The sequence below is a fragment of the Primulina eburnea genome, chromosome 6, assembly GCF_022965805.1.
Source record: "Primulina eburnea isolate SZY01 chromosome 6, ASM2296580v1, whole genome shotgun sequence".
In the NCBI taxonomy this organism is placed as follows: Eukaryota; Viridiplantae; Streptophyta; class Magnoliopsida; order Lamiales; family Gesneriaceae; genus Primulina; species Primulina eburnea.
The window spans coordinates 1,549,339-1,621,427 of NC_133106.1; the positions used below are offsets into that span (position 1 = coordinate 1,549,339).

Consider the following 72,089-nt stretch of genomic DNA (forward strand, 5'->3'; position numbering starts at 1 on the left):
TGGAAGGAAATAGAAAAAATTACCTAGAAATGTTTAATGAAGACCGTTTTTCTAATGTGTGGCTATCACTTTTGGATAAAAAAGAAAGTAATAAAATAATAAAGGGAAATTGATTATTCTAGTCTATTTCAAAATCATAATTTTAAAAATGACCTTTATTACATAATTTGCATTATGTCTTGTATAATTTAAAAGTCCTAAATTACCCTTTTTCTATGACCACGTGATAAGGGGTGTTTTTACGTGTTTATTGCATTAGTTTTAATTGTGTTTACATTGTGCATGCATGCATTTCATTTACTTTTTGTTCATTTTTTAGTAATTAATTGCTTTTGATTATGTCTCACTTGGGCATGATGAATTTGCAGGAAAAGGAGCCGGAAAACCAAAAAATTGGAACCAAAGTGCCAACTCAAGAAACTGAAGTGCAGCAAGGTCGGCGCTCGGGCGGTAGTTTTCTACCGCCCGAGCGCGAGCATTGATCACCAAAAGAAAAAATACAGAAGAGTCGGCGCTCGAGCGGTAGTTTTCTACCGCCCGAGCGCGAATGCTGCATGTTACGAGGTTAATTACAGAGAGTGTGGCGCTCGAGCGGTAGTTTTCTACCGCCCGAGCGCCATCTATTTTTGGCAAAATATTGTGTGCGATTCCTTACCTTATTTTGGAGAGGAGAATGATATGAAAAGGTGGCTTGGCCGATTTTTGGGGGGATGCAGACATAATTTTGAGAGCACAAAGGATTTTGGGAGAGCTTTTGCACTTGGATTGAAGATTCAACGGTTTCCGGGCATCGTTCTTCGCAGATTTCGTCACGCCTAGTATTTCTAGTTTAATTTCCTTTGTTTAAACATTGTTTTGCTTATTTTAATTATGAATTCTAGTAGCTAACTTCAATTATTTGTTGGGATTAAAGGGGATCCTACCCCGAACTTTTAGTTGGTTAATTTATATGTCGGTTTGTGATTTATTCTTGATTATTCTACGATTTTCATTGTGTCGTTGAGCGTAGCTAACTTTAACGACTATTTTATATCACGAGTGAGTTCGAGAGAAAAAAACTAGTGATAGGATCGAGTGGTGTAATTCGCGGATCTACAATTTGCATAGATATATGAAATTGGATACGTGCCGATAGTCATAGTCCTTAGGGTCGAAAACTAGGGGGTTTCATTAATCGAAATGCGATTCATTCTTGATAAATAATTAAAGACATTTAATTACTTCATTGAGTGAATTAGTTTGACATAGCTCGAGAGAGTGTGTTCAATTGAATAGGAAATCCTGTCGGAAGCGTAGAACACAACCGAACGAATTAATAAATTAATAAGGGGTAGGTGAACCAGAATTCCCAACAAATTCTTTTATCATTTGAAATTTAATCCATTGATTTAGCATTCATATTTCATCAATTAATCGTTGATCTTGTTTAATTAAATTTTCTTGAATTTTATTAGTCATAAAACAAACAATCAAATTTCGTCGCTAAAGTTTTAATAACTAAAATAATAATTGTTAAATACAGTCTCCAGTGGAACGATACTCGTATTCATATACACTATACTATTACTTGACATCGTGCACTTGCGATTACATTTTGAGCATACAAAATCATATTTTCTTGGGGAATTCATAGTGCAAGTTTTGCTCGATCAAGTTTTTGGCGCCGTTGCCGGGGACTGTTAATCTACAATTATATTTTTAGTTATTTTCTTTAGTGTATTTTATTTTTACCGAACTAACACTCCATATTTTAATTCAGATATCTCTTCCGGTGCATGCCAAAGTCACTTGACTTGGAGCTTGAGTGTGACCCTGAAATTGAAAGGACTTTCCGCAGGCGAAGACAACAGCAAAGACTTAAGGAACTGATGGAAAGGCACGAGCCAGAGCAGGAGGCGGAGCGCCAAAACGAGAGACGAATTGAAATGCCACGCCGCATACCCATGTTAGAGTATGCCCAGCCTTCTTTGGATGGTGCACGCCCCAGCATTGTGAGGCCGATTGTGCGGGCAAACCAATTCGAAATAAAACCAGCCATTATCCAGATGATTCAGAACACCGTCCAATTTGGAGGAACTGCTGTGGACGATCCAAACACACACATCGTGGATTTTCTTGAGATTTGCGATACTTTTAAATTTAATGGAGTCTCTGATGATGCTGTTAGACTGCGTTTATTTCCTTTCTCTTTGCGTGATAAAGCTAAAGCTTGGTTGAATTGTTTACCTGTAGGTTCGATACCTACATGGGAGGACATGGCGAAGGCGTTTCTCATCAAATACTTTCCTCCATCGAAGACCATGAAGCTGCGGGCAGACATCACAACATTTGCTCAGTTCGATCAAGAGTCACTATATGAGGCATGGGAGCGTTTCAAAGATCTATTACGAAGATGCCCACATCACGAGTTGCCACTTGGGTTAGTCGTTCAAACCTTCTATTATGGTTTGCTTACTCCTAACCGTACTATGATAGATGCTGCTGCGTGTGGGAACCTGTTGAGGAAGACTGCGGAAGAAGGATATGAGTTGTTGGAGGAGATGGCTGCTAGCAGTTATCATCCTCAATCTGACAGAAACAACCAGCGGAGAAGTGCAGGAGTGCACCAGGTAACTGATTTTTCTGCTATTACTGCACAACTTGATGCTTTAAACAGGAAAATAGATGGCTTGAACTTGGGTGGCACGGCTATGCGTTTGCAAGAGGTATTCTGTGAGAAATGTGGAGGTGAGCACTATGTGAAAGACTGTCAAGATGACAATCCATTCTATGTGCCCGAAGGAGTACCGGTGCATCAAGTGGGAGTCCAAAACCGCCCAAGGCATGACCCTTATTCGAACACATACAATCCTGGGTGGAGGCAACATCCTAACTTCTCATGGGGCGGCCAAAACAGTCAAACTAGACCGCAAGGAGGACAACAATATGGCAAACAACCAATGTACAGATCCGAGCCTCCTAGAGAAGAAAAGTCCAACTTGGAGCAAATGATGTCTAAGTTTATTTCATCCACAGAAACTAGACTTCAAAATCAAGATGCTTCGATTAAGGGGCTCGAAACTCAGATTGGGCAATTGGCCAAGATGATAGCAAATCGAGAGCCGGGCACCTTGCCAAGCAACACCGAAACTAATCCAAAAGAGCAAGTGAAGGCCATTGAGTTGAAGAGTGGAAAGATTTTGGAGCCTAGAGAGAAAGAGAAAAGCCAAGTATCGGATGAGCATGCTGAGGCGTCAAAAGGTAAGTCATCTAACTCTACACCAGCACCCACGGCACATCCTAAGATTGTTATCCCCCCGCCTTTCCCTGCAGCATTGAAAAAGGCAAAACTAGATGCACAATTCGGCAAATTTCTTGAGGTGTTTAAAAAATTGCATATCAATATTCCCTTTGCCGATGCTTTAATGCAAATGCCTAGTTATGCCAAATTCTTAAAGGACATCTTAGCTAACAAGCGAAAATTGGAGGATCACATGACAGTGAACTTGACTGAGAGTTGCTCTGCTTTGGTGCAAAACAAAATCCCACCGAAGCTAAAAGACCCAGGGAGTTTCTCTATTCCTTGCATGATTGGTGATGTTGTTTTTCATAAAGCATTATGTGATCTTGATGCAAGTATTAACCTGATGCCATTTTCTGTGTTTAGGAAACTTGGGTTGGGCGAGCCTAAGCCGACGAGGATGTCCTTGCAACTGGCTGACAGATCGGTCAAGTACCCCCGCGGAGTGATTGAGGATGTGCTAGTGAAAGTGGACAAATTCATTTTTCCTGCCGATTTCGTGGTGCTCGACATGGAGGAGGATACCGAGATGCCTCTCATTTTGGGTAGACCGTTCCTTGCAACTGGCAAGGCGCTGATTGATGTGCAAGAGGGGAAGTTGAGATTGAGAGTGGGCGAAGAAGAGATTACATTTGACGTTTTTAATGCACTTAAGCACACACTGCATTCTGATAGTTGTTTTCGAATTGATGCTTTTGACTCTCTTGCGTCTAACTATGTGCAGGATGCTCTAAGGGACCCTTTGGAGGCCACTATCGATACTGAATTGGGAGAAGAGGAATTGGATGAGGAGAGAGCTGAAATTGTGGCACACTTTAATGCCAACCAACCATGGAGAAGGCCAATGAGGATGCGACTAGAGGATCTAGGAGAACGAAGAGATTTGACCCCTCAAAGGTCAAGCATCGAGGATCCCCCAACACTTGAGCTGAAGCCGTTGCCTCCACACCTCAAATACGTGTACTTAGGTGAGAATAACACTTTACCTGTCATTGTTTCTGCTGCTTTGACAGATGTGATGGAGGACAAACTGTTGGAAGTATTGAAAGCACACAAGGGTGCATTTGCGTGGAAGGTGGCGGATATCAAAGGAATCAATCCGTCAGTCTGCATGCACAAGATCTTGATGGAAGAGAAGTACTCACCTCTTGTGCAACCTCAGCGAAGATTGAATCCTAAGATGCAAGAGGTAGTGAAAGCTGAAACGATTAAGCTTCTCGATGCAGGTATTATCTATCCTATATCTGATAGTGCATGGGTAAGTCCTGTTCAATGTGTGCCAAAGAAAGGTGGGATTACTGTTATCACAAATGAAAATAATGAATTAATACCCACTAGGACGGTTACGGGATGGCGTGTGTGCATTGATTATAGAAAATTGAATGATGCCACCCGTAAAGACCACTTTCCCCTTCCCTTTATTGATCAGATGCTTGAGAGGTTAGCGGGTCATGAGTTTTATTGCTTTTTGGATGGGTATTCGGGGTACAACCAAATTATGATTGCACCGGAGGACCAAGAGAAAACCACTTTCACTTGTCCTTACGGCACTTTTGCTTTTCGCCGCATGCCGTTTGGTCTTTGTAATGCCCCTGCCACATTTCAACGTTGCATGACCGCTATATTCCATGATATGATAGAAACTTTCCTTGAAATTTTTATGGATGATTTCTTGATATTTGGCTCTTCGTTTGATGATTGTTTGCAGAATCTGACGGTGGTGTTGAGGAGATGTGAGGAAACAAACTTGGTGCTTAATTGGGAAAAATGCCACTTCATGGTACAAGAGGGAATTGTCCTAGGGCACAAGGTTTCGGGGGACGGAATCGAGGTGGACAAGGCGAAAGTTGAAGTGATTAAGAACTTACCACCTCCGGCGTCCATAAAGGGAGTTAGAAGTTTTCTAGGCCACGCCGGTTTTTACCGGCGTTTTATCAAAGATTTTTCTAAAGTTGCCAAACCTCTATCTTCCTTACTTATGAAAGATGTGCCATTTGACTTTAATTCTGATTGTTTGCAGGCATACGAGAAGTTGAAGGAGCGCTTGGTGACGGCTCCTGTCTTGGTAGCACCGGATTGGGATCTACCCTTCGAGATCATGTGCGATGCTAGTGATACTGCGGTAGGTGCTGTCCTCGGCCAAAGACAGAACAAGGTATTCCACACTATATACTATGCAAGTAAAACTCTAGATGAGGCACAATTGAATTATGCTACCACCGAAAAAGAGTTACTTGCAGTAGTGTTTGCACTTGACAAGTTTCATGCATATCTTGTTTTGTCTAAAGTCATTGTCTACACTGACCACTCTGCACTGAAACATTTACTTGCTAAGAAAGATGCAAAACCACGCCTACTTCGGTGGATTCTATTGTTGCAAGAATTTGATTTAGAAATAAAAAATAAGAAGGGTGTTGAGAATGTGGTTGCAGATCATTTGTCTAGATTAGAATGTATTTGTAATGATTCTGTTGATCATGCTATCGATGATTGGTTCCCGGATGAGCAACTATTTGAGGTGAGAAATTGTCCATGGTATGCAAATTTCGCTAACTTTCTTGTCACAGGCACACCTCCACCGAACTTATCTTTTCACCAACGAAAGAAATTCTTTTCTGACGTGAAATACTATTTTTGGGAGGAACCGTTCTTGTTTAAGATTTGTGCAGATTCCATGATAAGACGGTGTGTTGCGGAGGAAGAGTTTTATAAGATTCTCAACCATTGCCATGACCGTGAGGTAGGTGGTCACTTTGGACCAACGAGGACGGCATCTAAGGTACTCGAATGTGGCTTTTATTGGCCAACCCTCTTTAAAGATGCTCGTTCTTATGTGCTAGCATGTGATAAATGCCAACGGACAGGTAACATCTCTAACCGTCACGAAATGCCTTTAAATAATATCATTGAGTGTGAGGTTTTTGATGTGTGGGGAATAGATTTCATGGGACCGTTTCCCAGTTCTTTCACGAAAAAATACATTTTGGTGGCGGTGGATTATGTGTCTAAGTGGGTAGAGGCGGAAGCATACGCCACTAATGATGCTCAAGTGGTTCTAAAATTTTTGAAGAAAAACATTTTTAACCGCTTTGGAACACCACGAGCAATCATTAGTGATGGTGGCACTCATTTTTACAACAAACTCTTTGAAAAACTTTTAAGCAAATATGGTGTCACACATAAGATCTCTACCCCTTATCACCCCCAGACGAGTGGGCAAGTTGAGGTGTCTAACCGAGAGATAAAGCGAATTTTGGAGAAGGTGGTAGGTGTCAGTAGGAAGGATTGGTCGGTGAGATTAGATGATGCTCTTTGGGCATATAGGACTGCTTTCAAAACACCAATAGGCACGACACCGTACAGATTATTGTTTGGTAAAGCATGTCACTTACCTGTAGAGTTAGAGCATCGCGCATATTGGGCAACCAAAGCACTAAACTTTAACTTTACTGATGCAGGTGAACGACGGTTGCTTCAACTAGATCAATTGGAGGAGTTCCGAAATCTGGCCTATGATCTTGCATTGTCATACAAAGAGAAAACAAAAAAGGCTCATGATAAGAGGATCATCGAGAGAGAATCAAAGAAGGCGAAAGTGTCCTACTCTACAACTCCCGGTTGCGACTATTTCCCGGGAAATTGAAGTCACGATGGTCCGGTCCATTCGTGATCTCGAAAGTTTATCCATCGGGAGCTGTAGAATTGAAAGATAGGAAGGATGGGGCATTTACGGTCAATGCCCAGCGACTGAAGCACTACATGGGTGGCACAATTGAGCCGCAACTTGGAATCACTCGGTTCCAAGACACGCCGAACTGAGACAGACCGACAGTCTAGCTCTCGACGATAAATTGAGAACTTACTTCTTCTCCCGTCTCTTGCATTTAATTTACTTTTCTTTTTTTCGTTCGTGTCAGCATATTTTGTTTTACTGTTGTTGTATATATAAAAAAAAAAAAAAAAAGGTGGAATGTGAATTTTTTCCCGAGAACTCGGCGCTCGGGCGGTAATTTATTACCGCTCGAGCGCGAAGCTAATACAGAAGTCCAGAGAGCTTGGCGCTCGGGCGGTAATATTTTACCGCTCGAGCGCGAACATCTGCCTCTCAAAAATTTTTCCCGAGGACTCGGCGCTCGAGCGGTAGTTTTCTACCGCTCGAGCGCGACTGCCTTTTAAGTCGCAGATCCCCTTTCCCCCTTTCATTTTCTGCACGCCCCAACCCCAAAAATCCCTAATTCTTCTTCACTATCTCCTTCAATTTTTGTGTGCAGGTGGTCGATTTCTTCTCCCAACCTCGGCAAGGCGACTCTTCTTCGTAGGAACACACGCCTAGTTCATCAATCGGGTCTTTGCTCCGGCCATCGTCTTCCTCTTCCATCCCTCCACTCCTATGGCTCCTAAAAGACAAAAAGGTAACATCGGCTCTTCTTCTTCGTCTTCCGCTTTTGATAGAACACGTTTTGTGAGTGTGGAGGCTCGGGCTAGATATGACCACGCTAAAATTCACCGAAACCCCATCACCGAGAGGGGATTTCGTCGGACTTTTGAGGATCGTTATCTGCCACCTTTGGTGGACTTAGAAAGAAGGGGATGGGAGAAATTTAGTGAACAACCTAAAGCGGCAGTGGTATCGGTAGTTAGAGAATTCTACGCCAATGCCGTCGAGCGCACTGATGGGAGGGCATTTGTTAGGGGCAAGCTTGTGCCGTTCGATTCGACCACGATTAACGCCCTCCTGGAAACGGCCGAGGTAGATGACTCTGCTTTCCAGGCACTAATGGTTAGTCCCGACTACAATCTGATTATCGAGAGTTTGTGCCGCCCGGGTGCAATGTGGAAACCATTGGGTGGATCACCGAGCTGCTTCGATGAGAAATACTTGAGGGCGGATATGGCCTTGTGGTACTTGTTTGTGGCCCGGCGGATGATGCCTGTCTCGCACAAAAGCGAGGTGCAAAAGGAGCGTGCGGTGTTACTTTTTGCGTTGCACCGAGGATATGACATCGATGTGGGGAAACTTATCAACTCGCAAATCACTCTAAGCACCCACAACAGCCACATAGGTCTATTCTTCCCGACCATCATTTCCGAATTATGTGCCCGGGCCGGGGTGCACTTCAGGGACGACGAGGAATGGCTTCAACCGATGAAGCCAATTTGCCGGGAGGACGAACAGCGGAAGAGGGCAAAGAGACGGGCGGACTTTCCCTCTCGAGCGGAGGATGCGGGTGGATCCAGCACTGCCGTACCACAACGCCTCCCACCACAACCCCGCAGGCGAACGCAGAATGACAAAATGGATGAGAATCTCGCCTTCCAGGCACATCAGAGTCAGTTTAACTTGTATGTCACGGACCACCTATCGCACATTGACTCTATGATGCGCTCTTTGCTGGCGCACGGGGGCGTTGACCCATCGACCATCACACCATCTCCACTACCTCCTCCCCCATTCCAGTTCCAGTATGATTATTCTCAGCATGGGGAGGGCACAGGAGTGCAACCACCAGACCAGGATGAGGAGGAGCACTGATCAGGGGAGTTTACTGTCTCCCCTACTTCGCAATTTTTTTCCTTTACCGCTTTGCTGTTTTTCTTTCTTATCATTGTTTCCATCTAGCATGTTTATTAGCTTTCTTGCTTATTTAGTCTGCATTTGTGTTTGCATATTTGTGTTTGCATTTCTGTGTTTGCATTTACATTCACGAGTTGTTTTGTTGTTAGTGTTTGTTCGTTTTGTGCAATGAGGGCATTGCACAACTCTAGTATGAGGGGGTGGGTAGATTTTCATGTTTAATTTGTTGCATGTTTTGTGTCGTTTATGGTGAGAAGACATAATTTATGAGCCAATGATGAGGTTGGATGGATAGTACACCAAAGTATTGATTGGGTCATATCATGAACGGTACTCTTGATTGTTAAAACATGAATTGTGGCTCAAGTTTGAACTTTTTGAGCACACATGTGTGGGGACTAGAATTTTGTAGGAATAATGGCGAAATTTGAAGGTTTTGTGTGGTTAACTTGAAAGACATCATTTATGAGTTGATTTAGCATGTAAACCCGTGAAAATAAGTCGCTAATTGGGACCTTGAATGAGAAAAGTTGATTTGCCTTGAACTCTATATTTACCTCCGTTCCAATGCACTAATTAAAAAATCATACTCCCAACCGGCTGTAATCCAAAGTCATATTATATTCTTAGCCTAGGGAGTACATGTGTGAAAATTGTGCATTCAAAAAAAAAAAAAAAAAAAGAAAAAAAAGAGTAAAGTTGGAGATGTAAGGTGAGGGGGAGCCGAAATAAAAGGAATGAAATTCTATTCCTAGGCTAAAAGTTGGAGATGTAAGGAGATGAGGAAAGTCAGACGATAAGTCTTGACGATTGCACAATGAAAATGATCGGTGTACTCCCAACTTTTAGCCACTTGAGCTTATTTTCCTTCTTTTCGACACCCTTATCTGCACTTAAAAGTTGAATAAAGTTCAATTTATGGCTAGTGATAAATGGACACGGGGATGCATGCTAGTGAAACTTGTATTGAAGTGTTGATTGAGTGACACGCATGATTTGATGATTGATCTATTTGACGTACGAATGACTAGACCCATCATGACACACACACACGTTCAAATTAGTGTCGATATTCATGTGAAGATGAGAATGAGTATTCGTTTGCGACTTGACTTGATTATGAGTGGTATTGGGAAAGTAAACTGAGGCATGAGCATAAACGTGTCAACTCGCCATCGACATTTAATTGTGTGGGTTAGTTTTTGTTTGAGTCTTTTACTTTTGTTGTGTTTGTTTAGAGTCTCGTGCTTTAACCTGTTTTGCTTGAGGGCAAGCAAAAGGTTAGTATGAGGGGGTTGATAAGGGGTGTTTTTACGTGTTTATTGCATTAGTTTTAATTATGTTTACATTGTGCATGCATGCATTTCATTTACTTTTTGTTCATTTTTTAGTAATTAATTGCTTTTGATTATGTATCACTTGGGCATGATGAATTTGCAGGAAAAGGAGCCGGAAAACCAAAAAATTGGAACCAAAGTGCCAACTCAAGAAACTGAAGTGCAGCAAGGTCGGCGCTCGGGCGAGCGCGAGCATTGATCACCAAAAGAAAAAAATACAGAAGAGTCGGCACTCGAGCGGTAGTTTTCTACCGCCCGAGCGCGAATGCTGCATGTTACGAGGTTAATTACAGAGAGTGTGGCGCTCGAGCGGTAGTTTTCTACCGCCCGAGCGCCATCTATTTTTGGCAAAATATTGTGTGCGATTCCTTACCTTATTTTGGAGAGGAGAATGATATGAAAAGGTGGCTTGGCCGATTTTTGGGGGGATGCAGACATAATTTTGAGAGCACAAAGGATTTTGGGAGAGCTTTTGCACTTGGATTGAAGATTCAACGGTTTCCGGGCATCGTTCTTCGCAGATTTCGTCACGCCTAGTATTTCTAGTTTAATTTCCTTTGTTTAAACATTGTTTTGCTTATTTTAATTATGAATTCTAGTAGCTAACTTCAATTATTTGTTGGGATTAAAGGGGATCCTATCCCGAACTTTTAGTTGGTTAATTTATATGTCGGTTTGTGATTTATTCTTGATTATTCTACGATTTTCATTGTGTCGTTGAGCGTAGCTAACTTTAACGACTATTTTATATCACGAGTGAGTTCGAGAGAAAAAACTAGTGATAGGATCGAGTAGTGTAATTCGCGGATCTACAATTTGCATAGATATATGAAATTGGATACGTGCCGATAGTCATAGTCCTTAGGGTCGAAAACTAGGGGGTTTCATTAATCGAAATGCGATTCATTTTTGATAAATAATTAAAGACATTTAATTACTTCATTGAGTGAATTAGTTTGACATAGCTCGAGAGAGTGTGTTCAATTGAATAGGAAATCCTGTCGGAAGCGTAGAACACAACCGAACGAATTAATAAATTAATAAGGGGTAGGTGAACCAGAATTCCCAACAAATTCTTTTATCATTTGAAATTTAATCCATTGATTTAGCATTCATATTTCATCAATTAATCGTTGATCTTGTTTAATTAAATTTTCTTGAATTTTATTAGTCATAAAACAAACAATCAAATTTCGTCGCTAAAGTTTTAATAACTAAAATAATAATTGTTAAATACAGTCTCCAGTGGAACGATACTCGTATTCATATACACTATACTATTACTTGACATCGTGCACTTGCGATTACATTTTGAGCATACAAAATCATATTTTCTTGGGGAATTCATAGTGCAAGTTTTGCTCGATCACCACACATGTTCCAAAGTCATTACTCATTTATTTAATTATCTATTATTTCTTTTCCAGAGTTGATTTAACATTTGTTGTGTTTTATTTAATTTATAATATATTAATTTTTTAATACTACTTACTTATATCAATAAACATATTTTAATAATTATGAATTGTTATTTTGAATTAGTGCATACGAGACCACCAAGATTATAATATTTTAATTACGCTTGTTGCTCATGCAAAACAATATAAACAAAATCATTAATCACTATGGTTATGAAACGTAATAATTACATCAATATGAGTTTACACAATATAAACAGAAAATCCGATAGCCTCAATTAAGTCTCTACCTTATTCTATGCTAACAGTTTATGAGTATGCACAACAAACCTTCAAAACAGAATGAGTTTGTCATAACCTATATACCTACGCACACAATAATATTAATATAAAATAAAATTTTTTTGCATAAAAATTAAGTGAAAAAAAAAAAAGAAAAGAAATTCATATTTGTTTAAAGAAATAAGATTGATGTGTTTCACGGCCGCCTCTATACGAACGGAATTGGTGAGATTATAAAATATAGAATTTGAGATGAAGAGATTGATGGTGAATAGGAATTAAAAGATAGGGGATATCTTTGTAATTTGATATGATAAAAAGATTATTTTGGTAAATTAATTTAACTGAAGGCTAAAATTGATTATAGTACTTGTGTGAAGCCTATTTAAGAAAATATCTCAAATATAAATGGTCTTTGTGTGTACAAAAAAATCAAAATTCTTTTTCAAATTAAAAGTGCTTCTTGAAGATTTTGCCGACACCGCATATAAAAACCTCACAAAATTAGTCGATCTAGATTAAATTGGAGAAATTAAATAAGTGGCTTGTCATAATTAGTTAATTAAAATCTGCCATTTGGTAAATTTCAATTATCCTTGATGCGCTAACTACAAACCCACGGCTATAAATATTTCAAGACTAGATTCTTGATTTTTGAAGTCTTACGGAATCCAACATAAGCAACTAGAAGAAATGACTAAGACTTTTCAAAAAGAGAAACACTTAAATCCCATATATATATATATATATATATATATATATAGTTTTGATATATTGCACATCTATGTGAGCACCGATGATGTGTCACTCATCTCTTAGATGCGCAATTTTTCTATATTTCATCACATCCAATAGGTGATTGACACTTCATTGGTGCTCACATAAGTGTGTACGGTAGGTGTGCAGGATATATATACATATATATATATATATATATATATCTCTTACTATTTATTAAGGCTGAGTAGGTTAGAGTAACTTCCTTGGTCTGTTTTTTAAAATACCTAAAATACCCTTCACCTCCACTCTCTACATTACTAATTATATATATTAATAAAGTGTTAAAGAATAAAAGCAAGTCACATGTAGTTTAGTGGATAAAGCCTATGTTTTTTAATCATGAGGTTGTAGGTTCAATTTTTGTTTGGGTCTTTTTTATTATTTTTTAATTTATTTTTTAGTTCATATATCAAAATTATAATGTAGCCACTCATTATTTCTTATAAATATATTTTGATCCTCATTTAAATATAAATCAAATAAATTATAAAAACATATCGTACAAGCACGCAACGCGTGCGTCGTTGTACTAGTATATATATATATATATATATATATATATATATATATATATATATATATATATATCTTATCACAACGTAAGTACCATTTGTATATATATATATATATATATATATATATATATATATATATCTTATCACAACGTAAGTACCATTTGTATATATATATATATATATATATATATATATATATATATATATATACAACGTAAGTACCATTTGTATATATATATATATATATATATATACAACGTAAGTACCATTTGTATATATATATATATACGTAAATATATATATATATATATATATATACAAATGGTACTTACGTTGTATATATATATATATATATATATATATATATATATATCTTATCACAACGTAAGTACCATTTGGTTAATGATAAAGGTCCTACTCACTAACCAGCCCATAAGTAATAAACAAGAAGTCCCTAAAACAAGAAAGGAACTGGAAAACGATGAAAAAAATAAAAGGACAAACGAAATGAAGCACAAATATATTCCCTCTTCCATTAGTAATTTGATAGCAATATCTCCCATTAAAATGTTCTCTCCACCTACAAGAGAACCTCCTCTTGCCGCCCATCCTAATACTTTTTCCTTAAACAAAATAAACTTTCTGTCATTTTTTTTCTCAGATTCTCGTTTAATACTTGGCATTGAACGTTCAAAAACGGGTTTAGTGCAAATCCCATTACGAGATTAATCGAAGGTGTCTTTAGGACCATCATATTCATCAACTTGGTGTTGACTAATATTAAGTCCAAATAGTAAAAGGACAATTAATCAAAGGTTTCTTTTTCTTGGAGTATACCTCCATATATACCACACCCTTCTATCTCATTTTTTGCAAACAAATGTTTTTGTCTTCAACCCAATTCCCAAAATTCATACTTTCCCATCAATTAATCTTCCATCATTTTGTTAAGCATTTACAAGACATTATCACCTTTTTGTATGTGTTATAAGATTTCAAGTTCTTGAATTGTAAATTTATAGAAACGAGATTTCCTTCTCTATTGTCAAAATTTTGTTGTTCCAAAATCATAATTTTCACTAAAATTTTTGGGCTTTTATTTGGTAATCTATTCATTAATAAACATGCAAATATCACTGTCTGTGTGCAAACAAACGCGCCCTTTGCTACAGATTCCGGCAAATGCTATCGGGCAACTCCTCCACCACCGGAAAGAAAAGGTCGTGGTGGTAATGGGAGCCACCGGCGCGGGGAAATCCCGCCTCTCTGTAGACCTCGCCACGCGTTTCCCGGCAGAGGTGATCAATTCCGACAAAATGCAGGTGTACAAAGGTCTCGATATAGCCACCAACAAAATCACTGACGAGGAGCGCTGCGGCGTCCCCCACCATCTCCTCGGAGACGTCGACCCCGAATCAGATTTCTCCCCAGCCAATTTCCGCTCCTTGGCGTCATCTGCCGTGGAATCCATACTCCACCGAGAGCAGCTTCCCATCATAGTCGGCGGCTCCAATTCATTCATCGAAGCACTGGTTGACAGCGATTTCCGTTCGAGATACGATTGCTGTTTCCTGTGGGTGGACGTTTCGATGCCGACGTTGCATTCCTTCGTCTCCGATCGGGTGGATCGAATGGTGGAAAGAGGAATGGTGACTGAAGTTCGAGATTTCTTCAATCCAGATGCCGATTACTCTAGAGGGATCCGAAGAGCAATCGGAGTCCCGGAACTGGACAACTTTTTCCGCATAGAATCATTCTCCGACGACGAGGAAACTCGAGCTCGGATTCTAGCCGAAGCAATTGACCAAATAAAGATGAACACCAGAAAATTGGCGTGCCGCCAGTTGGAGAAAATTATCCGGCTCCGGAATGTGAAAGGGTGGGAGCTACACCGCCTCGATGCCACCGATGTGTTCAGGAAACGTGGTGGAGTAGCGGAGGCTGCGTGGGAGAATATAGTGGCTGGGCGGAGTGCCGCTATAGTAAGTAGGTTTTTGTGTGATCGCCGACGAGTGGCGCACTGCGGCGGCACACCGGGCATGGAAGCTTCGCTTATGGCGGCTGCAAGTTACTGAGTTGGAGTAGACAACGTAGTACTGTTGCCATTTTGGGAAAAATTTTAAATTTGAGTTCCCTGTCTGATTTTACCCAACTAACTCACTATAATTAATCTTGTATTCACGAATTATTTAAATATGATACTTCTAAATATTTATTAACAAATTATTATGTACGAAAATAATTTTAAGCCAATTTATTATATAATACTATAATTCAAGTTCAAAATAATCTCAATACCAATTACCTATCTACATCTACGTTAAGATTGTGACGAGATACACATAACCAGAGTTGTATTTATGGTTCACAAGGCCTGAGACGATACTTTAAAAAAAATCTTGTTAATCGTAAAGCTCAATTTGCAAATTAAAAACAATCAAACAATAGATATAAATATAAAGATAATATAATTTACGAGTTATATATTTATCTCTTCACAATTTTTTTCTTCGTGCGCCACAACATCAACATGACTCTAACGTAATGCAGTGTGATATGAACAATTATATTAGAAAAATATTGAAATTTCCAAAAATGGTAATATATGTTGCTAAAATTGAAATTTGTCAATATAAACTATCAAAATAACAAAATGATAAATATATTAAACCAATATTGTAAAAATATATTATTTGTTATAAATAATATATATAATATTTTATTCTAGAAAATAGAAAATAAAGATATATAAAATATTTAAATATTACAATTTTTTGTATTTTATTTTTTGAAATGGGCGGAACTACATAATTCAAGAAAAAATGTTAAATAATCAACAAGTAAAGTATAAAAGTTTAAATACTAGTTGACAGAAGATAAAATAATAAATATATTAGACAAACATTATCATTTTATGCATACAAAATTTTTAAAAATTTAATTAATGAGTCGTGCAGTTCTATGGTTTGGGCTCTACAAAATTAGATTAAATCCCCAATGAACACAATCATTATATTTAATCATGTTCTCAATGGGTCAATGTCCAAATTTTTTTTTAAAAATGTCCAATGCACATATTTTTAAAATGTCCAATGCACATATTATTCATTGGGATCACAGTTCCATGGATTTCGTGACACAATTGACACGTTCCTCCCGAGGTTGTGATGCGATTTGGGTCGTGATTGATAGATTGACCAAATCCGCATGTTTCATTCCATACAAGATGACGTACCGATACGATCAGATGGCCCACATTTATGTCAGAGAAGTGATCAGATTGCACGGAGTGTCGAAGTCGATTGTTTCAGACCGTGATCCTCGGTTTACTTTACACTTCTGGCGGAGTTTGCAGCAAGCTCTCGGTACGAAGTTACATCTGAGTACCGCATATCATTCACAGACTGATGGACAGTCAGAACGGATGATTCAGACATTGTAAGATATGCTGAGAGCTGTAGTGCTTGATTTTAGCACTAATTGGCAAGATGCATTGCCTCTCTGCGAGTTTTCGTACAATAATAGCTATCAAACGAATATTGAGATGGCACCTTTTGAAGCTTTGTACGAAAAGTAATGTCGATCCCCTTTATATTGGGATGATATCTCTGAGGTTCCTGAAATTGGACCTGATATTATCAGATATATGACGGAAAAAGTGAAGCTGATTCAGAAGAGAATGAAGGCAGCCCAGGACCGACATGCCAAATATGCCAACATCAGACAACGACCGTTGGTATTTGAGACTGGAGATCGAGTATTTTTGAAGATTTCACCTTTCCGAGGAGTTGTCAGATTTGGCAAGAAAGGGAAGTTATCTCCACGATACGTTGGTCGATATGAGATTATCGAGAAGATAGGAGACCGTGCCTATCGACTCGCATTACCGCCTTCATTATCGGGAATACATTATGCCTTTCATGTATCTATGCTGCGGAAATATCTCCCCGATGATTCTCATATTATTCAGCCAGACGAGACCGAGCTGGATGAGACATTGAGTTATATCGAGAATCCGATTCGGATTATCGATCGTAAAGAAAAACAGCTCAGAACAAAGACAATTCCGCTTGTGAAAGTTCAATGGACTCGTCATGACATTGAAGAAGCCACCTGGGAGACTGAATCAGACATGAGACAGGAATTCCCAGCATTGTTTCACTGATGTAAGTTTTTATTCAGTTTCTATTACATTCCTTCTTATTGATATGATCAATTGCCTGTGATTTCGGGGACGAAATCATATCTTAGGGGGGGAGAAATGTAATGCCCGAGAATTTTATCCTAGTAATCTGTAATTATTGAGTTATAATTTGATATGATTATGAGAGGATTAATCGGGACACGATTTGAATTCAGCATGAAAAGATTTATCTGCGAGGATGAGCTCTCGCGCGCGACCCAGCCGGGCGCATATGCGCGGGATGTCCAGAGAACCTCGCGCATATGCGCAACATGAATCCGCGCATGTGCCGAGGGTACCCGAGAGTTGGGCAAAATGAACAAGGGCCTCGCGCATATGCGCTGAGTAAGGGCGCGCATATGCGCGAGGTGCTGTGCAGATGATGCGCCGAGACATATGATCTCGCGCATATGCGCCGAGTGATGTCGCGCATATGCGCGAGACGTGTTTTGTGAAAGGACGAGCCACGTAGCTTTACCATGCAGTGGATGTATATAATTCGCAATTCCTTTCATTTCCTTCGCAAGAAAACTGAGAAAGGTTCAAGGGAAAATTGTGAAAAATCCTTACGCCTTTTGTGAAATATCCGCCCGTCAGAATTTGAATCCGACTTCAGTATTGTGTTCCTATCAACGCAGGCTACAACTGGACGTAATTTTTACTACGTTTTGACATGTCTTGAAATTATGATAGTGTTGGAATCGAATATGATTCATATATGATGTTCTTGACATGTTAGACATCGTAGAATCGAAGTCAGATTGAGAAATAGATTGATTATGGAATTGTTATGATTTTCTGATTATATTGATTTGAAATCGGACATATTTGGGTTATGAATGAATTACAGATTGTATCAGATATGAGTTATGATTTGTAATTGATGTCTGTTGATATGGTATTGACGGGGATACTGAGATTGTGTCGTTATGCCGTGATTTGAATTAAATCCAGATTAATCAGATTCAGTGTTGAATTGATAATGGAATATTGATATTATGATTCTCGATATGTCGTTTCAGATTTACAGAGACGGTCTTGAGTTCAGAACTGATATTGCTTCAGACCGAGACTACAAACGAAAGGTATAATTCAATGTGGTATTGGAAGATCGACTCAGGTAGGATATACTTGAGTTTCCTTAAATCACATACTTATTGTTATTAAATGCATTGATTTGATTTGATATGCTTGTTCTATTGATTTATAGGAAGCATGTATTAGACGAGTGATCTTGTGACAGAAGTGCCTGATAGTGGTGGGATCATCACGGGCACATTGCACGATGTCACAAGATAGTGAATTGGCGATAGTGCCAAAGTCTATCACGTATAGGTCACCGGACGTTTGGCTATCGATGTGGATAGAATTAGAGTTTGTTCTATTACTGATGATCGATACCATATCGAGTGGATAGAATTGGAGTTTCTTCTATTACTGGTGATCGATATAGAATGCCAACGTCTGGAAATCAGGATCCCTAGACTAGGATTGAGTCTAGTCTGAGTCGTGGAGTCACGAGAATGATTGATAGTTTTATATTAATTATGTTTCAGACTTTGATATATATCTGATATCTGTTTCATGCTTTATATTGATTATATGATTGCATGTTCGTTGATTTATACTGGGATTATATTTTCACCGGAATTATCCGGCTGTTGTCGTGTTTGTATGTGTGCTTGACAACAGGTGGGACAGGATCAGGGGCGAGGAGATGACGAGAGATCATGATTAGAGTGGAGGCCACGGACTTTGATGTTGCTGTAGATAGGGTTTGAACACTTGATAGTTAGTTGTTGAACCTTAGTCTGTATTGAATGCATGTTGTACAGGACTTGTACCTTATTTTATACTGATATGTATACTAGTATGATTTCCATTATGTTCCGCATTTAAAAAAAAATTTAGACCCTGTTTATTATAATTGATTAAATTGTCCCAATGACGATTATGAATTTGATTAGCATCCGGGTCCCCACAGTGTTTCTATCGACGCATGCTACAATTGGATGTAAGTTTATTACGTTTTGATATGATTTGAAATTATGGTATTGTCAGAATCGGATATGACTCATATGTGGTGTTTCTGATATGATAAACATCGTATAATTGAAACTGGATTGAGAAACAGATTGATTATGGAATCTTTATGATTTTTCAGATTATAATGATTAATATTGGACAGATTTGGATTATGGATTGATTACAGATTGTATTATATGTTGGTTATGGATTTTAATTAATATCTGTTGAGATTGTGTTGACAGGAATATCGAGATTATGCCGTTATGCCATTGATTTTGAGTTAAATCCAGATTGATCAGATTGGTGTTGATTTGAGCAGTATATTGATATGATATTATTTGATATTTTCATTGCCAGATTGTGTATTGACAGACTTTGAATTTTAGACGGGAACGTCGTCAGAACTACAATAAAAGAAAGGTATAAGTCAATATGATACCGGGAGAACGACTCGAGTATGATATACTTGAGTTTTCCTAAATCACATACTTATTGTTATTGTGTGCATTGATTTGAATTGATATGGTTGTTCTATTGATTTATAGAAAGCATGTATTATACGAGTATTAGACGAGTAATCTTGTGACATAAGTGCCAGATAGTGGTGGAATCGTCATTGGCACATTGCACATTGTCACATGATAGTGAATTGGTGAAAGTACCAAAGTCTGTGACGGATAGGTCAAGACACCGGATGTTTGGTTATATCGATGTGGAATAGAATTGGAGTTTCTTCTATTAGTGATATTCGATATGGAATGCCAACGTCTGGAAACCGGGATCCCTATACTAGGATTGAGTCTAGTCTGAGACGTGGAGTCACGAGTCTGATTGACGATTTTATATTGGTTATGTTTCAGATTTTGATACATGTTACTGATATATGTTACATGCTTTTATATTGTTTATATGATTGCATGTTTCGTTGATTTATACTTGGATTTATTTCTCACGGAGTTATCTGGCTGTTGTTGTGTTTGTATGTGTTCATGACAACAGGTGGGATAGGATCAGGGTCGAGGAGATGAAGAGAGAGATCGTGATTAACGTGGAGACTACGGACTTGGATTTTAGATAGGGTTGAACACTTAATATGTAGTTTTTAAACCTTAGTTTTAAATGACTGTATATGGTACAAGACTTTTACTTTGTTTTCGATGTATATATTCGAATGAATTTCACTACGTTCCGCATTTGACACTTGCATTTAAAACAAAAAATATTTAGACCATGTTTATTATAATTGATTTAATTATTCCCACAGACGATTAAGAAATGAATTCGCGTCCGGATCCCCACACGATCGACCGTAGCTGAATGACTTTAATGATAGATGAGAATACAAAAACAAAATAAGACTGAAATGATTCCTGCAAATCTTCGGAAAACGATCCTACTCCTCTGGGCCGATCTCGTGTATCTGAGCCAATTTGCTATGAGTAGATCTCATGTGAGACCGTCTCACGGATCTTAATCCGTGAGATGGGTCAACCATACGCATATTCACAATAAAAAGTAATACTCTTAGCATAAAAAGTAAAACTTTTTCATGGATGACCCAAATAAGAGATCCGTCTCACAAATACGATCCGTGAGACCGTCTCACACAAGTTTTTGCCATTTGCTATTTTATTTATTTACTTTAGTTTTTTCCATCACAAATAATTGTTGCATGCATTGTTCCACTTTCACGACCTAACTTAACTACAAGATCAAAACACAAATTTAAATATTTATATAACAAAACACAAAATTCTTTTGACTATTATCCATGAGGAAAAAAATACGACACAAAATCGAGTTATGTTTCGATTCCATAATTGACAAATCTAGGAATCTAGTCATCATCCAATTCTAACCAATTTTACTATTCAAATATGGCCTCAACTAATCATCAAACGACAACATATCTGTAATAATTTGACCACCAACACCTACCACTCTCATATTTCCATTAAATACACAAGAAAGTCAAAGATCTGCAAATTCAGCGAATCGGGATGTTATAAGGTGGATTACGAGGCCTCCACGTAATAAATAAAATCGGTTTTGGATCTCCTCTACGACTAACCCAACTTGGTTAAGAGTAGGTAGGTTTCTTATGAGATGGTCTCACAAATCTTTATTTGTGAGACATATCAGCTTTTTCGATATTCACAATAAAAATTAATACTCTTAGTATAAAAAGTAATATTTTCCATGCATGATCCAAATAAGAGATCTGTCTCACAAAATACGACACGTAAGACCGTCTTACACAAGTTTTTGCTCTTGGTTAATTTATGTGAAAAAAAATCCGATGTTTAAGTTAAACAAACGAGTCTCAATTATATATCGACACTCGATTAAGTATATACAGAGCTAATGTTTGGTAAAAACTTATGTGAAAGAGTCTCACGAGTCGTATTTTGTGAGACAGATCTCTTATTTGAGTCATCCATGAAAAAGTATTACTTTTTATGCTAAAAATATTATTTTTTATTGTGAATATCAGTAGGGTTGACCTGTTTCACAGATAAAGATTCGTGAGACCGTTTAAAAGACCTACTCTTAGGGTGTGTTTGGTTGAGTGGATTAAAATAAGGATAGATTAATAGTCAAATATTTATCGTTAAAATTTTAAATTATTTTAATAATCATTTTGACCCGGTTTAAGATCCAATTTTATGGATAACTATTTGATTAATAAAATTAGATCTTAAACCGGGTCAAAATGATTATTAAAATATCTTAAAATTTTAATGATAAATATTTGACTATTAATCTATCCTTATTTAATCCATTCAACCAAACACACCCTTAGTGTTTTAACTCGAGGAATAATTTGAAATCATGTTCTTCATGTGATTGTCTCTAACTTGAGATATTAACATTCCGCTGTGTTATATAGTAATAAAGCGGGATTATGACTTGTGATTTGTATTATTAACATATTCAAATTTTAAAACAATGTTCCAATGTAAAGTGGGAGCGCTATAAAAATGTAGAATAAAATTAGGGTAAAATTATGTCAAAATCACACTAAGAATGTTTTAAAATATAATGAAACTAGATATTATTTACAAGTTGCTTTTAGATAAAACATAAAATAAGTAATATATAACTATATCATAAATAATAAAAAAGAATCATCTATTACTATTATTAAAAATCTCTATGATAGAATCAAAAATGGTGTCTCTGTCTGTTTTTTTAATCTTCCAATTTTGCCCTTATATTATACTATTAATACACTTTTGTTTTTTTATTTTTAATTTCAACAAACACTTTTGTTTTTATTTTTTTTAATTACAACAATTCAAATAGCACTTTAGTCCCTTGATAATTTTTTTAAATTTCACTTTAATCACTCGATAATTATACAAAAAAACTGTACACACGCATCGTGTGTGCAAAGTATCTAGTTCTAATTATACGGTGAGGACTTTTTTCATTCAAATTGCACCGCACCATATCATGGTGACGGGGGTGTGTTTTTTTCCTTTTTTCCCCTGAACATGGTTTTATTCTCGGCTCGGCTCGGTTACATCGGTTGTCATGGGTATTTAAAAAGTCTGATAAGCATTATGCGCAAGATAAAGTATCCCATGCACGATAATTCAATATCTTCATTAGTCACTTCTAGGATCCCATTACTTCTCGTGTTGCTAGAGTGTGGTGAATAAAATTTACTATTTCAAGAAAGACAACAATCCAAAACATTTTAATTGTACTATATTTTGCTTTTTAGTTAACTAATGGCCAAAATTACCCCTACACAAAATATATTCTAGTTGATTTTGAAAACAAATAATAAATATTTTTTTTTACATTAACTACTCAAAGAATTATATTTCAAAAATTAATCTCAATTTTATTATATAACTATATTTTCTTGGTTTGGTATTCCTTTTCATCGGAAAATCTCCGGATAGAAATGAGTGAACCAAATGGCTAGGAGAAATATAGTCGAGGCAAGAGTTTTACTCTTTTTCCTTAAAACGATATTGCTGTGCCCCGATGCTCACGGTTGTTGGCAATTCGTTTCCCAAGATACAACGACTACGACTTTAAAATAGTAGCACTACAAATCTTAAAGACACACGAACTTGAGATGTTTAGAACACTATCAATATGGTATGCAAACTTTCTAATTTTGAATTCTAAGCGTTAAACTTAAAAATCCAATTCCAAGAGTTTAAATCTTGCAAAACTTGGATTTAAGCACAAATACTTAAAAAACACGAAATTAAAAAACAACTCTCGAATTTAATTCCAAAGTTCGAATTTAAGTGTATAAGCTTAAAAATTCAAACTCAAGATTTTATATCTTGAAAATTTGAACTCTAAGTGCTAATGCTTGAAAATCTTTAAACGCTAATGCTTAAAAATTCGCATATAGAACTAAACTTAGAGAGAAGAGAAGAAGAAGAAGAAATGTGCAATGAAATGAAATGCGGGAGGTCTTATTTATAGAAGGTGAAAAGACTTGAATGAAATGATGCACTTTTTACTTAAAAAGAGACACCTTTTAATTAAAAACATCTTGGCATTCCGGCCAAATCAGAGAGGCGCCACAAAATGAGAAATCACTTGGCCGTGTGATTTCTGTTTTTTTTAAAATTATATATATTATATAATATAATAATATATTAATATATATATAATCTTTTCGATTCAATCTTTTCATTCGATAAAATTTGAACTCAATTAATTTCTCATTCACCCTTTTTTGAAATCGAGAAATATTTCCGTTCGCTATGTAGCTCGTTCGAATTATTTTATCGATTCTAAATAAGTACAAAACTCATTTTTTTCTAATAATCCCCCACATGAATGAAAATTAATGCATGTGACAATGCTGATTCGACACAAGATTGGTTTCGCGAGTGCTTTTCATATTTGAAGCGGCCTGTACACTTCGCCCTTACGCAGGTGATCTCCTAGGAGAGTATCCCACTATTGTAGTGTCCAAATTTAATACACGTATAACCCATGCATTCATTTAATTATTAAATCATTTAAATTAATTTTAAGTGAGTTTTGGCGATGCATGATTTATTTAAATACATTATTTTAAATTATTTATGTTTATGTGATGCACGTTAAAATGTCTATTGAGTTTCATGTTTCAGGCGTTCATTCGAGGCGGGATTGAGGAAAAGACCCGGTGACGATTTTTGGCAATTTTAAAGATGGTATTTTATTTTTAGTTGAGATTGGGGGCATTTTAAATAATGTAGTGAGTTTAAGCACTTTTGATCCTAAATCTTTATTTAGCAAATTTTGAGAGTTTAAAACTTTTAAGATTTAGTATTTTATGAGATGTTAGTATTTTAAAGTATAAGATAATTATTAAGTAATTTTAGAACTTTTAAACTTTTAAGTCTAGCATTTGTACCATTTATTTTTATTAGAGTGTGCTTTAGTTAAGAGAAAGTTAGTATTTTTAATTAGAATTGTCATTTAGTCAATTAGCAACTTTTAATTAAAAACACACACAAACCCACTTTTACACACAGCAAAACTCACGCACACACACACTTTTGCACACACTAATTAGCGCCTAACACACACACAACAATTCACTCTAGTTTTATTATTTTTTTTAAAAGAAAGTAAATCTAGGGTTTTTGAGCAAGAAGCTGCCGCCCCTTCTCCCTTCGATTTCCAGCAGCTTTTTGTTGCATTTTATTCAAAGATTTTAGCGCCACGTTCGTCCCGGATCAACCTCGCTCCTATCTCCGCTTCGGTGTCGTCTTTCGGTAACGTTATCATCAAAAAGGCACGTATACTCTGTTCTTGCTGTGTCGATCAAGTCATATTATGCGTTGTGTCGATTTTTATGCGTAAAAGTTATGTATGATGATAGTAGTTTGAGCGGATCATGAATCGGATCAATTTCGAAGGAAAATTTTTAGATCTAAAATTCGTTTTTTTACTGTTCATGTCAAAACTGCGATTTTTCTGTTCATATTTTGGGAAAACTTTCAACGGCAAAAACGTGTAACTTTTCGATACCTTCGATTTGATATATGATTCGAAATTTTTGGACAAATATTGAGTGAGTTATGGCATTTTTCGTGGGACTGCTCAAACTGCGTTTCAGAAAAGTTATGATTTTGATAATTCTTGAAGTTTCAGTGTTGCAGGCTTCGTTGGAAACTGACGGGCGATCGTTGCTGCGTATAAGCATGCTAGTTTTGAGGTTTGGTGTATTTTTAAGATTTTGATGCAAGTTGTTAGGCGTTTGAATGAGTTTAAAGTTGTAGGAAAGGGATTGAGGTTAATTGCATAATTGGTGTTGCGTTGGGTAGTATAGTGGACGTCGTATTGTGAGGTGTTTGTATAAGTTTTGATGCAATGTTATGGTGTTCTAAGAAGAGTCCTAAGATGGTAAATTTCGTTCCATTGATGTGCAATTGGGAGATTAGGCAGGTGCATAAGTTTTCTCGCAGGTTTCGAAGCAACGAGCGAACACGGACCCAAACACGGACCCAGGCACGGGGTCCGTGCCTTTGTTATTCCTTCAGTGTCAATTTTGCGAGACAGCACGGACCCTTGCACGGATGAGGGCACGGGGTCCGTGCCTTTGGGTTTCACTTAGTGTCTATTTCCAGTACCTACACGGACCCTCACCCGGACCCTGACACGGGGTCCGTGCCTTTGCTTTCCTTTCAATGTCTTCTTCCAGAGTCTACACGGACCCCCATCCGGACCCGAGCACGGGGTCCGTGCCCCTTCCGTTTTCCGACACACTCTAGGCAGTACGTACACGGACCCTCTCCCGGACCCAAGCACGGGGTCCGTGTACCCTTGTTTTTGAGAAATATTTGTAAGTTCATTTTAAGTTAGATGTTATGGGTTAGTGCAAAGATTATTAAGGGCGTGTCGTGGGAAATTGTAGAAGGTCCTAAGATATGATTGAGCTTGAGAGTAAGCATGAGTTTCCTACGTCTAAGTAATGCAAGTTAAGTATGAAATTCACGTTAGTAAGTAGCAGCAACGGCCCCAGTCGAAGTCCAACGAATCCCTCAACGCCAAGTAAGTATGTTGACGTGCAAGAAAACATTTTTTTAGTTTTTGAGGTATGCTAAATGTCTTGTGACCAAATTATGTTAGGATTGGAAAGCGTTAAATTATGAACGGGGACCAATCCGCCCGTTAAATTATGAACGGGTTAGATCGTGGTTGTGAAGCGTTAAATTATGAACGTGGATCAACTGGCCTGTTAAATTATGAACAGGGATTTTATGTATGCGGCAGCGGATACGTCCCTGTCAGCCCAGTACTGTGGTATAGTCTGATCAGGCTCATTTATGTTACGGGTCACTTGCTTTGAAACATCCTCTACGCAAAATGATGAAGTTATGTATGTTAAAGTATGTTCAAGTATGCAGCATGTTTATGAAAAGTTTAAGTTATGGCACGTCGAAGTATGTATGTACGTATGTTCAAGTTTATTATGCAAGTTCAAGTTCCAAGTATGTATGTCATATTTTCAAGTTGCATGTGGTTTTATTACGTATTACTCGTTATTTCCAGTTTATACGGGTTGAGTCTTTAGACTCACTAGACTTGATCGATGCAGGTGACTATGTTGAGGAGACAAGAGGTGATGACCAAGGGGCAGGCTTGGGCTGAGTGGCAGGCTAAACCCGAGGACCGCAGTTTATGTTTATGCAAATTTTTAAAATACTCTGATGTTTTGATTTGTACGTGAGACGTTTTGAGACAGTTTATTTTAGCAAAATTTTATTGGTGACGGATGATTGTGAGATTTATTTTTATGAATGTTGAGTGACGACCGTATGAATGTTTTTATTTAAGAAAATTTAAAATTTTTCCGCAAATTTTAAGTAGTGTAGAATACGGTTCGTTACAACTATACTCCAACATACTTATTAGTATATCTTATTAATCATTAAAGGTAAAACCTAGCCTCATACCCTTTTGTGGGCAACACCTCTTATCATAGAAATAGGTAGGAGATTTCTCCAAGGTGTTTCTACCAATCTTGTAATTTAGTTGTCTCTTTTGAACCTAGATCTTGGGATCTCCAGTCAACTAGGTTGGGTATCCACTACAATATTTAATTTTGAGGTTTTAATCACATTCCTCTTGATAGACAATTCATTTGATATCTCGGTATACCTTTTGTGAGTGGATCCGCTAGATTCTCCTTTGATTTTACATAATCAATTAAGATAATGCCATTAGAGATCAATTATCGTATGGTATTATGTCTAAGACGGATGTGTCTAGACTTACCATTATATATAGTGTTTTGTGTCCTTCCAATTGCTGATTGACTATCACAATGAATTATTATTGAGGACACTTGCTTATTCCAACAAGGGATTTCTTTTAAGAAATTTCGAAGCCACTCGGCTTCTTCTCCAGCTTTTTCTAAAGCTATAATTCTGATTCCATTGTGGATCGAGCTATGCAAGTTTGCTTAGAAGACTTCCATGATATAGCCCCACCACCAATGGTAAATACGTAACCACTTGTGGATTTTGAATCATTTGCGTCAGATATCCAATTTGCGTCACTATAACCTTCTAAGACCGCGAGATATCTCGTATATTGTAATCCATAATTTAATGTGTATCTTAAATATTTAAGTACCCTTATTAATGCCTTCCAATGATCATTGCCAGGATTACTTGTAAATCTGCTGAGTTTGTTTACAGCATAAGCAATATCTAGACGAGTGCAGTTCATGAGATACATCAGATTGCCTATAATCTTTGAATACTCCAATTGAGATATGAGTTCACCTTTATTTTTTGAAAGATGCAAACTTGGATCTACGGGTGTTTTGATCAAGGACATATAATTCGCATTATATTTTTCCAATATTTTCTCAACATAGTGAGATTGTGACAAAACACGTCCTTCCGATGTTTTGGTGACTTTTATTCCCAAAATGACGTCTACTTCTCCCATATCTTTCATATCGAAGTTTTTTTTGACATCTTTTTTTGTAGTCTTGATGATATTAATATTACTTCCCACAATTAACATATCATCGACGTATGCCGCAATTGGTATCAATACACGAATAGATTTTATTCTCGTAACTGGCGAGTATGTATCAAAATAATCAAGGCCTTCCATTTGTCTATATCCTTTGGCTACTAATCTAGCCTTATATTTTTCAATAGATCCATCGGTCTTGTATTTCCTTTTAAGAATTCAATTGCATCCTAATGGTTTATTTCCCAGAGGGAGGTCAACCAATTCCCATGTATGATTTTGCAAGATAGATTCTATCTCATTGTTCATTGTCTCTTTCCAAAAGGGGGATTTAGGACTTGATAGTGCTCCACTAACTGTCCTTGGTTTGTTTTCCAACATATAAGTTAGAAAATCGGGCCCAAAGATCTTTGCTATTTTAGCCCTCTTACTACGTCGTGGTTCTTGTTCTTCTTCTTGAACTCCACTGCTCGTAGTTTCATAAGTCCTTTTTTGAGAACTTATTTCTTTATTTTCTTTACAAGGAAATGTTGTTTCAAAGAAGACAACATTCCTTGACAGAATAATTACTCCTTCATGCACATCGTTTATTTCAGATTTAAATACCAAAAATCGATATGCACTACTGTTTATTGCATATCCAATAAATATACAATCTATTGTCTTAGGCATAATTTTTACTTGTTTTGGTTTTTGCACTTCAACCTTTGCCAAACACCCCCACACTTTTAAATATTTGTAAGAAGGCTTGTGACCTTTCCATAATTCGTAAGGAGTTTTGTCCTTAACTTTATGTGGTATTTTATTAAGAATGTAGTTGGCTGAAAGGATTGCTTCGCCCCACAAGTTTTGGGGTAATCCTGAACTCAATAACATTGAGTTCATCATTTCTTTAAGAGTGCGATTTTTCCTTTCAGCAATACCATTTGATTGTGGTGAATATGGTGCAGTAATTTGATGAATAATGTCACTTTCGCAACAAAATTTGTCAAATGGTGCTCCATATTCTCCACCTCTATCACTACGAATAATTGATATTTGTTTAGTCAATTGGTTTTCAACCTCATTCTTGTAGTGTTTAAACACTTTGAGAGCCTCGTCTTTGCTACGTATCAAATAGACGTAACAATACCTTGTGCAATCATCAATGAAAGTAATGAAATACTTTTTTTCTCCTCTAATTTGCACAAACTTCAAATCACATAAATCATTGTGAATTAACTCTAGAGGTGTTGTATTTCTTTCAACGGATGGAAACAAGGCCTTTGTAAATTTTACCTCTACACAAATCTCACATTTGTGTTTTTTGTAATTGAAGGCAATAAATTTAAATTTACTAGCTTACGTAGTGAATTATAACTTACATGACCCAAACAATCATGCCATAAATCACACGACTCAACCAAGTAAATAGAATTGATACTTTTATTCCATTCAATGTTACGAAATACATTCATCGCATTCAGTTTGAAAAGGCTCTTTTCTAGATAGCCTTTTCCTACAAACATATCATTCTTAGATAGTACTAATTTGCTAGAATGAAACACTGGTAAAAATCCAGCCTTGAAAAGTGCTGATCCCGACACAAGATTCTTTCGAATGTCCGGAACATGTAGAAAATCAATAAGGGTTAATTCCTTTTCGGATGTCATCTTGAGCACCATCCTTTTCCAAGTCCCACGATTTTTGACGTAGTAGAGTTACCCATGAAGAGTTGTCGTCCACTAATCGGGGTATAGATAGAGAACATTTTCCTTTCGGCACAAACATACCTTGTTGCTTCTGTGTCGATGAACCATTCTTTTGGATTGTCCACTAGATTGGATTCAAACACGACAGCAGAAAGCATGAGATCCGTCATGTCATTTGACAATTTCTCATCTTCGGTGATGTTCACTTAGTCCCTTGACTTCTTTTGATTACCTTTCTTTTCTCGGCAATCTCGTGCCAAACGGTTAGGCTTGCCACAATTATAGCAATTTCCTTTAAACCTTTTGGCTTTAACCATTTCTTTGGACCATTTCCTTGGTGCTTTCTATTCTTGCTAGTGTTTTGTTCCACCAAATTTGCTCTCGCCTCAAAAATGCTCTTTCCGACCTTCCTTTCGGATGCCTTGTTGTCCTCCTCAATTCTTAGGCTTACAATCAAGTCTTCAAGATTCATCTCTTTGCATTTATGCTTGAAATAATTCTTAAAATATTTCCACATAGGAGGCAAATTTTCAATCATGGTCGGTACTTGGAATGAATCACTAAGGGTAATTCATTCTGTATGAATTTCTTGCAGAATTACTTGTAACTCTTGCACTTGGGCCATAATCGATTTGGAATCAATCATCTTGAAATCCAAGAATCGTCCGGCAATAAATTTCTTCAAGCCGACATTCTCAGATCTATACTTTTTGTCAAGTGGCTCCCATAATTCTTTTGCTGTTTTCATTTGACAATACACGTTGTATAGTGCATTGTCTAGTCCATTCAAGTTATAGTTTTTGCATAAGAAGTCGCTATGATTCCATGCATCAACGGCTGCCCTCTTTTGAGTATCTTTTTCTCCTTCAACAACAATAGGTGGATCTTCTTTGAGGAATTTCGCCAAAGCTAAGGTGGTCAAGTAGAAGAGCATTTTTTTGTTGCCACCGCTTGAAATCAATAACATGTAACTTTTCAGGTTTTTCTCCATTATGGACAGTTGGAGTCGTCTTTGTACTTGTTTAGGCCGTTTTAGTTCGAATATCGTTTTAAGATTGTTGGTTTGGTGTTCTTTTTCCTCGGGAAATCTCGGGATAGAAATGGGTGAACCAAATGGCTAGGAGAAAAATAGTCGAGGCAAAATTTTGACTCTTTTCCTTAAAACGATATTGCTCTGCCCCGATGCTCACGGTTGTTGGCAATTCGTTTCCCAAGATACAACGACTACGACTTTAAAATAGTAGCACTACAAATCTTAAAGACACACGAACTTGAGATGTTTAGAACACTATCAATATGGTATGCAAACTTTCTAGTTTCGAATTCTAAGCGTTAAACTTAAAAATCCAATTCCAAGAGTTTAAATCTTGCAAAACTTGGATTTAAGCACAAATACTTAAAAAACACAAAATTAAAAGACAACTCTCGAATTTAATTCCAAAGTTCGAATTTAAGTGTATAAGCTTAAAAAATTCAAACTCAAGATTTTATATCTTGAAAATTTGAACTTTAAGCGCTAATGCTTAAAAATTCGTATATAGAACTAAACTTAGAGAGAAAAGAGAAGAAGAAGAAGAAATGTGCAATCAAATGAAATGTGGGAGGTCTTATTTATGGAAGGTGAAAAGATTTGAATGAAATGGTGCACATTTTAATTAAAAAGGGACAACTTTTAATTTAAAACCTCTTGGCCTTTCTGACAAGTCCATGAGAAGCGCCACAAAATGTGTGATTTCTATTTTTTTAAAAAATTATATATATTATATAATACAATAATATATATATATATATATATATATATATATATATATATATATATATATATATATATATATATATATATATATAATCCTTTCTGTTCAACTTTTTCATTCGATACAATTTGAACTCAATTAATTTTTTATTCACCCTTATTGGTAATCGAGAAATATTTCGGTTCGCTACGTAGCTCGTTCGAATTATTTTATCGATTCCAAATGAGTACAAAAATCATTTTTTCTAACATATTTGTCTAACATAATTAAAAAAATATAAACATCGTTATTATTTTGATGTGAGATTGAGAGCTATGATATTCGGAATGATAAAGATAAATATTTTTATCAAATAATTTTAGTAAATATTAATAAATATTTTGTACGCATAGTTAATTTAATTATTTTATCATATTGATAACTTAAATAATTTTCATGAGTATATGGTACACATTTTTTATTTTATTACATCCTTTTAGGTTTTTTTTACTATCAATTTATTTTACCTTTAATTTAATATTTAAAGTAGTATTTATCTTTAGAAACTTGTAAAAGCAGAAAGGATAATGTTTTCAATTTTTTTGTATGGCAAAACTTGTAATATTATTGATGAGTATCATTTGTTACAGGCTTGACCAACCACGAAAACAACTCACCATTCATCCAAATAAATGGTGAAAGGAAAGAAGAAACAATTTGAGCAAGGTAATGTTGTCAATCAATTAACTAAACAAAAAAAATGGGAGTAGGTCTCGAGACAGTCTCACAAATCTTTATTTGTGAGACGGGTCAACCCTATCGATATTCACAATAAAAAGTAATATTCTTAGCATAAAAAGTAATAATTTTTCACGGATGACTCATATAAGATATCCGTCTCACAAAATACGATCTGTGAAACCGTCTCACATAAGTTTTTGTCATAAGGTAGAATGTTATTAATATATCTTGAAGTGTAAATAACTGACTCAAGAAAATAACATCCTGAATTTTGTAGATGCTTCATCTAATTTTCATTTGCTTTGTAGACATTGATAAATAATATTTGATTGAACAATAAATTTTTTTTCAAGAATATAAATTCTGAGCACACGAGTTTCAAAAATGTATTGTCGTCACTTACATTAAAAAGGTAATCGATGGTAGCGTCGAGAAATGTAGGTGTAAGCATAGCATCCAAGAAATGTCTTTTTCAATGGGAAAAGAAAAGAAGCCATAGCAAATAAACATATATTCCCACTTTAATTAACATGAAAGATAAACTCAGAATAATTTTTATATATAAAAAAGGATAAATTTTGAAAACTCAAAATATGTAAATAATTCGTAGTAATGGACGATTTAATCTTCTTAGTTAGCAAGGTAACAACCAGATGTTCATTAAGGAAGCAAACTCGAACTACACGGGAACGTCACAGAACACGTTTCATCCACCGTGACAGTGTAGTTATGCGCCGGTTTGATCAGAAACGGAGGCAGATGAATTAGCAATTCACAGACACATACGCTGTCAACTTCGTTTAACCACCTACAGCACTCTTCTTCGATAGGTGTCTCTCTGTGCCTGTGACCCCTGTGCCTGTGGCCATGTCCCGAATGATGTCGACTGCTTGATCCGTCAGGAGATGGGGGGTTAGGAGAACTAGGAGGAGGAAGTGGTCGAGATGGTGGAGGGATTGTCATGTAGGGCAACTTGGAGCATGCATGATTTACCAATGCAAACTGTGATGCACAAAGTGGTGGGGGATTAACAGGTGCCCATTGCCCTTTTGTCATTGGATATAGTACCAGAAGCACCATTGGGAGTAGACTCAATTTGAGAGAGATGATGGCTCCATCCATGTTCGTTGAACTTTTCGCCAATCTGCAAAAGGTGGAGAACAAAATATGCGAGTTAGAAGTAACCCTGCCCTCCTATGTATGTAATTATTCATTCATTACCTTTTCGTGCTTCTTTCAGTTAGGTATGTTTCTAGGTTGACAAAGCTACTAAAAAGACCAAGAAAATGTGTCAAGTGTGACGAAAGATTAATAAACTAATACTATCTAAGAAAGTATCATTCGTATTGTGTGATACATTATTAATTGGCACAGCAAGTTACCATTTAGATTCCACATTAGAAATAATCATGTTCAGGTTAAAAAGTAAAGACCTTTTCAATAATTAAGAACTGATTTACAATCTAAAACTAGCAAGAATACTCAACGTTGTTAGGTCTTCAACTGTGACAATATCATCTCAAGAGCTAAAGGAGGGAAAAAATGAACCGATTCTTGGTGCATATGCTGATACACCTTGGTGTTGAATTAGGTTCTTTACATTTAAAATCAAGCTCGTAGATGAAAACATCTAACCGGAATACCACATTGAAATGGAAAAATCGCTTACCTCAACCAGATTCCTAAGAAATAAGAATTTGAGATGAAATATTACAAAATTTTTAAAGTTGATAAATCTCCACGAATTCATTTTTTTTAAAATTTGAGAAGCAACTGCTAGAAGTTCTCACAACTGATGCAAGTTTACACTAAAGAGAAAGTGATCTAAAATCCCCCAAAAAAGATTTGGGAAATACATGCCAGGAATTGCAACAACAAAGAGCATTCACCTCTCTGGCATTAAGCAACTATGCTGGGAATTAGGACATGTGCCTTGTTTATACAGTTCAACAATTTCGTGTTTCTGTGCCACGAACGTGACAGTTCAATTCTTTGTTTCTTTCCGCCATCAATTCCAAGTCCTTCCAGACCATTTCTTTCTGCAATCTCAACTGATCAGCCCTCTGCTGCTGCCCCTCATCCAGCAACTCAATAAACTTATCTCTTATCTCAAGAAGTGGATCGCGATCAACCAACTCCTCACTGTTGTACGCTTCCCTAAGCATCGCGGTATGAATCCCACCCTTACGTGACATATAGAAAATCCCTGAGTGTCTTGTGAACACACTCGAGAACGCGTTAGAAAACCTGTACTCGTCGCAAAACTTCCCCAAGATCGGTACAGGAACCCTCTTATAAATGGATAATGAAAGCAACTCATGGAAAACCCCGACCGATCTCTTCTCCATCTCAGGAGACGCCTGATCCAAATGTGACACATCACTGTAAGGCGAAATGTAAGGAAGCTCTTTCCAATCCCTAATCCACTCTCTCATTTCCTTCTTGAGTATAAAACCACGGGGTAGTTTCCAGTTAAATGCAGGCCTAACACGGATGCCCGTTGAACTTGATTCCTCATCCGCCCTCTTCTCAATTATCGATTTCGCAAACTCGTCATTCCAAGAAACCAGTTCAAGGTACGATTTTCCCTCTCCAGGAGCTCCATGTAACCGAAAATATTCGGGATACTTCGACACCAATCTCACTAAACAATCATCCGGGAAGCCAAACTCTCTCTTCACCTCAACTAATTTATCAGCGCTAACGACCCTATCCTTGGCCATCATCAATAATTTACACAGTTTCGACACGATCAAAATCTCATTTTCCTCGTGAATCCTTTTCTCTTCTTCCAAAAACCTGTTGAGCCTCTCACTGGGACGAAGGAAATTAACTAAATCAGCTTTGGGCCTAATCCGATCCCTGTAGGTGTCGAATAAACCCGGATACCGGGCAATGAAAACTTCGATGCTGTCAGGTGAACGGAGCCTCACTCGGCGTTTCTCCAAATAGCGGAGCGGAATGACCTGCCCCGGTTCGTTTAGAACCTCCCGAACAACCCGTGCGCAAAGCCGCCATTTCTTGTCGTTTTCAATTGCTTGGTCGAGTTTCGGGTCCTTGCGCCACACCACTTTCAGGCTTGAAATTGAGGCGGTGAACTGGAGTAACGATAAGAGCACTACCCCTTCGGCATTCGAGATTCTAGAGAAAGCAAATGTTTTCAGCTTCGATCTTCCAAGCATTTGGGGATTTGGTGAAAATTGGGATTTTGAGGGTTTATGGATTTTGGCGGTATGAAGCTGCTCACCAGCAACAATATTAATTACTACTAAATCCTTTTATATATAAAATATAATCATATCATTTCTTTAGATTTTTTTAACATAAAAATAAAAAAAAAATGGAGGGAATTTTTAGGGAAAATTTACATTTTTGAAAAGCCTAAAAATTAGTTATAATTTGGAGGTCGATTTCTTTCTAATTTTTTTAATCAAATAATCTAATTGCATTATTTGGTGCAAATGATGATGTATTGAATATTTCACAAAAAACTCTTGTGACACGACCTCATGAATCGATTTTGTGAGGCTGATATTCTATTTGAGTCACACATGAAAAAGTATTATTTTGTATTTTAAATATGAGTTTGGTTGACTCGTCTCACGAATAAAGATCTATGAGACCGACTCACAAAAAACATACTATATTTTTTCTCCTTTCTATGATATATTAAACTGATTTTTTAGTGTCATACGTTGTTGAGAATCTTAATATGATATTTTAAATTACAGGATAAACAATATATAATCAAAAAAATCTTGACTATACAACTGCTATCGAAAATCATGTAACTCAACGCGAATACACATAAGAATATATACTTATTATCATTTTAAATAATTAATGAATATTTATCCTATAATTATGTTCACATTCTCTTTTGGGATAAACGTGCATTATTGATATTAGTAATGAGATTAATGACCTCATGTGAAGTTCTCATTCGTCACATTGTTAATGTTGTGTCGCTTACTCTGATTGGCTGGCTAAGTGAGCCATAAAAGAGTTATGACAGTTCGTAACGATTGGTAATACAATCTCTGTTGAATAAAGTCAACGATAAAAAAATATAAGATTATCCTCTAAGAGATATGAAATAACACAAGCATGATATCAAAAAATAAAAATATTATACGATAATGATATAAAAAATAGTGTTGACACCATTATTATTGCATTTAAATACAATCATGATCACCATAAGTTGTAAACGAGCCCATCAGTAGTTAACCACTTATTCTGTATTTAATATAAATTGAATTTTAACCATTAAAAAATAGTAAAAATTTGTGTGAGATGGTCTAACATATCGTATTTTGTGAGATAGATATCCTATTTGGGTCATCCATGAAAAATTATTATTTTTTATGCTAAAAGTATTACTTTTTATTGTGAATATCGATAAGGTTGACACATCTCACAAATAAAAGATTCGTGAGAGTTGAAACCGTCTTACAAAAAACTTACTCTAAAAAAATTATATTTGCCAACTTTGTAAAAAGGTTCTTAAAAAAAGTGACCAATATTGTGCAATGAATGAGGTCAACTGGCATATTAAATGCAATTAAAGCCATAAATGTATTTATTATATTTATAATTACTTTTACCGTATTTTCTTTTTAAAAATTCTTATATCGTGGCTAAAATTTTACTTTTACTTTTATATAGACTTACATATAAGGTAGAATAAAAGGTAAAGTCGTAAATTCATAATTGTAAAATTTTATCCTTTATTTACACTTTTAGACCTAGATAATAGATAATAGATAATAGATTATAAAGATCAGAAATATTGCTCGAACAAACTTCTTAAATTAGTGGTGCAATACCCAAAAAAAATAAAATAACATTGTGTAATTTAAAAAGAATCACTAAATAAATCTTGATTTTTTTTAGATGATGTTTTTGTTGGTTTACTTTGTCATTTAGTTGTAAAGAAAATTTAAAAATATTGGTTTGAGATATTGAAGAAATGAAGATTTTGTGATTGTTGAAAATATTATAGAGATACATAAATATATTATATTGATATATGAGAAGATTTGAAAAAATAATGTCTATTGTTCATTATTCGTCGTGAAAACACGTGAGACAAGGTTCAATCTGTTCCACCTTAATAATTTTGATTTCAATATTTCAACTTGCTGGTGGTATACGCATACTCAAAGACTTATGATTCATTCTTCGAAACAGGTGACGTTTTCGAGAGATAACATTCCGCAGTTTCAAAGAAAGTTCGATTAAAACGGAGTTTAAGATGAGTGATACTCGTTAAGTGAAGTTTGTTGAATGTATTCATCATAAAGGCATTATTTAAAAGAGCAAGTCTTTTTGTTTGAATAAGTTATTATATGATTAAAACAATACTGAAATTTAGTGAATTTACTTGATAGTTGGGTTTGATCCGGTAAATATATGTCGATTGGATCAAACTACATTAAAATTGTCAGTGTTTTTTTTAAAAAAATTTTGCTTTCAATTTTATTTTTATTAATTGGGCTAATCATATAAACTAAGCAAAATAAGAAATAATCGGAACAACACTTTTATACACAACATCCAAATTCCAGAACTTCATTAAGAGACACCAGAAATTCAAGAACTTCATTAAGGGACACCAGTCTTGCACAAATTCTAATCACCCCTCCAAATGTCCTAAGAAAACTCAGTTTCTAACTACTAAAAAAACCTACACAATGTTGTTGCAACATTCCACATGCTCACTTGGTGTATCCATCTATGTGCATACATCAGTACCAGCTTCAAATAGTAATAGACTCGAGAATTTAGTCGAAAAGACGTTTCGCGAATCAGTATAAAACTGAAAAAAGAATTAAAACTTTGTGTTTTTGCCATTGAAAATGAATGATATCAATGCCCTTCAATCATGCCAGCACAGAAGCAACATTGTACATCTCCATATGATGTAAAGGCGTGCTCTCTGCTGTCTGATATGTTTCGAACAACGTTGAAACGATCCTACCGACCCGGCCTTGGAACTTCTAACTAAAGAAACCAAACTTGTAGCCATGTTTAGGCAAAAAACTGCAGTTTTCTCTTGATGAGTGGGATATCTTATAAATTATGTGGGAATGAACTATACATTATTTTGCCTTTATATAGTATGAATGAGGGAAGAAAAAACATTAAGATGACAAAGCAAAAGTTGTGATCTTTGTCTCCTTCCCATACCCCACTAGGAAAAAAGGGCTGGTCATCAACTTGCAATTGATGATGGCCATAATTGATGGAGATAAGGTGTTTTGTCCCAAATTAGTTTTTTAGTATATTTTAGATGAACACTGCATTTGTTGGAATTTATGGAAGTATCGGCCCCTTCGATTATAACAAACTATAGGAATTAGGCCAAAAAATAAAAAATAAAAAATAAAAAAGCAATAACTATATAAACTTTTGCTTGGATTTATAGATTTTTGTATATAACAAACTAAAAGTTTAATATAATGTGAATCCCACATTTTTTACAAGGAGCCTACAGGAGAATTCAGCGTAGAAATCCGAATACCTGAGATATAATCTCACCCAATTTTTGTCTTGATGGCAACTGGACATGGGCCTATTTGTTGGACACATTTTGGGTAATCATTCCTTGATTTGATGTTCTCTGAGTTAGACGTCCGACTTGGGGCCTCTTGATTTGTAAACTCGATTAGCAAAGGGTCCATTTATTCATTCATTCACATGTCCTAATGTTGCATTAAAGCAAGGCATATGGAAGGAAGGGACCTGACCTTATCTTGAATTTGCATGATATATATGATTTGAGAGTGATAATTATATATATTAGACTTGTTGGTCCCATGTCTATCTAATAATATGTTCAATCATTGCAAGGACCATTTCTGAGACTCGGGATGGCTTCATAATTTACAGAGCATTCTAATATCTTCTTCTGGTGTAGGATATATCGAAGAACCGGAAACGAGAAAGAGAAAGCAAGTTCTAGCAAAAAAGGATGGGAGGACTAAGCATTTGGATGTGAGGCAATCATAACAGTTGTTCTTGGATATAAAAACTCTTCGAATAAGCTTCGGAGAATCGATGGCAAAGTTGAGATTCATGCTACCATGTCAAATCAATGGCCAAATTTAGCAGAGCTTCAACCTGGCGAATGGCTCGTTGCTTCTCCTGCTGCTTTAACATACTACCAACTGACTCAGGGTCGAGGGATTGGACGCTCACAGCTTCGTCATGTTCGGATCGAACATCTTGCAGCAATGCATCGACTTCTCTCACAAAATCTACCCTCAAAAGAATGTCATCTGCTTCAAAGGATGGTCGGATTGGGCCATGATGCTAAAGACAAATAAAGAAAAGTGAATCATTATTACAAATAACATCAAGAAAATGCAAGATAAGTTTCTAATGATCAGCCAAGATTTAAACAAATATAGCGTATGCTTGTATTCCATCTTCGTTTGTAATAATATGAATCGTATCAGACGTACAATAATTTGGGTAATAGCTAAATTTGGTTGAATGCCTCAAGTCTTTTGGAAAGAGGATTGCTTGAAGAAAAACAGGAACATTCGCTAGCGTAATGTACTAAATAGTAAATACTGTAGCATTGATCTGTATTCCAGGTGTAACAAATAAAATTTTTTTTCCTTCAAAATGAAATATCCAAGTCAATGAAATCTACCTTATCCATGTCAAATCCAGGAGGAACAAGAATGCTAAATGGATCCTCTCGTGGGAAAGTCTTAGCCATACGCTTCTTACACTCCTTAAGCCACACATCATCATCAAATCCCTCATGCAGATTCAAGAGATCATTGAGTAATCTCATGGCAGGAGTCGCCTGCCGTTTCAAAATCTCAGTCTGAAACAAGAGAACAACTTGGATGACGGGATTTAAAAAACGGATGCCAATGCATCATATACAGTGTTTAAATGGCGGTCAAAGCGGCCTCCTAGGCCCGCCTTTGTCTAAGGCCGTCTCTATTGGCGGTCTGAGGCTATCTAACGGTCGAGACCGTTAATGATAATAAAATCAATAAAATGTTAAAATGATGGTTATAAATATAAATTTAGTTTGGTTTCAAAAAGTCGCACTAAATTTGATTAGTAAAAAAGTATATTGCTTAATAAAATAGTAAGTATACATACATAGAATAGATACTTAAAATCATAGGTAAATACATAAATAAAATTATCCAAAATTTAGGAGATAGTTGAGAAAAAGGTGGGAAAAAATTGGTGAGATATTACGAAATTACTAATAAACAAATTGTAGTTTGAGAGAATAGAGAAAGGGAAATGCTTCACTAGTGTTATTCACCTTAAAAATAATGGTTAGATACAATGAATTTATAGACTCCTAAGTTAACTAAACACCTAAAATAAATGGATAACTAGATACTCATAATTATAATCCTAACTAATTCAAATATAAAAGATAATGAACAAGATCTTATCAATCTAGATAAGCTGATGATAATCCTATCAATCTTGATAAAGATAATCCAATATTCTTCACTCCCCCTCAAGCTGGGGTCATAAAGGTTCATCATTCCTAGCTTGAAACACAAATCTTGAAAACTTGGTCTATGGAGTGCTTTTGTTAGAATATCTGCCACTTGTAATTGAGTAGGGATATAATTCAACACAACTATCTTGTTTTCAATCTTTTCACAGATAAAATGACAGATTCCAGGTGCTAGCGATCGGAATTCAGCTTCTGCACTACTTCGAGCAACTACTGTTTGTTTCTTACTTCGCCATGTCACCAAATTCCCCCATACATATGAACAATATCCAGACGTGGATCGTCTATCTGTGAGTGATCCTGCCCAATCGGCATCGCTATAGACTTTGATTGTTCTGTTGGAAGTTTTTCTAAACAGTAGTCCTTGTCTAGGAGTCCCCTCTAGGTATCTTAGTACTCGGTAGGCTGCATTCATTTGTTCTTCCCTCGGATCATTCATGAACTGGCTAATGACACTCACAGCAAAGCAGATATCTGGTCGTGTATGTGATAGGTATATTAGTTTCCCAACTAGCCTTTGATATCTTCCCTTGTCCACTGGGGAACTATCTTTTTCAGTTCCTATTTTTATGTTTGGATCCATGGGTGTATCAACTGGTTTGCAACCTATCATACCAGTTTCTTTCAGAAGGTCAAGAGCATATTTTCTTTGAGAGATTGAGATACCTGTAGATGATCTTGCTACTTCCATTCCAAGAAAGTATCTAAGTTGCCCGAGATCTTTCATTTCAAATTCTTTCGAAAGATGTAGTTTCACGCGGGTCATTTCTTCTTCGTGATTCCCTGTGAGGACAATGTCGTCGACATATACAATGAGTATTGTGATCTTGCCTCCCTCCAAATGTTTAACAAATAGTGTGTGGTCAGCTTGACATTGGGTGTAGCCATCCCCCTTTACAACATTGGTAAACCGGAAAAACCATGCCCTAGGTGATTGTTTGAGGCCATACAAAGACTTCTTTAATTTGCATACCTTATTCAGTGTAGCCGCTGATGCAAACCCAGGAGGAAAGTCCATGTATACTTCTTCTTCGAGATCACCATTAAGAAATGCATTTTTCACATCAAGTTGGTATAATGGCCAATCCATGTTGACAGCAAGTGATAATAGGACTCTGATGGTATTGAGTCTTGCTACAGGAGCGAATGTTTCTTGATAGTCAATACCATATGACTGTGTATACCCTTTGGCTACCAATCGTGCTTTGAACCGATCTATGCTTCCATCAGACAGGTGTTTGACAGTGAATATCCATTTACAACCAACTGTTTTCTTTCCTAGAGGAAGATCAGCAATCTGCCATGTTTTGTTCTTTTCAAGTGCCTTGATCTCATCTAAAATTGCAGCTTTCCATTTAGGTTCCTTGAGGGCTTCATCAATAGTTGATGGAATCTGTACCTGATCTAGGTGTGATAGAAATGCACGATAATTAGGAGAAAAACGTTCAAGTGAGACAAACTTCCCAATGGGGTGTTGTGTGCATGTTCGAACTCCTTTTCTTAAAGCAATTGGTCTATCATCCAAATCATTTTCCAATGTATGAATATCGTGCTCAAGGTTACCTGAATCTGGTGTCGTGGAAGATTCATGAGTAGGCTGAATTTGTGTTGGATCTTGACTCTTTTGATGGCATTGTTTCCGTCGAGAGTACACCTGAATCGGTTGGATGGGATTTTGAGCATTATAGATAGGTGGGTTGCTAGTCACGGTAGACGGTGTTTCTGTTTCAGTATGGAGTGAGTTTGGTTCAAGATATTCTGTGATGGGATCCCAATTCTGCACTTCTGTACTTGACATCTCCCCCGGAAGTGTAGAATTAAGATAGAAAGGGTCATTTTCGAAGAATGTGACATCCATGGATGTGTACAGCTTCTTTGAGGTAGGACAGTAACATTTGTAACCTTTTTGGTTTGGGGAATACCCAAGGAAGATGCATTTGACAGCGCGTGGTTCGAGTTTGTTGCGGTTGTGAGAGTGAATGTGAACAAATGCAGAGCATCCGAACACTTTGAGAGGAATATCATGAACCAGGTGTGAGTTGGGGAAACATTTAAGGAACGTTTGGATAGGTGTGTGGAATTTTAGGACTCGTGAGGGCATTCGATTGATGAGATAGGCTGCTGTGAGAATGGCATCCCCCCAATAGCATTTAGGAACATTTTTTGTGAACAACAAGGATCGTGTAACTTCTAAGAGATGACGGTTTTTCCTTTCGGACACCCCATTCTGTTGAGGAGTGTCAACACATGAGCTTTGGTGAATAATGCCATGAGAGAGCAGGTATTCTCCCAGAACAGTGTTGAAATAATCACGAGCTCTATCCGTACGTAAAATCTGAATTTTGGTAGAGAATCGAGTTTGAATCATGGTGTTGAATTGTTTGAATAGGTTGGAGGTTTCAGATTTGTCTTTCATTAGAAAAACCCATGACAAACGTGTGTGATCATCGACAAATAGTAAGAACCAGCGTGTACCCCTAATGTTTGTCACACTGGAGGGACCCCAAATATCATTGTGAATGAGTGGAAACGGTTTTGATGGTTTGTAAATTTGTGGTGTGAAGGTGGACCGTGTATGCTTGGACAATTGACAAATATCACATTGGAAAGAACTAGAATTATTATTATTGAACAAGGATGAAAATAATTTGCCTAGGTACAAAATATTCGGGTGTCCTAGACGATAGTGCCATAACAAGGTCTCACTATCTTTATTGAAAGTAGAAACAGAACATGAAGGGATAGGTGGTGGCGGATTGGTGGTGGCATTATTCAAGTTTCTCTTGGAAACATCCATCTTTAGGAGATACAATCCACCACAAAGGTCAGCACTGCCAATCATCTTCCCCGATGCCAAATCCTGAAAAACACAAGAATCAGCAAGGAATTTAGTTGTGCATTTGAGATCGTTGTTGAGCTTACTCACGGATAAGAGATTGCATGTTAGATCGGGTACAAATAATACAGATTTCAAGAAAATATCTGGAGTTAGCTGTACTGAACCATAACCAGTCACTTGGGAGCATAAGCCATTTGCAGTGCGTACTGAATGAGAATCCTTACAAGAACTGAAATGTGTAAAGGATTTCAAATTTCCCACCATATGGTCTGAGGCTCCAGAATCAACAATCCAACAATCTGATAACTCATGTTGTGTAAGTAAAGCAATTGAAGATATACCTCGATGTACCACATTACCAGTGCTAACAAGTGATGAGGTTTGTGTTGAATTAGTTTGGCCGAGCATTTGCTGGAGAATGTCGAGTTGCTCTTTTGTGAAAGGTTGGGGTTCATGGGGCTGATTCTCTGTTACAGCCGTATTTGCTCGTCTTTCTCTAGCCGGTTTCCAGTCAGCGGGTTTTCCATGGATTTTCCAACAATTATCCACTGTGTGGTCGGGTTTTCGACATTTTTCACACCATGGGCGTCCTTGTTTGAATTTCCCACTGTTGTTGAAGAGTTGTGAAGACTGTGCAGTACCTGAGAGATCATTATGCGGAAATGAGGGCCTATGCGCTGTAAGTGCTGAGGCATCTGTGGTAGAAATAGGTTGTTGAGATCCTAGCATGACTTTTCTGCGACTTTCTTCATGGCGCACTTCCGAGAATACTGCACGGAGAGAAGGTAGTGGTTTGGTCCCCAATATACGACCACGCACGTCATCCAGTGTGCTATGAAGGCCCAGTAAGAATTTGAAGACTCGTTTTTGTTCAACTATTGCCCGATAACATTTTTCATCGTCTGGGCATTTCCACTCGTAGACTTCAAAGAGGTCGAGTTGCTGCCAATGTCGAGTAAGGGCAGTGAAATAAGTCGTGACAGAGGAGTCTCCCTGTCGGAGGTCATGAAGAGTGCTTTCAATGCCGAATAGTTCAGATGTGTTGTCTTTGGAAGAATAGGTATCGTGAGCCGCATCCCATATCTCTCTCAGAGTTCGGTATAAGAGAAAATTTGCACCAATATCTGTCGTCATCGAGTTGATTAGCCACGACATAATCATATTATTCTCTGAATTCCACACCTTGAATTTCGGATCTGTTGCAGCAGGGCATATCGCTGCGCTAGAGATAAACTCATCTTTCCCTTTTCCTCGAATGAACATAAGAACGGATTGCGACCATTGCAGGAAGTTTTCTCCGTGTAATTTGTGGTTCGTTATGGGAAGGGAAGAGGTTTCAGCCACTGTTGATGTGATCGATGTGGCCTCGGAAGTGGAAGGAACGGATCGTGAAGCCATGTTGAATTTAGCTCTTTCTCGTTAGCTCTGATACCATGTAGTTTGAGAGAATAGAGAAAGAGAAATGCTTCACTAGTGTTATTCACCTTAAAAATAATGGTTAGATACAATGAATTTATAGACTCCTAAGTTAACTAAACACCTAAAATAAATGGATAACTAGATACTCATAATTCTAATCCTAACTAATTCAAATATAAAAGATAATGAACAAGATCTTATCAATCTAGATAAGCTGATGATAATCCTATCAATCTTGATAAAGATAATCCAATATTCTTCACAAATATATATATATATATATATATATATATATATATATATATATATATATATATATATATATATAATTGGAAAGAAGTCAAACACTTTCTGTGTGATAGATCATACCAAAGCAGTTGCACTGATAACTTCAACCATTGTAGAAATTAAGTATAGGGAGATTGGGACATACAAAAACAAGATCATTGCGTTGTATACCTCTTTTAATGACAGACGACAAATGAACAACAAATATGATATCAATTATGATGCCTACCTCAACCCGCCGGTACAGGAGATCAAGACTTCTAACAGCATCTTTCTCATCCTGAGAAGAGTTGGATTGCAAAATTACAAATCACATCAGGCACAAAAAGAAAGTTAAAACATAACGAGTTAGGAATTAAGAAGAGGTTATATTCTCAACAATACATGCACTCAAATTTTACCAAATGTAATAAAACCAATGACAACATCAGCCCTTTAAATCAAGCTTCCTCGTAATAATAATGTCATAAAATATCAATCCTTGCTATAGTTAATTCTAAATAACAACCTTGTTAACGCACCAAAGTGAATTTACATACCATTTGACCGTGTATACTAAACATTAGTGTTAGCCTATAACAACGCTTTGAAATATAAATTAAAGCAGCACATGTCATAACTAATGGTAGTATCAAAATAATTTTTGACCCCATCAACATATGGCATGGTAACTTACATCACGTCTAGCGAGATCCAGACGATTCCATATGACCAGCAGGACAAGTTCATTCAGTTCACCTTTCTCAGCAGCTTCCCCAATTTTCTGCAGAACACGGTAATAGTCTAATATAACATGAACATATACTTAAGAACAGAATATATATCAACAAAAATTTGGAAAAGACAACTTAGTATCCAATCCCATCCGCGAGGCGTCAAAACTTTAGCTATTAAACTAAATTATATCAAAAATAAAAATAATATCTCTCTCTCTCTCTCACACACACACACACACTAGTATTTTTAATTAATATTACTAAATTGAAAAATATATTATTAAAAAATATATAATAGAAAGAAATAAAATAAAATAATAAATTATATGAATTATTTTAATTTTAAAATAATTATTAATTTCGACTTCTTTAAAACAGGATGTGGAGTTTAAAAATAATGTGGTATTTTAGGTAAAAACAAAAAACACTTCGTAATCCATACCGAAAAATATTACTCTATAAGGATCTCCCGCTTAATAGATACATATACACAAGTAAGAAAATCATGAGCAAAGACTCGTGAAAAAGTTAAGCACTAGATAGCACCAAATGGAGGAAGAAAGCACCTGCTAGTCCTTCACATTTATATTTCATTTTTGTTACTCGAAGGCCAAAACTCTGACTTTATACATACATTCAGCTCACAGCAAGTGATGCAGTGGTTCATAAATCACAATCACTTTGTAATTGAGATTCAGTTGAATGAATTCCATATTATGAATGCTGTCAATTACCTGGTATTAGATTCAAAGCTTCAAAGAAAGAGAAAAATCTTCTGCAACATTCTCTCTATGTAACTTTAATTTTCCATAGTAAATTACTATTGGTTTTTATCTCAAAAAATCCCCATCTGTACGATAATACATGACAAGAATCCATAAATAATACATCGTGAATTTATGTGCTACAAAAATGAGTACCTCTTCGACCTCTTCAGCTGATCTTATGAAGCTCGAAACTAATTTCTTGGCTTTTTGGCGGTCTTCTAATGGATAATCCTGCAATCGCAAACCAATTTCACGGTACTCATCCTCGATCCTTTCCTCTTCCTCAATTTCCTTCTGCTGCCTCCGACGCAATTCCTTGGTCTTTTCCCTCTGCCTGGCTTGCCATTCCTATCCTGATAAAAGTTAGCAACAGCTCTGAAAAATACAAAACCAAATCTATCAAACATTCCCTTTTATCAGTCAATTTGGAATAAAAACATTATCTTGATAAAAACAAAATGAAATTTCATGAACCCTTTTTACCAAAGCCTTAGTTAACCGAAGCACACAAGCTGATCAAATAAAATTCAACAACCACCCAAGAAAATCATAAAATTGAACAAAACCCACCAAAAATTGCTAGAAACGACGCACAAATTTACAAGCAATAACATATACATACATCATCATAGTACTCTTTCGGAAGCCCATATAAGTCTTGCTCTTCTATCTTCTTGCATCTATGCAGAGCTATCAATTACAAACAAAAGCAAGAACAAAGCAAAACAAATATTAAAAAAAAATGAATCTTGATTATGCTTGAACTAAAAATTATAATACACTGTGCTCGTAACTAACATGAGCCAAGAAGAAACCTCCTCCTATGCAGATGTGGGGATGGAAGAGCTTTAGGAAATCGTGAAGATGTAGAGGGTAAAAGCGGCGGCGGGAGATGCGCTAAACGAGCTAGCCGCTCCATTTTTCTTCTCGCTCAGGCGCATATGGATTATTGCTTTTATCTGCTTAGCTTGCTCATTTATTTAATTATTATCACATTTTTAAAATATATATTTGTTAAACTTAATATGAGAATTGTAACTTTCATAATTTTAAAAATCCAAAATTTATTAGTTTCTCAAAAAAAAATCTAAAATTTATGAATTTTTGCAGGTACTTCTATAATTTTTTTTATCTGTTTTTGAAAAATATTTCAATTTCAAAATATGAGTAGGTCTCTTGTAAAACGGTCTTATGTAGGGCTGGCAAAAATCAGAAAATTCCCGACCCTTCCCGACTTCCGACCCGGGCCCGACCCGAAAATTTCCCGACCCGAATTTTTCCCGACCCGAATGGTCGGGATTTTTCCCGACCTGCTCAGAATCGGGAAAGGGATCGGGAATATAAGATATACCCGACGGGATTCCCGACCCGACCCGAATATATTAATAAATTTAAATATTTAATTTTATTTGAAAAAAATAAATTTTAATTTTATTTATTGAATTAAAATATTTTTTTAAAATTTAATCTATACATAATATTTATACTTATTTGGGTTATTTTATATATATTTAAGATTTTATTAACTTATATGCATATATTCTTAAATCAGTTAGTCATATTAGTAGTTAGAGAACAAATGAAAAACGAAAAGAAATTAAAACAAAATCAAGAATAGTATAGAATGTATATTTGTGCACCTATCATTTGCTCTTAAAATATATATGGAAAAAATTATTTCGCTTAGGTATATTTCAGTAATTTACTTCAAATACAATCATAATACTAAAACGTTTTAGTAATTTTATATTTATATTAGGTATATTTTATAATAACAAGCTACATTTGATTTTTTCCGTCAAAAAAATAAAACATAAATGAATCTTATTAATTTGATTTGATTAAAAAATTATTAAATTTTATACTTAAAATATATATTTTTATAAATATAAATCTGATCAAACTCTATGTCATATTAAAAAGTGCAAATATTTAAAACATTCTTCAAATTTAATTTCTCATATCTAACAACAATAATGATAAAATTAAATGATGAAAATAAAAAATGAACAGAATGAATGACTCACTCTTGGTCATAATAATGAAAATTTAGTGAGAATAATGCATTCTGTGTACATGATTCTTGAGAATCCAACTGTACAAAGCTACATGATTTGTAGGAAATTTCTGAATTTCATTACCGCAACTCTTTCGAATTTCTCTGAATTTTGTCTGTTCATTTCTGTACGACTCACCGTCGATTTTCTTGCTTGAATATCACATCTTTCCCGAATTTCACTCTGTTCTTCTTCTTCGCCTGATCACTTTTCTTGCTCCCTATGAATTCATGAACATGTAGATGAACAGAAAAATCCCTATGAAAAAGAAGTGTTTTCTTGATATGTAGTACCTGAATCAGAAGCTAAACACGATTTAAGAGCCTTCTTTTCAGGACATAAATAAAAAATATTTATCGAGATTTTGTCTCCCTTCCCGACCCGATCCCGAACATTCGGGATCTCGAACATTCGGGTCCCGATATTTTTCGGGTACGGGATCGGGAATCTTTTTTTATTCCCAATTCTTATCGGGACGGGGATCGGGTTAGGGGGTTACGGGACGGGTCCCTACCCGATCCCAGCCCTAGTCTTATGAATCTTTATATGTGAGACGAGTCAGCCGTACCGATACTCCTAGCATAAAAATTAATATTTTTTATAGATGACCGAATAAGAGATATGTCTCTCAAAATATGACCCATGAGACCGTCTTACATAAGTTTTTGACTCAAAATATAAAGGGTTTGAGTTAAAAGAGAAACATTTGGATATCTTTTCCTTCAAAAAAACAAACTTATATTTCGGACAAGGAAGATGATTAAATTTAAAAAGAATGAACTATTTAAAAAGGTTCTTCTCAAAAAAAAAAAAGGTTCTTAACTCCCAAACTTGATGATAGAATTTCACAAACGATTTTTATGTCATAACTTACATAATTACTCATACTTAATTTGGCATGTGCAAATAAACTTCTCAAATATATGTTTGAACAGTCACAACTCATTTTACAAAAATTCATATAAGATTCAAGAACCATGCAAGATGATTCAACTGCCAACACCCATTTCCACAAATGCAACAAGTGAACCTTTTATTCAGCAAGATCGATTTCTCACTTTCTAACTGTTGGAGTTTCTGCCTTTGTAAATGCATTCTTTGCTGCGAATCCAAGCATCAACACTTGAGATTCGATTTCAATATATCAAATAGTTCGTCAGATGTCATATTCACAACCGCCTTGCAATCCAATAATCATTGGCTTTTTCTGATCTTTGATCTATTAATAGGGTGTTCATGGGACCATAAGGTCGACAAATCATGTGAAATAATTGTACAAAATAAAAAAAAAAGTAGGGTTGCACATTTATTATATTAGGTAGCATATTTGAATTTATATCCATATTAAGACGATGCAAATGTGCGGATTTTTCTTGCGTTCAGACGAGGAAGAGTGCTTATAAATAAGTGCATCAATTCACCTTATTTCTCATCTCATTCTCAGTTCTTTTTCTCATATCATAGCTTTTAAGTGCTTAGTTCAATAATATTTGTGAGGTATTTGTTCTCATGTATTAAAAGAGTGTGTGGTCTCTTTTTTTAATGAAAATACTTCCGTTAAATAAGATAAAAAGATAGTGCGTGTACAACTACACTGGACATCTCCAAGCGAGAGCTACCATAATGAGTTCAGAACCATAAAAACGTTACTACAAAACATCAATAACCGAAATCGCACTAGGAATACAACATAAGCTTAGAATTTTAATATTCTCGAGTATGACTTTGACATCCGGCTTCTCACCCTTGAACATTGCACGATTCCTTGCATTCCAAACACTATAGACTGCGGCCACAAGTGCAGCACATCTCATCTTATTGAGAATTGAATTACCTCGGTAGGCGCCTCTAAATGCTTTAAGTGTAGCTGTTGATGAGCCCATAAGCTTTCTCATACCTTAGCCACTCCCTTACGCCATCCCAAATCTTCCTTGAAAAAGTGCAAATATAAATGGTCAAAAGAATCCAAATCCTTGCAAAGTGCATAAGACTTATCAGTGACGTGTCCAAGTCGATCCCTTGTGAGAAACTTATTGTGCGCAAATAACAAAAGAGCAAATCAGTGTTTTGGCAGGAAGGATTTCCCCAACAGAGGTATCCAAGGCCATCTTCCCACTATCTTATTGAAGAAATGATACGCATGATTTAGCCATGCACTTCCACTGAACCAATGATCTAGGCATGAAACTGCCGCACCCATGACCCACCGATCCCAAGTCTCGAACCATCATATCTCTTAGACTCAAAATCTGCTTAACCAATTGTGAGCTTCTCATCTCCATCTCCATTGCCAAACATAACCAAATGTGTTGTAATTATGATTCACCCATTTTATCCACAAGCTATATTTATTCATATGAATTTTCCAGACAGTTTTACAAATCAGTGCTTCATTCCAAGCTTTGAGGTTGTTCAAACCCATACGTCCATCTTCAAAAGGTCTACAAAGCTACTTCCAAGCAATGGGAAGGCGCTTACTAAGCCACACAAATTTCCTGCACATAGCATAAATAGCATTCAAGATGTTAGCCGAAATGGGTAAGATAGATAACAAAAAACAATCCACTCCCTAAATCACTAATATGATCAGTTCAAGTTTCCTTGCATACAACAACGAGTGTCGTGGCCATGACTTGAACTTGGTATCAACTGCATCAACAAGTCGACTGTAGTCTGAATATCAAAGTTTCCTTGAAGCTAAGGGAATCTCAAGATAACAGATCGATAATTCGCTTCGAATGAACCCAGTAACTCAAAGCATTCTATGCTCAACCCACGTATCAACACTTTCCATGCAAATACTCGATTTTAGAATGTTACTTCAACCCTGCCATCTATTCAGACAGTTCATAACCAAAGATACACTATGCTTATCCCCTCGAGAAAGAAGTAGCAAATCATCTGCATAATCCAGTTGAGTTACATGCAGATTATTGCATTCCGGGTGGAACCCAAATGAGTTAGCTCTTGACACACGCTTGATTGATCTAGAAGTACCTCCATACAGAGAGTAAATAAAAATGGAGATAGAGGGTCATCTTGTCTTAGTCCCCTCTTTCCATCGAAGTGCCCATTAAATTGAACATTGAGCATAACAGAATACGAAGCTCTAGAGACACATTCCATTATCCAATCAACAAATTTGGTAGGGAAGTTAAGGATAAGTAACTCACATAAGAATTTCCAGTCCACCGTATCATAGGCTTTCTGGATGTCAACCTTCAGCATGCATCGTGGGAGCCATGCTTACGAGTATACTTACAAAACAATTCTTGAGCAAGATGGATATTATCAGCAATGGATCCGCCCTTCAGGAAGCTGACAGTGCCTCATCAACTAAGCCCCCAATAACCTTTATCAACCTCTCAACTAGGACTTTGGAAATTATTTTGTAAAATACCGTGCAACATCGGACTTCATCCATGGTAACAGGCACTGTGAGTTGCTGCCAATCATTCACTGAAACACATGTTCCATCAGTTAATATGCATAATTTCACGTTTGTTCTTCCAACCTTTCAACCCAATAAACATTTGGAGAGCTCAATGAACTGCTGAGAAATTTCCAATGAATCTGTCGTGGTACAACCATCATATTTTCGTATTGCAGCAACCTAGAGCTTCTTGTTGTTTCTCTTAATAAGATCATGAAAGAACTTGGTACATCTATCTCCTTGCTTGATGTATTAACATTTTTTTTGTTCAATAAACGATCATTCAGCTTCCAATAAAAATTCAGCTTCCTTTCTTATCTCCTTGTATCCATCGACCATGGTTCCATTCTTTTGCATCATGACCTGTAGACTCTCTAGCATATCTTTTGCTGCCCTTGCTCTCACAGAAATATTGCTAAACTTCTTCATGTTCAAGGCCAAAGAGGTCGTTTGAGCCTTTTACATAATTGCTTCAGCCGATATTGTCACGTCTCATGACCATTGAAGTACCAGTTTCTGTCCACAATCTCTACAAACTCATCACTGAGTGTCCACATATGGAAGAATTTGAATGGTTTTTTGGTTTTCACGCACTGATCCAGTAGGGAAACCACTGTCAATGTGTGATCCGAGACATAACCCGGAGCCAAAAATTCCGCTATGCCATCAAGGTTTGAACTCATCCAAGAGGAGTTCAAAAGTACCATATCCAATTACTGCACACAGATGGGCTACTCCACGTGAATAAACATCCTAAGAAACGAAGATCTTGCAAATCAAGAGAGTTAACACATTCAACAAAATCATTAGTCTCATAGTTCTTGACCGGTAACCCTCTTTTTTGCTCGTCAGGTGACAACATTATTAAAGTCTCCTAGCAGCATCTACGGCAATTGGCAATGTTCTGTTGGATCTCGTTTTTCTACACGCCCAAACGCAGCGGAAGTTTTAAAAAAATTTTATTTTATTTTGACAATCAAAATATATTTGTTTGGACGCTCGTATGGTTTTCATTTTCAACATGCATAGGATGTTAGAAATTATACCTTTGTGAATAAATCACGTGGCACCAACTGATCCGGTATTACGGATCTAGCTCTTGATGAATCCCTACGAACTTTCTTCAATAGACTCCTTTCTTTCCTTCTAATTAGGTCCACTACTGAACTGTATATTCCTCTTCCAAATTGCACTAGTAAATATGGAAGAGATTTTGCGTAGGAGAAGAAAAATTGAGAGACGGCACAATATTTTCTTTTCTTCAAAGCAAGTGGCCGAATTTTTTGTCCCTTTTGGAGATGGAATTCACGAATCCCTTCAAGTGGGTGGCTAGGTTAAACTCTTATTTATAGTTAAATAATACATAATGACATAATTAACATTAATGTGCTTGATTTAATTAATTAGGCTAGTCCAACTAGTTTAATTAATTTAATCAAAGCCTATTAAAACTTTAATTATTTATTATGATGGACTTGTACTCTTACAAGCCCATTAAACATACCCACCTCATTTAATTTATTAATTAATAAACTCAACTTTTGAGCTTAATAAATTAAATACATTATAAATTCAACATTTGAATTTATTATTTAAATTATAAATTCAACTACTTGAATTTACATCACCTCCAAAATTTAATATTTAATAAACCCAACATTTGAGTTTAATAAATTAAATTCTCAAATTTTATAAATTCAACTCTTTGAATTTATTCTCTCAAAATTTAATTATCATAAATTCAACTCCTTGAATTTACTATATAATATAAATTCAACTTTTGAATTTATTCTCTCAACGGGAACAAACAATCCAGTACTTGTGTGACCCTCAATGGTTCAGGGATACAGCTAGCCGTGGGTTCACAACTCTTTGTGATTCAGGACAGAATCCTTTATTCGGGCTTACCCTAGTTAGCCCCATTCTTTCTATCAACACCTTGATCAAGAATGTCAGAACTCATTTCTGATAGCACCCATCGGATCATGGTAAGAGCGTCTAGTAGCATCGCCCCATGATCCCCTAGGTATCACTGATAGTGCCTGCAAGAACCAGTCGATTATGATTAACGTACAGTACGGTCCCTTCATCTCATATATCCCGATCGAATCTGCAACCATTGGTTCATCGAGGGTTGCATATTAATTCGATAACTATGTGATAACTATAATAGTGGCATCGCGTGTACTATTGGAGAACTCCTTCTCCAACGTACATCTCATACTCTGGCCAGAGATTCCATGCACTATTATTACATTAGATCACATAGGATATCCACACCCGTAGGTGAGCGGTGAATCCCCGACTACAATGCACTGGCTCCTATATGTGTCGCAACTGTACCCAACCTCGCCACCTGATGACTCTCCTGGAGCCGGTAAACGAGTCAAAGCACAGCCCTAGCATATAGAGCCTCAGTGTTGTCCCGGGTCGTAAGGACTAATGGTGTACAATCATAACCACGGACTTATCCTCTCGATGAATGATAACCACTTGGAAAGTCCGAGGGAGGGTTGTTCGGTATAATCATCATATGACTACCCATCTGCATGTTTGGACATCTCCATGCCCTTACCAAGAAACGCAGTACACAACATCACAGATGCTAGTCTCGAGCTCAAGCGGCCTTTATCCCCGTTTTAGGCGGCTGAATCGACTAGGAACGAATTTAGAATATGCAGTGTTTACAAATGAGTTTCAACATCGAATTACGATTCATTTGTATTAAAGCATAATCAAGGACTTTATCTATGCTGTTCGCATGGGTATACAGATAAAGTATAACAAGACCATAAAAAGTTAAATTATATTAAAATAAAGATTGTTTATTTCACTTGAGTCAATAACTTCCCCAGCCAACCGTTGGCTTGCAGGGCATCTACTCTAACATGTTCCCCAAAGTAATTCAAATCCTCCCAAAGTGTTCTTCTTAGGACAATGGTGTTAAAGCCATACACAAAAGCAATACAGAACATTTTTCTTGTTCTTTTAAGCAAGTCACTCGAAGGTGAATGACTTGTCATGCATACTGATAGTGCTAACATCAACTGTAACCGGATTCTACAACACAACAATCCTATCTTTATTTGAAAGCAAGAAATTATGGCATGCTTGCATACATGGGAAGTGAATACGTAGCATACTCTGCACTGATTTGTCATCCAACTTGGATTCCAAAATACCAAAACATCTATCTTATGCGTTCTTACCATATCACGGACACTCCTTTGTTTTAAGGGCTTGTGGAGACCCGTAATATTCCAACATGCTATCTTCATCAACAACCAGAGGCAATTGTAGGTTGCCACCCCTTATCTTCATTCCCAAAGTATTTTTTCTCAAGTTGTTATTCCCCTCTAATCGATATCCTGTATCACATGAGTTAGTATCATCAAAATCTTCGAGGAATTTAGACAAGTTCATGTCCTTCTGCCCTTTGACCTCGTCAGTCTTCTTCTTCTTACTCTTAATTTTCTTTTTACTCTTCGTGCTTGTTACTTCAATGAATGGTTCTTCTTCCTCAACATGGTGTGCAAGCAAGTCCCTGAGCCTCTGGAATTAACTTTCAACAATCTTTTTTCTTTTATCAATATGCTTCTGTAAGTCGTCATCAGGACAAGTAGGCTGCACGTGTTTCACAGCCCGAATGTCCTCCATATCACCAACCATCACCACAAGTTGTGGTTCAAGCTAGGTGGTTCATGCCTATGTTTACTAACCATTCTCGAACGACCACGTGATCGGTCTCTTCTCCAACCACGCTTTTCGATCGAAATCTGGTAGTGTTCGATGGATAATGACCTGTGCCCACAACATGTTCTCCTCAAGCCAAAGTGGGGCAACAGGAAACATCATGCCCTGCTCTACGGCAGCCATTGCAAAATTTAATGTCTTGTTCATACACAATATTAACCGTCACCATCCCAATAGACAGTTCCACTTGGATTTCATGCACTTGAGGATCAAAAACATTAATTTTTATCAAGACTCTAGCATACCTTACTCTCTTGCATCCATGAGTTAAAAGATCCATATGAATCGGTGAGCCCAGTTTCGAGAATATATTACCGAGAATGAAGTGGTCCAACAATCTGGAGGTAAGCCATGGATTTGTACCCAAGCCGGAATAGCATTTAAGTTTTCTTCCCTGAATCGGAAACATCTTTGCATCTCTTTGATAAATATATGGTATCCATAAACCATATATGGTCCTCCACTAAGTATAGAATCCCTTATTTCAGCAGTGGGAAAAATAAAGACGATCCATCCTCTCTCATGAGTTTGGAAGTGGATATCTTTCCCCCATTTTTTGACCAGGTCGAGGAAAGCACTAGTAGGGGTTCTCCACTAATGACATAGCCCATCAAGCAAAAACCACATGTCTTTTCAATTGAGTCAATGTCATCATAAGATAATTTTAGTCTGTTTGTTTCGGGAGCGAAGAACTCAAGTTTCCTAGTATCATTCTCCATACGATTGTCTTTGAAAAGGTTGACAAAAGGAACTCGTGGAGGCTTTCGGGCAGGTTGAGCACTATGTTCCGGACCTGCACATAATCTCTTATACAACCTCATCACTGATATGCAATCTTCATAAGGATCATGCATCTCTAACTGGATATCATACTTTCCATGCCATTAACCCAAGTCAACAAAAAATTCTCTATTCGTGTTGGGGATTCTATTTTGCGATATAGCACAAATATTTTATGATACTCGGTGTTACACCATCAATCACAATATCTTTACATCACTCGTCCTATCGTGAATGTGAGAAAGAAATCTATAAATATATCACACCTAACATTCAGTCAGAGTAACAGGAAATATCACATCGGGAGATAAAAGAGTATGAAATTGTGTGGTAAATAAGCTGTAGGTGACAAACAAAAACTTGCTATAAGATTAAGCAGTATTCTAGCAAATTTGTGGTTTGTTGCCTTTCTTGAAAATGTTGATATAGATGAGATAGACTACGATGGATAAAAACATTATTGACAGCTCAAGAGAAGCCTAAGAGCATCAAAACAAAGATAGCCTACAAAAGATACGTCTTGACGAGGTACTTGAGTGAATGGCTCACGAGATTTGTCTTCATCAAAGGATGGAACTTTGTCGTATCCCTGAATGTTCAGAAGCATGAAAAGATTAAATACAGATAAAGTATGTGAAGGATCTAGTGCAGAGTACCTTGAGGTGCTTGAAACAAAATATTCTCCAAGAACTGCAATAGCTCGTGTTCTAATAATGTTTACACCGATGAATTAGATCGAGTTTGGTATAGAACCAAGCGGAAAACACTCGAAATAATCGTTCGTTAAAAAACACTGATATATTTGTATATCTTGTGTAACTGGATAACCAAAAGACTAGATTAGTTTTTGCATTCATTAGTTCAGTTATGATGAGAACTGAACCAACGGATGCTCTAACTATTTAAATCAGTTTGAAAACAAGAGTTAAAAAGTTAATACACAAGAGATTTTTATGGATGTTCGGAAACTTCAACTGCTCATACGTTACCCCTTCTACCACCTCGGATATGATTCACTAGAAAAATTTGATCTATACAAAAACTTGTACAAACCCACCCAACTTAGGACTTACTCACTGCCTTAACTGAACTCCTAGACTAAACTGAAGGCAGCACCTTCCAGTCAACACTTCTTTAACGTCTATGTGAGAAAGACTACACGTCTATGTGAGAAAGACTACATACACAAGTTTATTTTCTTTGTGCAAGACTGTATTTGAGTGGTGGTGGTGTGGGTGTGTGTGAACTGATCTCTTAAAAATACCCGAAAGTGTTCTCACACACTGAGGGAAATATGCTTCTAATCTAAAGCTGATAACACGTTTAAGTGTTCCTTCGACTGGACTGAATGCTTCTCTCTTAAGCTGATATGACTTTGAAGTGTGCCCTTTTCTTTTCTCTCTTGTGTCGTATATTTTTCTTCACTGATCTTCACCCTTTATTTATAGGTGCGAAGTTCGATCGTACAGTGAGACTCAATTATTGTATCTGTCGCATTTTGAATCTGTTACTCGAAATTTGTCTTGTTCTTTCTGGAACATTTTTGTTTTTAAGCTCTGATGCAACGTCCATTATTGTCCTTTGACTGGAAAATTTTTTTTGTACGCGCACAACTAGATTCCACTTATTTCATCTTGTCTTGATCTGCAATTGATTTTCTGAACTGTTCAGTTGAACTGGTCTTCAGTTAGGCTGCTGAAATCAGTTGACTCGTCAGTTGAACTGATTTCACTATTGTTCAGTTGAACTGATCTTCAGTTGGGCTCTTCATCAGTTGAACATTCCTTCAGCTGGCCGGGCTTTTGAGGTTCTCCTGCTGAACCACCTATCAATTGAACAATCAGTTGAACTCATTTATGACACATCAGTTGAACTGGTCTAGTTTGGTTGATCAGTTGGTGTCTTCGACAGCTTTATTTTTGGCTTGTAACTGATTATTTCAGTTTCAGTTATCTGCGCACTTAAGGTAGATTATTTAAAACAAACAAACAAGTTTTGTTCACATCAAAATTAAGATTGCGAACATAAATGTTCCAATAGTGTACCATATCACAATAGACATAATTTGCATTGGGAAAAGAATGTTAAGAAGTATGAGAAAATTGAAACACAGGAAAAGTAAAATACATAATGCTAGGGATAATAATATTTCATTTTCCAAATGTCAGTCATTGGTTTTTTATCAAACAACTTCTTATTCTTCGAGATTATAGAGCATGATCTAAGCGAGAAATAGCATAGTAACATGTAATACTAAGTATATCCAAGGACTTCCAAAGCTTCCCCCATAAAAAACGCAAGACTTCAAATTCATTTCATACTACATTTCCTTATTTAGTTTGGAGGACAGTCACGGACCATTTAGCAGAATTTTACTTTCAACTACAGTGCCATATTTGCTGCTCGCTTAGAACTTATGCTCGAATATCTTGTTTGCTGGAGGAATCAACAAAATTGTATATCATGAATATGGTGATGCAACCTTGTAGTGACCATGGGGATGACTTCACTTCAGCAGATGATCAGTATAATTCATTTGCAAGCAATCTAAATCATGCTGAAGGCTATGCCCCACAAGTACTCTAGCTTTTCTATCATTCAATCTTAATTTCCCAATTGACTCCCCACTGTAGAGTAACTGGAGAATTTGATTTCGCACTTCGTTAAGTGGCATGACATCTTTCAAATGGTCCTTTGTGGCACACGTGACATCATACCTGATGGAAAAGTTTTGCTTAGAACCATGATCGACTAGCTTTCCTACTTACAGAATCATCAATGTCTTAGGTATCTTGGAAATATAAAATGCACATGACACAGATACCTATAGTTGGTAAACAGAATTTGAGATACCACGTTAGTGTGGAAAATTATCTTCCCATCCTCATCAACAAGGCATACCCTTGCACAGAGATCAATCGATCCATCACTTCCACCAGAAACCATTTCACAATCTATGATGACTGCCATAGGATGAATAACATTTTCAACATTAACCAGATGATCTTGAATCTAATAATCCATGTAAGGAGTCATCATAGTTGTTCCCTGAATGACAATATGTAGAGTTTATAATGCATATGCATCTAATAACTTAAAACCATTTTTTGTTGCTATTCGCTTCAATCAAGAACCGAGGGTCCTACAACGTACATTTCAAAAATGATGTCTGATACTCACGAGAAATTTAGGGTCCGATTCCAGCAAGTGTCACTAGTCTAGACGCAGGTTTTGAAATTATCCTGAGCCTGAAATCACAAGTAAGATCGTTAGGAGGGGGCCAAGAGGGTGTCCTGACGTAGCCCCTCCGACGCTCAAGTCAGTGACTGAGATATATGGGGGGAGCAGCTAAGGGTGCTGCTGAAAACAATATATTGTATGAATGAATTAACACTCAAACCTGATATTTATAAGAGAATACCTGGGCCCTTGATGGGCCTGTCTTCCATTTGGGCTAGGGCTGGGCCAGGAGTAATGGGCCAATCCATGGGGTATCACTAGTCTTCCCCTCCCGAGTCGAACTGAATCGTAGGTTCGAAGTTCGATTAGCTGTGCTGTCCTTGGGTCACCGGGTACGAGTTCTGCATTTTCTTCCAGCCGTTTGTCAGTCTCCAAAGATTTGGAAACAAATCAAATCGTAATCTTGCTTTCATTCCCACTTCACCTATACAAAAATTTTTCTTCGATTTCATTTATCAGCCTTCTCCAGCCGTGCTAACCCTAACGCAACCGCATCATCAGCCCCTCATCACCGTCGTACACCCCCTAGCCACCGCCTCACTCGAGCCACCGCTCGAGCCTCGCCCAGCCATCGCCCCACACCGCCGGAGACAGCTCCTTGCCCAACACAAAACCACCGCCCAACGTGCAGCCACCGCCCAAGCCAACGCCTCACCCAAACTCGCCCGACGCGCTCGCATCCCCCGAGCAATAGACGCTTGCCCTCGCCGCGTAACACTGCCGCACCCTGCCCATCCACCTACCGAGCTCGCCCCTCACCAGCTCTCCTAGCCTCGCCCCAGCACTGCATATATACGCTCGTTGCCTGCCGAGCCCAGATGCTCATCCTCGCCCAGCGGGCGCAGCAAGCACGCCTCCTGCCCCAGTGCGCCGGCCTCGCCCCAGCGCACATCACCCCATCGCGAGCTCTCCTAGCACCCCTGTTCGCCCAAGCTTGCCTCACGCTCGCCCGGCGTCCTCGTCCCGCACGAGCGCACGCCTGCCCCGTTACAACGCTCGTCCAATGTGCGATGCCCGCCCTAGCGCGCCTCGCCTCATCGCGAGCTCGCCCAGCACGGACCTGCCCTCGCCCTTGCCGCACCACAGCCACAAGTTCGCCTGAGCGCCCCGACAGCCACGCTCGCCCGGCGCCAGCCCAAGCTCACCCCTGCCGCACCCCTGCCCCAGTTCGCCCGAGTGCCACGACAGCCACGCTCGCCCGGCGCCAGCCCAAGCTCGCCCACTCGCCCCTCGACAGCCCAAGCTCGCCCCTCGCCAGCCCCAGCTCGCCTCTCGCTCACCCAGCCCACACTCTTGCCTAGCACAGTGCCTCGCACTCTCCCTTTGTCTGTAGCTCTTGGTTTCTGAAGTGCTTTTGGGAGCGTTGCCCCCAAACCCCCACGACCTGACCGGGCAGGTCGATCCCCGTAATTTTCGCAACGGCAAACATTGTTCGTTAACGACAAACGAAATAAATTTTTTTCTAGCACAGTATGCCCTCGTCGCCCCATCTTCAAAGTCCTCTACTAAGCTTTTGAAGTGAAATAGTTTTCACTTCCCCGAGCCCTTGACTCCTCTGCTAAATAGTCCTTAGCAGAAAAATAAAGCTTCAACCTCTTCACCTTCTAACTCATCTGCTAGGTGATGCCTTAGCAGGAAAATAAAACTCTTATCTCATCATCTCATAACTCATTTGCTAAGCCGGGCCTTTGCAGGAAAATAAAAATTCTCCACCCTCATACTCTAACTCCTCTGCTAGGCGACGTCTTAGCAGGCAAATAAAATTCAACACCTCCACCTTCTAACTCCTCTGCTAGGTGATACCGTAGCAGGAAAATAAAAATTCAATACCCCCACCCTCTAACTCCTCTTCTAGGTGATACCATAGCAGGAAAATAAAATTTCTCCAACTCCACCCTCTAAATCCTCTGCTAGGCGACGCCATAGCAGGAAAATAAAATTCAACACATCCACCCTCTAACTCCTCTGCTAGTGATACCTTAGCAGGAAAATAAAATTCTCCTCCTTTCTATCTCTGCTCCTCTGCTAGGCGATGCCTTAGCAGGAAAATAAAATTTTTCTCCGCCCGAACTCTGCTCCTCTGTTAGGCGATGCCTTAGCAGGAAAATAAAATTTTTCTCCACCCGAACTCTGCTCCTTTGCTAGGCGATGCCTTAGCAGGAAAATAAAAATTTACCACCTCCACCCTCTAACTCCTCTGCTAAGCCGGGCCTTAGCAGGAAAATAAAATTCACCACCCCCACCTTCTAACTCCTCTGCTAGGTCGGGCCTTAGCAGGAAAATAAAATTCAATATATCCACCCTCTATCTCCTCTGCTAGGTGATACCTTAGCAGAAAAATAAAATTCTCCTCATTTCTAACTTTGCTCCTCTACTAGGCGATGCCTTAGCAGGAAAATAAAAATTTACCACCTCCACCCTCTAACTCCTCTGCTAAGCCGGGCCTTAGCAGGAAAATAAAATTCACCACCCCCATCTTCTAACTCCTCTGCTAGGTCGGGCCTTAGCAAGAAAATAAAATTCAACCAATCCACCCTCTAACTCCTCTGCTAGGTGATACCTCAGCAGGAAAATAAAATTCTCCTCTTTTCTAACTCTGCTCCTCTGCTAGGCGATGCCTTAGCAGGAAAATAAAATTTTTCTCCACCCGAACTCTGCTCCTCTGCTAGGCGATGCCTTAACAGGAAAATAAAAATTTACCACATCCACCCTCTAACTCATCTGCTAAGCCGGGCCTTAGCAGGAAAATAAAATTCACCACCCCACCTTCTAACTCCTCTGCTAGGTCGGGTCTTATCAGGAAAATAAAATTTAACACATCCACCCTCTAACTCCTCTGCTAGGTGATACCTTAGCAGGAAAATAAAATTCTCATCCTTTCTAACTCTGCTCCTCTGCTAGGTGATGCCTTAGCAGGAAAAATAAAAATTGACCACCTCCACCCTCTAACTCCTCTGCTAAGCCGGGCCTTAGCAGAAAAATAAAATTCACCAACCCCACCTTTTAACTTTTCTGCTAGGTCGGGCCTTAGCAGGAAAATAAAATTCAACACATCCACCCTCTAACTCCTCTGCTAGGTGATACCTTAGAAGAAAAATAAAATTATCCTCCTTTCTAACCCTGCTCCTCTGCTAGGCGATGCCTTAGCAGGAAAATAAAAAATTTACCACCTCTACCCTCTAACTCCTCTGCTATGCCGGGCCTTAGCAAGAAAATAAAATTCACCACCCCCACCTTCTAACTTCTCTGCTAGGTCGGGCCTTAGTAGGAAAATAAAATTCAAAACATCCACCCTCTAACTCCTCTGCTAGGTGATACCTTAGCAGGAAAATAAAATTCTCCTCCTTTCTAACTCTGCTCCTCTACTAGGCGATGCCTTTGCAGGAAAATAAAAATTTACCACCTCCACCGTCTAACTCCTCTGCTAAACCGGGCCTTAGCAGGAAAATAAAATTCACCACCCCCACCTTCTAACTCCTCTGCTAGGTCGGGCCTTAGCAGGAAAATAAAATTCAACACATCCACCTTCTAACTCCTCTGCTAGGTTATATCTTAGCAGGAAAATAAAATTCTCCTCCTTTCTAACCCTGCTCCACTGCTAGGCGATGCCTTAGCAGGAAAATAAAAAATTTACAACATCTACCCTCTAACTTCTCTGCTAAGCTGGGCCTTAGCAGGAAAATAAAATTCATCACCCCCACCTTCTAACTCCTCTGCTAGGTCGGACTTTAGCAGGAAAATAAAATTCAACACATTCACCCTCTAACTCCTCTGCTAGGTGATACCTTAGCAGGAAAACAAAATTTTCCTCCTTTCTAACTCTGCTCCTCTGCTAGGCGATGCCATAGCAGGAAAATAAAAATTTACCACATCCGCCCTCTAACTCCTCTGCTAAGCCGGACCTTAGCAGGAAAAAAAAATTCACCACCTCCACCTTCTAACTACTCTGCTAGGTCGGGCCTTGGCAGAAAAATAAAATTCAACACATCCACCATCTAACTCTTCTGCTAGGTGATACTTAGCAGGAAAATAAAAATCTCTTCATTTCTAATCATGCTCCTCTGCTAGACGATGTCTTAGCAGGAAAATAAAATTTTTCTCCACCCGAACTCTGCTCCTCTGCTAGGCAATGCCTTAGCAGGAAAATAAAAATTTACCACATCCGCCCTCTAACTCCTCTGCTAAGCCGGGCCTTAGCAGGAAAATAAATTTCACCACCCCCTTCCAACTCCTCTGCTAGGTCGGGCCTTATCAGGAAAATAAAAGTTCACCACCCCCACCCTCTAACTCCTCTGTTAAGCCGGGCCTTAGCATGAAAATAAAAATTCACCACCATCACCCTCTAACTCCTCTGCTAAGCCGGCCTTATCAGGAAAATAAAATTCAACACATCCGCCCTCTAACTCCTCTACTAGGTGATACCTTAGCAGGAAAATAAAATTCTCCTCCTTTCTAATCATGCTCCTCTGCTAGGCGATGCCTTAGCAGGAAAATAAAATTTTTCTCCACCAGAGATTTTGCTTGGATAATTCATTCAATCCTCTTAGACCCACATGACCAAGCCTCATATGCCACAATTCTGTTACATCTTCATTCTTTTGGGAAATTGATGAAGATCCTATGACTGTATTTCCTTGTAGAATGTATAATGAGTTTCTTTTGATTGGCTTCATTACCACTAATTGTCCTTTTGTGACTTTAATAGTTCCCGCGTCATATTTGAAGGAATATCCTTGTGATTCAAGAGTTCCTAAAGATATTAGGTTTCTCTTGAGTTTTGGCGCAAACCTTACTTGCTGCAGAACTCTATCCACCCCATTATACATCATCACTCTTGTGGACCCGATCCCTTTTACCTTGCAAGACTTGTTGTTTCCTAAAAGGATCATGCCCTCCTGTGAGTCATTAAAATGTTCAAACCATGACTTTTTGGGGCACATATGAAATGAGCAGCTGGATTCTAAAATCCATTCATTCTCTGACTCTTGACTAGTGACAGCGAGTGCTTCAGCTTCTTCATAATTGTCTAATGCTACTGCAGCCTCTCCTTCCCCCTTTGGTTTTTCATTTGGCCTATGCTTTCTCTGACAATTCCTCTTGAAATGTCCTTCTTTATGGCAGTGGTAACACTTGTATCTTCCTTGGCTTTTCGATCTTGATATGCTCTTAGGTTTAGGCTTGAAATTTCACCTTCTGGTCTTCCCCGAACAGAGAGTCCCTCTCCTTGTATTTCTTCATTTTGGAGTTTCCTTTGAAGTTATTTGGCATTTAATATGGCTTGAACTTCTTCCAGCGTGGTTGATGACTCTCTTCCATACATCATTGCATCCTTGAAGTTCTCAAAAATATTTGGCAAGGCATTCAGTAAGATCAAGGCCTTGTCTTCATCTTCAAAGTTGACTTCAAGGTTTTCGAGATCATCAAGAATCTTGATGAACTCGTCAATTTGGTCTCCAAGATTCTTGTCATCCCTTATCTTGAAGGAGTAGAGTCTTTGCTTCATATACAAGCGATTGGCCAGGGATTTTGTCATGTATAACTTCTCTAGTTTCAACCACATAGCGGCAACAGTCCTTTCTTTGGCCACTTCTCTCAATGGTTTATCTCCGAGACACATGATTAGGGCACTGTGGGCTTTGGCAAGGATTTCATCACCTACGGTGGCTGACGTTTCTTCTTTCATCTTCAAGGCTTCGCTCAACCCTTGTTGTACCAGAATAGCCTGCATCTTGATTCTCCACAGCGAGAAGTCGTTCTTGCAAGTGAACTTTTTTATATCGTATTTCATGGATCCCATTCTGCCGTAATTCTTGATTCGTCGTTTCTCGATTCCCACAGACGGCGTCACTTGTTCGGAATTCAAGGAACGGTCACGATTTCAACCTATGTACACGATTATGAAAGCTATAAGTATAGATCATCAATAGACACAACACGAGAAATTACGTGGTTCGATCAATCGATCTACATCCACGGGAGGAACAATTCAAAGCTTTGACTCACAACACTTTCATGTACAAGATACGAGAGTTCTTCAACTTGGAATGATAACCTTCTTCCTATCACTCAAGAACATACACTCTCTTCTATCTTTCCTATACTTTTGTGTACTTTTCAGCAGACTCGGCTTTATGCTTCTTCTGTGGAATTCCTTTCCTTCTTATATGTGTAGCTGCTGCCTTTCTGATAAGTTCTTGAGCTGGCCAACCGCTCTCTTAACTGTCTTCTAACTTCCAGTAGCTGCACATACTCACCTACAAACCACTTCTCAGGTGTTTTGGTGACACATGCTTCCATCAATTGAAAGAATGTTTTCTTCGTTTATTTCTCATTCTCAATCGTCGGAATATATCCTCAAGATTGTAGAATAATCCTAGGCTACAAAACAGGAAACTAACAATATACATTGACTGATTTTAGGCTAGAGAATAGGAGGCTAATTAGACGGCTAACAATATACATTGACTTTTCAAAATGTTTACTATATTTAACATTCCCCGGTAGTTGAAACGGGAGGTTTACGAACGCTGAGACTGTCCCAAAAATCTTCAAATAACACATGTGGCAAACCCTTAGTGAAAATATCTGCTATTTGATAACGGGAGGGGACATGGAGAATGCGGACTTGTCCTCGTGCAACCTTCTCTCGGACAAAATGGATATCCATTTCTATATACTTTGTACGTTGATGTTGAACTGGATTACCCGACAAATAAATAGCACTGACATTGTCACAATACGCCAAAGTATCTTTCTTAACCGGACAATGCAATTCTAAGGGAAGGTTTCGAAGCCAGCATGACTCAGAAACCACATTCGCTACCCCACGATACTCGGCCTCGGCACTAGAACGAGATAATGTGGGTTGACGCTTTGACGACCAAGGGACCAAGTTGTCCCCTAAAAATACACAATAACCAGATGTAGATCTCCTCGTATCAGGGCACCCACCCCAATCCGCATCAGTATAGGATACCAGAGAGGAAAAAGATGAGGGATACAAATGTAGGCCATGATTTAAATGTACCCTGAACATATCTAATGATCCGTTTGAGAGCAGACATATGGTCCATCCTTGGATCATGCATATGTAGACAAATCTTTTGGACGGCATACGAGATATCCGGCCTCGTGAAGGTAAGGTATTGTAGAGCCCCTGCAAGACTCCGATACAGAGAAGGATCATCAAAGGGAGCACTAGATGTAGCACTAACCTTTGATTTGGTGTCAACTGGAGTAGCCGATGATTTACAAGAGATCATTCTGGCACGTTCAATTATATCTTCGGCATATGTGCGTTGAGAAAGGAACATACCACCCTTATGTCGAGTCACCGCAATACCCAAAAAGTAATTCAATGGACCAAGATCCTTCATAGCAAATTCAGAACTAAGAAGATCTATAATAAAGAACCGGAGAGCATGAGACGAAGCAGTAAGAATAATGTCATCAACATATAATAAAATATAAGCCATTTCTGACCCCTTGCTGTAAATGAATAATGAGTTGTCACACAGACTATTAGTGAAACCGATAGACGTAACAAAATCAGCAAAGCGCTTATACCAAGCTCTGGGGGCTTGCTTAAGCCCATACAAAGACTTACGCAAGAGGCAAACATAGTCTGGATGGGTACGATCCCTATATCCCACTGGTTAATGCATATATACTGTTTCTTGAAGCTCACCATGAAGGAAGGCATTCTTGACATCCAATTGATGGATTGGCCATGCCTTAGAAAGAGAAAGACTGAGAACAATACGAATAGTTGCCGGTTTGACAACCGGACTAAAAGTTTCCCCACAATCAATGCCAACTTGTTGAGTTTTCCCATCACCTACAAGACGGGCTTTATGCCTCTCAAAATCACCAGTTAGATTTAAATTTATGAGTACAAATCCACATAGACCGAATAACATTAACACCAGGAGGTCGGGGCAACAAATCCCACGTCTTATTTTTCATAAGAGCATGATATTCATCATCCATGGCCATTTTCCAATTTGGGTCACGAAGTGCCGCTATTGGGTTTCGAGGCAAAGGGGACTATGAAACCATGGTGTGGAATGCTTGGTATTTTGGGTTGGGTTTGTAAATACCATGCTGACTTTGAGTGACCATAGTGGGCTTAGGAAGAGGAGTATTGGGAGGAGGAGCAATGACTGGGTCTGGTGAAGGTCGGGCCGTGCGTGAGGCAGAAAGGGGAGTAGGGATTGTAGTAGGAGAGATGGGAGATGTGGAAGGAGGAGTGGTAGGGGAGGGGGGAGCTGCTGGGCCCGGTTGGGGAGGAGTGTTGGCTTGGGCTGGCGATGTGGGAAGAGGAGCAGCAGATTGTTGAAGGTGATCTAAGACATAAGAAGAGAGACCACTATCCAAAAAAAATATGTATGTGACGAAGGGGAATGCAGTGATGCATATGGAAAGACATTCTAATAAAAAATGACATGGCGACTAATGATAATTAGACGGGATGACAAATCATAGCATTTATAACCATGATTATTAGGTGGAAAACCCAAAAAGACACAAGGAGTAGATCGAGGCTGCAATTTATGGATTTTAGTGGAAGGAATAAGAGGATAACATAGACACCCAAAAACCCGAAGATGAGAATATGAGGGAACCCTTTGATATAAAATTTGAAGAGGAGACTTATTGCCCAAAAGTTTGCTCGGAAGAATATTAAGAAGATATATTGCCATTTGTAATGCATGATGCCAAAAAGAAGAGGGAAGGAAGGCATGAGAGAGAAGAGTACGAGTGATATTATTGATAGACCGAATTTTCCGTTCGGCTTTCCCATTTCGAGGAGAGGTGTGAGGACAAGAAAGACGGAATGACATACCATTTTTCTTATAGAAATCCCAAAAAAGTCCTTTGTCAAATTCCCTCCCATTATCATATTGCATAGTTTTAATATTATGTTCAAATTGGCTAACAATATGGGCCCTAAAAATCAAAAACTTCTCAAAAACCTCTGATTTTTTACCCAAAGGAAAAGTCCACAGAAAATTAGAAAAATCATCCAAAAATAACACGTAATAGCTATTCCCTGCAGAACTCAGAATAGGTGAAGTCCAAATATCACTATGAATAATATCAAAAGGTAAAGAAGTACCCGAAGTAGAAGAAGCAAAAGGCAACTTATTATGTTTTCTGAACACACAAGAACGACAAATACTAGAATTAGTGTTTCGATTACAATCAATGCTTTTATTGATCCTAAGAGCATCTAACACAGGAGCTCCCGGATGACCCAGTCGATCATGCCAAAGTGAGGAAGAGATGGCTGCAAAGGTTGATGGAGTAGTTTGATTGTGGATAGATTTGAGAGGATATAGGTCACCCTGACTATCACACCTCAGTAGAGGCATCCCCGTCTGAAAATCCTTCACAGAAAAACCGAATGGATCAAATTCAACCGAAACAGAATTATCAGTGGTGAATTTCCTAACAGAAATTAGATTTTTGATTATTTTGGGAGCATGAAGAACATTTGTAATGACAATGGAGGATTAGGAGAGGGCAAACAGGTATGACCATAGCCACTAATAGGAATTGAATGACCATTTCCGACAATAATACCAGAATCATGACTGCTCAAATGAAAATAAGACGAGAGATTACCATTTGACGAGGTCATATGTGACGTAGCGCCGGTGTCCATATACCAAGTAGGATCGGGTGGATTTAGAGTCATAGTGTGCATAGCCGATGCAATGTCTGTAGGCACATATGAACCAGTCTGACCATTGAAAGAAGGATCCACATGAACAGTGAAAGCCTGATATGCTTGCTGCTGGGGGCGTGGGCCCAACACCCCAGGCCTAAAGGTGGCAGTAGGTGGGCGAGCCCATCCTTGGGTAGGCATAGGGCAGGGGGGAGGAGCCCACTGAGACCACCCCCAGTTAGGAAACGGACCCACCCCCAGAATGACGTTGTTGTGGTGGCCGTCCTAGCGGGCCAACCTTGCCGGAACGATCACCATTGCCGCCCTTGTTCTGCTTGCCTTGCCGCGGACGCCTGAATTTTTCCGGTCATTCTGTTGTTTTTTGCGGCCAGAATGTTGCTGCACCCTCCCCTGTCCCGAATGAGAAGGAACAAAGGAGGAGCCATCGTCCTCATGTGGAGCAACGACCATGGCAGAATCGGACGCCATTGTCGCCTCCTTAGCTAAGCCCGATTCCTCAAGAGTTTGCATGGACCTGGCTTGATAAAAAAGAGGGAGAGGGTCACTTTGTCGGATCATTGTACCCACACCACGGTACGGAGTAGTGAGACCAGAGACAAGTTGAAGCACCAAACAAGTGGTATCAGAGCCATGGTCTAGATCGAGTCGTGTGGGTAGAATCCTCGATACCTAAACGAAGGAGGTGAGGGATCTTGGTAAAAATCCTTGATTAAACTCTCGGGGTGGTTTATGCTCCCAGTATTCATGTAATGCATGCGCTCCAACACGGTGAAGTGGAGTAACCTCGATTGGAGGACGAATAAGGCTTGAGGAGAGGCTCGGACCATGAGAATAATAGTGGAACTTCGTTTGTGAGGAGGATTGTTGGGATGCAACCAAAGTCCTACATTGGAAGATCTAGAGAAAGATCATGGGTTTATAAAGATGGAATGATATCTCCATTGGTATGAGGCCTTTTAGGTGGTTCCAAAAGCAAAATCATGAGGGTTAAAAAAAACCCAAAGTAGACAATATCATACCAGTATGGAGATATCTGAATTCCATTGGTCCTAACATAAAGAAATAGCTCAGAGTGGTTTGTACCAAAGTCTATAATCGTGGATCCAATTATTAAGGGACTATCACCAAAAAGGTTTTTGTGCACATTATTTATCTGAGTGTGTGGTCAATTAATGATTTTCAGCTTCAATGGAAGTTCGTAATTTTAAATGTTTATAAATATGATCAATAATTCGGTTTATGATTATGTAAAATTATTTTCTACAGAAATAAATTTTAGTTTATTTGTACTCTGATTGTGATTAAAGTTTGATTTCAATAAGGTTAAGGATGATCATTTGAAAATATGTATGCTCTGATTTACATAAAATTTTCATGTTACACATTTTTTCATAATTCATGTCATTCAGGTTGTGTTGATGATCTTTTCAGATTATCTTTGTCGGTTCCATTGTTGTTCTTTTGACCCAAAATTGAGGACGGCATATGGCTAAAAAAATCTTGAAAATCGAATATATTTGTTTTATTTATAATTAATTAATGAATATATTATATTATAATTATTGAACTGAAATTCTAAATAGTAATTTTTTTAATTAATGTAAATTCTAGATAGTAATTGGTTTGATTTTTCGAATGAGATAAAAAAAATATGATTTAAAAGTGAATTTATTTTCAAGCCTTACTTTCGAATAAAATTCATCCCCACCACCCAAGCCATTGATCGACAATATTTTGGTTTTTTTTTAAAAAAAATTATAAATTAAAAAAATCATTATAAAAATGTTGCAAAATGAAAAGGTTTACAAAACCAATGCAATCCGCATTCCACTGCACCGGATTCACACTTAAAAATAAAAAAATAAAAAATAAAGCTGTGACCCTGCCACGGATTCAATATCCGTGACCCCCCATATGGCGCCCGGTTTAAGAATTCATAATTATTCCCTTACTAAGTGCCACATATTTTTGCAATCTTTCTTTATTGAACTTCTATTTTTATTTTTACCATTATTATTATTAGAAAGATATTGTAGATAAAAATTTAACTATTTTCTACTATAATTTAAAGAT

General features: G+C 37.6%; 5 protein-coding genes and 1 non-coding gene across 7 annotated transcripts; 1 reads left to right on the forward strand and 5 right to left on the reverse strand.

The window, feature by feature from the left end:
- Positions 1-2,304: 2,304 nt before the first annotated feature.
- Positions 2,305-2,410, reverse strand: LOC140835616 (small nucleolar RNA R71). Its single transcript, XR_012118938.1, has one exon. It is a non-coding gene; the product is annotated as a small nucleolar RNA R71 (small nucleolar RNA).
- Positions 2,411-14,086: 11,676 nt separating this feature from the next.
- On the forward strand, positions 14,087-15,341 carry LOC140833294 (adenylate isopentenyltransferase 3, chloroplastic-like). Its single transcript, XM_073197670.1, has one exon. The coding sequence runs from the start codon at positions 14,312-14,314 to the stop codon at positions 15,260-15,262; it is 951 nt and encodes a 316-aa protein (XP_073053771.1). The 5' UTR covers positions 14,087-14,311; the 3' UTR covers positions 15,263-15,341.
- A 17,686-nt stretch (positions 15,342-33,027) lies between these two features.
- On the reverse strand, positions 33,028-35,762 carry LOC140833730 (protein WHAT'S THIS FACTOR 1 homolog, chloroplastic-like). 2 transcript variants are annotated; one of them, XR_012118549.1, is made up of 2 exons: positions 34,414-35,762; positions 33,028-33,668 (listed from the first exon to the last, which is right to left on the reverse strand). XR_012118549.1 is itself a non-coding variant. In XM_073198080.1 (2 exons), the coding sequence occupies exon 1, from the start codon at positions 35,704-35,706 to the stop codon at positions 34,471-34,473; it is 1,236 nt and encodes a 411-aa protein (XP_073054181.1). In that variant the 5' UTR covers positions 35,707-35,762; the 3' UTR covers positions 33,028-33,668; positions 34,451-34,470. The 2 variants fall into 2 exon arrangements, 1 of the variants encoding a protein (XP_073054181.1); XM_073198080.1 differs by having other exon boundaries at positions 34,451-35,762.
- On the reverse strand, positions 33,185-33,646 carry LOC140833673 (uncharacterized). The gene has a single exon (XM_073197999.1). It carries the CDS (start codon positions 33,644-33,646, stop codon positions 33,185-33,187), a length of 462 nt encoding a protein of 153 aa, XP_073054100.1.
- A 3,588-nt stretch (positions 35,763-39,350) lies between the features above and the next one.
- LOC140833731 (protein PALE CRESS, chloroplastic) lies at positions 39,351-48,020 on the reverse strand. Its single transcript, XM_073198082.1, has 7 exons — positions 47,861-48,020; positions 47,685-47,752; positions 47,216-47,410; positions 46,256-46,342; positions 45,809-45,859; positions 40,188-40,367; positions 39,351-39,841 (listed from the first exon to the last, which is right to left on the reverse strand). The coding sequence occupies exons 1-7, from the start codon at positions 47,979-47,981 to the stop codon at positions 39,608-39,610; spliced, it is 936 nt and encodes a 311-aa protein (XP_073054183.1). The 5' UTR covers positions 47,982-48,020; the 3' UTR covers positions 39,351-39,607.
- Positions 48,021-57,589: 9,569 nt separating this feature from the next.
- Positions 57,590-60,175, reverse strand: LOC140833674 (RNA exonuclease 4-like). Its single transcript, XM_073198000.1, has 3 exons — positions 59,910-60,175; positions 59,596-59,802; positions 57,590-57,674 (listed from the first exon to the last, which is right to left on the reverse strand). The coding sequence occupies exons 1-3, from the start codon at positions 60,053-60,055 to the stop codon at positions 57,590-57,592; spliced, it is 438 nt and encodes a 145-aa protein (XP_073054101.1). The 5' UTR covers positions 60,056-60,175.
- Between the last annotated feature and the right edge of the window lie 11,914 nt (positions 60,176-72,089).

Coding starts and splice junctions, on each gene's coding strand:
- LOC140833294 (XM_073197670.1), top strand. CDS start 14,312: ATGCAAATATCACTGTCTGTGTGCAAACAAACGCGCCCTTTGCTACAG.
- LOC140833673 (XM_073197999.1), bottom strand. CDS start 33,646: ATGGATGGAGCCATCATCTCTCTCAAATTGAGTCTACTCCCAATGGTG.
- LOC140833730 (XM_073198080.1), bottom strand. CDS start 35,706: ATGCTTGGAAGATCGAAGCTGAAAACATTTGCTTTCTCTAGAATCTCG.
- LOC140833731 (XM_073198082.1), bottom strand. CDS start 47,981: ATGGAGCGGCTAGCTCGTTTAGCGCATCTCCCGCCGCCGCTTTTACCC. Junction 47,753..47,860: donor GAGGTTTCTTCTTGGCTCAT/GTTAGTTACGAG, acceptor TGTAATTGATAG/CTCTGCATAGATGCAAGAAG. Junction 46,343..47,215: donor CAGCTGAAGAGGTCGAAGAG/GTACTCATTTTT, acceptor CGTGTTCTGCAG/AAAATTGGGGAAGCTGCTGA.
- LOC140833674 (XM_073198000.1), bottom strand. CDS start 60,055: ATGGCAGTCATCATAGATTGTGAAATGGTTTCTGGTGGAAGTGATGGA. Junction 59,803..59,909: donor ATTCTGTTTACCAACTATAG/GTATCTGTGTCA, acceptor CTTTTCCATCAG/GTATGATGTCACGTGTGCCA. Junction 57,675..59,595: donor TATACTGATCATCTGCTGAA/GTGAAGTCATCC, acceptor CTGAACATTCAG/GGATACGACAAAGTTCCATC.